Below are 72089 nucleotides of genomic sequence, written 5' to 3'. Positions count from 1 at the left end.
AGACAGAGATAGAGACAGAGAGATAGAGAAACTAACTGGCCCATTGTCAACAGATGGCTTCATGCCTAAGGCAGAAATAGAACTCATGATTTTTTAGTTTTTAGCCTGGTGCCTTTAACCACACCAAACTAGCTCTTGACTATTTTCTTAGGCTTATTTAGTTTAAATTAAATGACACTGTGACTTTGATATGATGCCTCTTCTAGTGCAGTCCAGAACTTCATTAGCCCATTTAGCAACTGTTTCATACCAATCACTCATCCTGATCATTCACTTCTATCTGATGCCAGATTCTATGTCCAAATCCTTCTCTGGTGTAGTGTTGTCAAAACATAGACCTCTCCCTTCTGTATGTGTGCTGCATTTTTTCTCCTTAAATGTAATACCTTACATTTCTCTCTGTTGAAGGGCATCTTTTTGTCACAGTGCCTGCCTTAAAGAACAGTGCCTGAAGTATATATGATCCACTGTTCTAGAAAACCTGAAGTTAATGAAACTCTGGTTTTGTTTGTGATGAGATTTATACATATGTGTGTGTGGTGTGTGTGTATATATACATACACATATACATATACATACATACATACATACTGTACATACATACATACATACTCCCTAATTATACCAAAAATGCAAATCCTGGGTAAATCCATATAATAGAAATAAAATAGTCCGAGTACCAGGATAATATTAAAACAAAAACTGTTTAATACAAAAGCTAAAGCTAAGCTTTCGTCGGCCAACATATCCTTACATAAATACAGATTATGTATGCAGGTGTAAACAGATAATTCAATCATATTATTATCAAGTTTTTTTGTGAACACTACAGACAAGATGTTTTTGTACAATATGGAACATTTTTTAGTGTTTTCTAGTCTCCTACCAGCACAGCATCTCTTTGCTTCTTGATTGCCAGTATTCCTAACATCTGTACACAATGATGCAAACTATCTGTATGGATAATAATACTCTCAGTGATAGAAAATAGAATCTCTTTCAAGAGAAGCAAGGAAGGGGGAGGAGAAGAGAGTGCTGAAGAACAGAATGCCTCTCGGGAATGTTACCTTCATAACAGTCTATGTTTTGATAGTAAATATATATTAAGATAATAAAAAGTACCATAAAAGCAGGTTGTAAAAAAAGACAGAAGGAAATCAGCTTAATACTTTCTTACAAACCAGGCCTTGAAGTATAATTTTATTTTATTCCAAAAATTGGAGGTTATTGCATTGTGGTAAACAGAAAAATAAAGTAGTCATGTATTTTCTGTTTTCCACTATTTTTTTTTTTTTTTGTCTGCAATGCAGTGTGCATCACTATTAGCTCATTCACTGCCATGGCACAAGCAAGCTTCAAACATGTTAAAATTCCCTATGTGTATGCTATAAATTAACTGTTATCACTGGGATTTTAACTATGCAAACCAATAAAATCAGAGCATAAGTGGATGAGAACTAGAATAAGGAAGCTAAATACCAAGAGTCCTCTGAAAAGAGATTAAGAAAACAATCTAAAGTAGGTTTTCTTGGTTTTTCTTTAAAAAAAAATAGAGAATACCTATAAAATAATGAAAAAAAGAGACTGATGTATGGGTGAATCATTTTAAAATCCACTAGTGTTAAATTATTCCTCCCCTACATAACAGTCAAGGGAAGTTTGAAAGGACTGGAGCATGTCTTGGGACCAAGGATGAAAGTGGTAGCCCTTGTAAAGGGAGCAGAATGTTCGCTACCAGTTGAGTAGAATCTCAGGGGTTAAACTTCCAAAGAGGGCAGTGGACAGAATGAAGAAAGGGCTACATGTAGGACATTCAGCTAGATCTAGATGATATCACTAACTACCATTGAACCATGGTTGATCTGAGGTTCTTCAAAGCATAGTCACAGCACAGCTGCAGATATCCAAAGAAGATGCCAATTATCTCAACCTTTAGTCTTGGGAGGAAAGAATAGAGAGCATGACTCTTTAAACCCGGTTTGAGTTCTCAGCCAATTTCAATTCTCTTAATCATAGTATTTAATTTAGTTCCATGAGTGAGAGGCACTGAATTCCACTGGCTGCATTCCTATTTATAAAGACACTTTCAGTACTTCAGTATTGCTGGCAACAATGCTATGAATTATCAGAAAACACTATTATACCTGTCATAGAAGAGGCTGCACATGTTTTGAAACAATGTCTGGATGTAATGATCGAATGATGAAACCTAATAAATAGAGATGAATCCAGGAAAGATGAACACTTTTGATGAATGGTTCCTGCTTATCTGAATTTGGCTATTTGCTGGTTTAAAATGAGGTGGCAGAACAGTTATTACTGGAGTCATTATTGTCATTGAAGACCCAACTGACTTGCATGAGCGGGCATAGGTATTACCAGCGATATATCCCTTCCTGGAGATGGAAACCCTAGATATGAGATTGGTGAAACTGTTTTACTTGCTGCCAACCCACTCCCATTTTTATTACTCACAGCCCTCTAGAGATAGACATAAATTTTTGACTTCAAAATATTCAAATCTAAAAGCTGTCCTTCCAAGTGTTAAACATATACTGGATTTGGAAACAAAACTTGACTGTTTCAAAAGTGCAGGGCTGAGAGACTGGAGTTCTTCAGCTGGATTGTTGTTTTGCAATATGCTTAGAAAATAATGAAAAGAGGGGTCTGTGCATCTGTGTGCATTGGTTATTTCATACAAAAATGTTGCTAATGCAGCTAGGTTATCTAGATACAAAAATTAATATCTGGTGGATTGGTTGAACTTTCATATGTATTTGCATCCCATACATGTACTCTGTCTTACTGTAATTTTATGCAATTAAGAAGTATAAACAGACTGGCTTTGTTTTCTTGTTCTTTTCTCCCAGCCAACAGACATCAAGCACAGAAGCAAAATCATCAGAAAGGAATATCAGAGTTGCTTTCCTTGGGGGTGCATCTGCCAGGTAAACTGGGGGAAAAAGTCATGACCTATATAAAATTTAAGACATATCCTTTAAGTATCTGTTCAAGACCCATCTCTTCATCCAGGACTTTCTTCAGTGAATTGTGCATGAACAAGTGTTTTGCTTTCGTTTCCTTCTTTTTTAAAAAAATGGCTAAAGTTTAAATATAGTTTCATAAGTCAATGAACTGAATTCGCAGTTCATTTTTTCAGAGTTCATATTTTATAAGTTGTTCTGATGTATAGAGAAATGTTTAATAATAGCAAAATGTAAAACTTATTAATTAAACAGAGTCAATCTAGTAAGTCTCCCTTAGGGCTTTAGACTTAGTCTCCCAAAGAGATTACAGAACCATAAAGACAGCAATTGCCTTCAATTCTTTAAAGTAGCAGCAGCATCTTTCCTTGAGATGCTGTACCTATGTCTACCTTAAAGAGTTTCAGGCAGGTGCTTTATTTGCACCCTTGTGTGCTCCAACTCAAACCCAGAGTGTTACATGGTCATATTCCCTTCATGTCACATTAAAAATTATGATTCAGTGTCAACTTTTGGAAGGTCTCATGTAAGTTGACATGGGCTACATGTAATTTTCTCTGAAACTGGCAAATTCTCCTTGCTTCTCTGTTCATTTCTATTGACTAAGCAGGTGATATGCCCATGGGCTGGAGAAACGTATTACTGGTCCCTATTTTAAAAAATGGTGCAAACAGAGACCTAATTAATTATACAGATAGTCCTGAGTTAATTTCAGTAATTGGGCCTGGATATTCCACTGCTAAACAATGCAGTCATAAAGCATGAATTCACATGGTCTCATTGCTTAGTGATAGCAATCTTGCAGTCCCTGTTATTGTTGTTAAGTGAATTCATGGGTTGTTAATCGAGGACTTCCTTGCAACTTTTTGCTGGCTTCTAACAACTAAAGTCAGTGGAGAAGCTGGCCAGAAGTTGCAAATCCCAGGCGACTCACAAGCAGGCCAGCAGGCAGGCAGGTAAGTGGCTGGTGGTGATGGGGAGGGAATAGGAGGATGCACGAGGGGCCAGTGCAGTAGAAACATGCTGGAACTTGAGTTGACTGCTGCCAGGTGAGAAAAGACATGCAAAGTTGTGTAGGAGCTGGTGCAATGTAGAGCAAAAATGGTGGGGTGGGATGGGGTTGAGTAACTACTGTGGGATGTAGGGGAGTTGCCAGAACGACTTTCTCTGCTGGCTTTCCGATTGACTTTGCTTGTGGGAAACTGATAGGGAAAGTCACAAATGGCAATCATGTGACTGAGGGATGCTGCAACCATTGCAAGCACAAGCCAGTCACCACTTGCTCAGATCCTGATCACATGATCACTGGGGCAGCCAGAATTTTAAGGATGGTTCATAAGTACCATTCTTTTAGCATTGTGTGTTGATGCTTCAATAGTGTCCAGCCACCATGGACACTTTAAAGGCCTTTTATCACTGACTCTTCCAAACATATTTGCTTTCTCCAATGAATTCCCTGCATGACGTGGCCAAAGTAAGTGAGATGCAATTTCGTGATTTTTGTCTTCTGGTGACATGTCTGGTATTATGCGTTCCAGTACTTGCTTGTTAGCCACCTTTGCTGCCCAAGAAATATACAGGAAGCTTTTTAGCACTACAGTTCAAATGAGTTGATTTCCTTCCTGTCTTGCTTTTTTAAGGTCCAACTTTCACAGACATAAGCAGCTACGGGAATGCAATAGAGCAAACTAACCTACATTTGGTTGCCTTTTGATGTCCTTGCTTTTCCATATTCAGCTCATGTTCATCATTGCTGTGTCACCCAGTGCATTCTGACATTTTATTTCAGTGCTGCATTCACTGCTTTGAGCTATCTGCAATCCTAGGAAACTTAATTTTTCCACACATTCTATTTCTTCACCATCGATTTCTATTTTGATGTTTCCCTTCCCTTCAGTGGTCATGAGCTTGGTCTCTTTGATGTTCAGGAAGCGATCACAATTCTCACTTTCTTCCTTGATTTTTTTGATCAGATGTTCCAACTCTTCTTTGGTTTCAGAGAGGAGAGTTGTATCATCAGCATTTTGAAGATTATCGATGTTACCCTAATTCTATATGCTGATGATTCTTCTGTCATCTCTAATTCTCAGATTCTTGTCAGAAGATTGCTGAATGCTATTTTACATGCTTCTTTGTTCATAAAATAAACATTAACCTTCAGAAGTACAAAATAATGGTTTGTGCCCATAAGGCAAAGTCACATACATGGATGCTATGTGGAACCCCACAGAACAAGTGCACTCCTTCAAATACAATGGGAAAATATTCCGTACCTCATGGTCCTACAAAGCCATCATGAATAGATCCTCATTGCCCATTAGGTGATTCTTCTGTGAGAGAGAGAGAGTTGGTTCTTCAAGCCTTTAAATTCTTTGAGCCCAAAACCTTGGCCCAGAACTTTATATGAAGCATAGGTTTACCTATTTGTTAAGAAGAAACCACAGAATCATACAAACTGAATTTCTGAGATCAATATTTGCTTGACCAAAAAGGATCTCTAATGCAACCCTGACAATCTTGAAGTACAAATGGTCAAATTTGAACATACAGCTTGGAAAGCACTTTTGACTTATTGGTCTAAACTTCTGTTCTTTTCCAATAGACCTAGCAACATTGATTTTAACACATGATTGTCCTACTCTATCAGCTTTGACAGTAAAAAACAAATTAGCCAATATTGGCCTATCTAAAGAATAGCTTATCTCTGTTGGCTTTGATCAAGCCAAAATTATATCAAAGGCTGGAGAATGCAGAATTACAAATCAAAATTAACTCTCTAATATGGTGCTCCAGAATGCTCATCACCATGAACACCTGGAAATCTGCAAATTATTTGATTATGTTAATCTTCTTAGTCTAAGGAAAGAATTATTTTGAACTAAACATAATGTATTGCCTTCTGCTCTTCTGTTTGGCAGATATAATAAAACATTTATACGTGAAAGACTACGTCCATACAATTCTGGAGGAATAGAAACAGTCAAACATGTCTTCCTTTACTGCAATTTTATACAGACTTTGAAAGTCCTATATAGTACCAATTCTCCAACAATTTTCCGGCAAACAGATGAATCTTATATTTAACTATTGTTATTAGACACTAATCAAGATATAACAAAGAGAGTGGCCACTTATTTGCCAGGCAGGAATGACAGCATAATGTCAACTGATTCCTCCCCCCCACCAACTAATTTTAATTTTGTCTTGTAATTTACTTTTTAAATTTTATTATCTGATCTTTGTCATTTGTGATTGTAATAAAAGAATTGGATTTGACCCCTACAGTCAAAAGTACTTAAGAATTGCCTTAGCCATCAAAAGTTTGTCATCTTAAACTTTAGGAGAAGAGATGGTCAAGTAGAAAGAACTAGGAGGAAAGATCCTAGAGTTAGATCAATAATTATTTTTGGAAACAGTAGCGGTTTATGTAATGTGACATCAGAGTGTGTAGCCTAACATGAAACATTTTCACAAGTTCAACATATATTTGCAACATCAATTGTGAGAAGTCCCAATCATCAATACTATAAATTACACACATGACTGGATTCATCTCATAAGAATCTATGTGATGATTAATGTCTCTGGAGATTCTCACTCATCCAGGTCATGGTTGTCCCAAAGGTGCTTTTTCAAGATGCAACTGGACTTTCTTGTTTTTCTTTGAAGATGTTTCGCTTCTCATCCAAGAAGCTTCTTCAGCTCTGACTGGTTGGTGAGGAATGGAAGGATTTATATTCCTTGCAGACAGCTGGTCATTTGCATTCTTTTAGAGAGTTGTTGAAGCCACTTGGAAGTTTATCTGTGTCCTCAAGTGGTGCAAATGGGTGTGGAGCCTTTGTGGAACTGCTGAAAGGACTGTGTTGTAGACTAGAGATAGATGATGTTGTATCCCTCCTCCTCTATTGAGAGAGGGCTGTTCACTTTTGACAAAGATGGCCTCTTTGACCCCTCTTTCAAATCATCAGTCATCAAATCATCAAATCATCTCTGTCCAAAATGTGGACTTTGCTGTCTTCAAAAGAGTGGCCTTTGTCTTTTAAATGCAGATGGATTACTGAATCTTGTCCTGATGGGTTTGTTCTCCTATGTTGTGCCATGTGTCAAAGAGGCCATCTTTGTCAAAAGTGAACATGACCTTGAGAACACAGATCAACCTCCAAGTGGCCTCAATGACTCTCTGAAAGAATGCAAATGATCAGCTGTCTGTAAAGAATACAAATCCTCCCATTCCCCACCATCCAGTCAGAGCTGAAGGAGCATCTTGGATGGGAAGCAAAATGTCTTCAAAGAAAAACAAGGAACTCCAGTTGCCTCTTGAAAAAGCACCTTTGGGACATACATGATGATTAGGACTCTTTGTGGCTAACAATAAGAGCTGGATCATTTTTCATGGCACTTCAGATCTGTGATGGATTAGCCTTTTGCCCGGAATTACAACTCCCACATTTTTCATCCAGATTGAGGAAGCCAAATATATAAAATCTGATCTCTTTTATTACTCAGCTAATATGAAGCATGATTTAATGATGGTTCATAGGATGTGGACTAACCCTCGGTACATTTATTCTTTAGCAGATTACAAGGTAGACAATTTTGACTTTCTATGCCAGTTGCTGCTGTCACTATTATCTCATTTTTCAGACAATTTCATTCAAGTAGTTGCTCCAAATTAATATGGTGGAACGCTCACATTTGTTTTTCCCGGGATTGATTCCAGAACCTGGGCACCTTGGAGATATTTTTAATGCCATTCATTTGATCTGCACTGAACCTTGGCAACTCAGCTCCGTCTACCTCTGTGTCATTTGGATTTTAATTGAATGAGAGCCATTATTAATCACCCACATTTTTAAATGTGTGGGTTTGGCAAGGAAGCTCCTTTGTTCTTGGAAATGCTTATTTTAAAATCAGGTTGCTGTATCCTATCCTAGCTAGTCAATGAATAATCCTTTATTCTTGGCTGATCTGACTGATCTAATTCTGTTTTTAATCATTCCGTTCTTGCCCTATGGGACTCTCCGAAGGATACATAGAATAGCCTGAGTGTGTATGAAGCCAATCTGCTTCTAAAACTAAAGGTATTCTGATTAAATGTAGGTGAATCAGCTAAGTTTTGATTTAGATTCAGGATTGGAAGTCAAAGGTGTCAACATTCAATCTGAATTTAACTTTCAACATTCAAAAGCTTTAAAGAGTTGATTCAAACCAATTCCAGATATGATTTGATAAAAGAGTTTATCATAAATGAGAACAGAGAAAGATAGAAAAATATATAGATGCTCTTTCCCCCCTCTCCTGAAAATGGGAAGAAAATAGCAGGATAGTTGACTCTTTATGGGTCATTAACTTTGCAAAATTTTAATCATATAGCTTCACCACAATTATTTTTATGAATATCCTTGCTATACCTCTTTTAAACCAGAGAGAGCAGGAATGACGGAAAGGTAGCAAGTAGCCTCTACATTATTCAGCAAAGAGCCTTATAGCAACATTATCTTGAAGCAATATAGGAAAAGTCCTATTTTGATCAAATTAGAGATCAAAACACTGACTAGTTGACCCCCTTTTCCCCCCTTAAATTGGAAAACATATTTGCAGGGCTCACTGACAAGATTAGCTTCTTCTGGGAGTAACATATTATGTACTACTTCTGCATTTTTTAAAAACCTAATATTTGAGAGATGTATGTTCTTAGTGTTGCCTACACAGTAGACTGGGATATAAAGAAATATTTGGAATTGTAAACTACAATATAATATAAAAGCACACTATCTCAGAAACATTAAAAAAAATGAGGAAGTTTCACACAAGCATTGTGAAATAGAGACAGATAACTCAGGGAAAGAAAACAACTTTATTTATTTTTAAGATGGTAGGGGAAAATGAAAGGAGATGAAAGAAACTATAAACAAGGACCGAAGGGCCTGAAGAAGTATAAACAACTAGTGTTGTTTTAAATAGCAGCAGAATATCTCATTCTCATTCCTAGCAAAACTACTAAAAAATTAGCAAATAGACACAAACAGTAGAGCATCCCTTCTGTAAACTTTCTGATGGGCAGGATTTGCAAAGAAGATAAAACTAATGTCTGTATCAGATGACCTATACAGAGGTGTATGCAAGATCTGAAGCTTTCTTTAAAATGATAAAACCAACTAATGCAAGTTCCACCTCTTTGGCACATAAGTGACATCATGAGGCATGCACCAAAGGAACAGAGTTACATTGTGACATCATTTGAAATAGAATAGAATAGAGCTGGAAGGGACCTTGGAGGTCTTCTAGTCCAGCCCCCTGCTCAAGCAGAAGAACCTATACTCTTTCAGACAAGTGACTGTCTAGTCTCTTCTTAAAAACCTCCAGTGATGGAGCGCCCATGATTTTTGAGGGCAAGCTGTTCAACTGGTTAATTGTCCTCACTGTTAGGAAGTTTCTCCTTAATTCCAGGTTGCTTCTCTCTTTGATCAGTTTCCAATCATTGTTTTTTGTCCTGCCCTCTGGTGCTTTGGAGAATAATTTGACCCTCTCTTCTTTGTGGCAACCTCTCAAATACATGTCACCCCTATTTCTTCTTTTCTTTAGATTAGCCTCTCTTTCACAGAACCTTTGAACTTGTTCTTTGTGCAATTAAGAATTTAAGGTTCTTCAAAGCTAGGGGCTGGGCTGCAGATCTGAGAAATACTTTAGAAGCTCTCCAAAGTCATTCAGAGCCACCTGCTTCATTTTTTATGCTTTTAATGGCTGCAGAGATTTGATCCAAAGCAGGGAATTGATCCAATCCCCTTTGAATCAGTTCCTTTCTTTAAATCTTCACAGTAGCATGGAAATATGCCCCACATTACTTTGAAAATGTGTAACCCACATTTCTGTCAAATAATTCTCAACATCCTTAAGATCATTTCTTTTTCTTTTATAGAGACACAGTACTTAATTCCCTGCCAGACACTTGGGGCTGGAACTTGCCTCCTTCTTACCTTTAAGATGACAGAGAAAATCTTTAAGTCTGGTTCTTTATAGACTTTCTAGGAGGAGTTAGCCATCATTATAATTAGCATCTTTCCAAGAAGTGAGAAAATTAGAACTTAAAGACCAACTACTGAGACTACTTTTGGCAGTCTTAGCAAGAGAAGTCTTAGCTTTTTTTCTCCCCATAGGAGAATAGCAACTGCACAAAACAGGATAAAGCAGCAGTAAAAGTGCTGAGAGATAGACCCAGAAAGTATCCTTTTAAAATAGCTTATTTGCATTTTGATTGGAAGGAAGGAAGATTAAATTAATAGGTTGTTTACCTAAATTAGAAACTTGAGTTGGTTGAAAATTAGAAAGGTAACTAGAAAAGTAAAAATGAGAAATTAATAATGTGCAATAAATGAATTATATTGTTGTAAATATATGTTAGAGATTGGCCTACCCAATATTAGGAAATATAAGCATTATCTAACATATTGAGATCATTAAATAAATTGCCATTAAACTTTGTTGTCTGTAAAAAGCCTCTATAGTTATGTGATAAATAGTTTTATTTCATTTATCAAAATGTTCATTTAACTCCCCCTTTTATCCTTGGATGAATCAACAACAGATAAGGATAAAGTGTTTTTCTTACATTGTAATAAATATTATAAATATAGCAATGAGAGTTAAAGTTGTAATTTAGAATGTGTTCTATCCCAAATGTGAAATGTTCTGATTTAGATAGAAACAAATGGATGAGGACCCTTGCATACATTCCCCAAAGTAATCTGTGCAACTAACTTTTAAACTTCTGTGAGTTATTATAGACCAGAAAGCATAACTACTGTACACAATTTAGGGCTGGTGAAAAAGAAACGTTACTGTTGTAAATTAGGAACCAGAAATTATCATCAAATTTTACACAAAAGTATCCAGAAATCGATAACTAGATTCAGATTTTCTATTATAGAAGATTATTGGAGCCCTATCCATTATTAGAATCTATCCATATAGTTCTTTTTTTTTTTTAAGCAAAGAGTGAAGGGAAATTCTCTTTTGGAATTTGAATTTGCCTGCCTCCATTCATCACAAGCAAGTCAGTGACTAAATTATACAACAGGAACTAAACAGACAATACAAGACTATAGAGAAAGTATAGTTTAGTATACAGAAAGACAACAGATCCTATGGAAAGAGGCCATAGGTATAATGGAAAGTCTCTGTCAAATGAAGCATTTCATTGGCTGTTGCTTATTTATACCAAATGTAAAATATAATTTGACTTTAATGTAAAGTTATTGAATATCAATATCCACCAAATGAGAAGAAAAAAATTCTCCACATCAGATTTTATTTTCAAAAACTCAGTTCTAGAGAATTATTTATGGATTTCATAGTAATCATATTTAAATGGATCTTTCAAACCTTCCTTCACTCAGCAGTTTATTTTGAAAGAGCTGAATTTAAGATTGGAAAAAGGAGACATTGAAAGAGAAGGTCACACCACCAACATTCTCTATTTTCAGCTAATGTGCTTAATACTTCCAAACTTAATATGTGTTTACTCTGACATGTGTTGGTCTGCTACCTCTCACCAATCATACCCAAAAGCCTTTAGGTCCAGAGATTCATGTCAGACAGAAGGGTTCATATCATGACATGCATAACTGATGTGGCAGATTTATCAGATGGCTGAAACATTGCTCTTATTGACAGCAACAAACTGTTGAGAATTATTCCTAGAAACAAGTTTACAAATTGTTGTGATATCCAGTGAGCAGTGGGAGAGACTGAGATTTTCCATTGCTTGAGGCTTTGGTAAAGAAGAAACTTCTTACTCTACTTGGACAAAGTGTATCTTGGGAACTTCACAAAGTGAATCTCAGGAAAGGAATTAAGTCATTTTCTGATGCAGGTTAGGCTTCTTTACCTGGTGCATTTTTTTCAAGTCAGAAAGCACAAATTATCCATATCTCCAAAATAATAATTTACAGTTTTAATTTATTTAATTTTAGCATAGATAAAATATTACAATTTTCTGTATAATTATTGTCAGTTTTTCAATGGAAAGTTGACTTCATTGTTGATCAATTTGGATTACAACATGCATTTGAAAAATTAATAGATTCCAGTTCTCATAAAACAATTTTTATATTCCCTCTTCGAAAAAAATATATTTTCTTGAATTTAATAGGAATTATGAAACATGAAACAAATAAATGAACTAAGCAATTAGAAATTTTACTAATCTAAAAGGTGTCAGTAAAGAATCAGAGGATTCTGTTTTTCTTTGCTGCCATCTAGTGATTGTTTAGGGATTAAAAGATAGGTGAACCCCAGTTTCCAAATCATATCCCACTATATGTCAGGAATCAAAAGAAGAACAGTCCCCAAAAGGGACAAAATGTCTTCCAGCCAGAGGAAGTAGAAGGATGACCAACTAAAATGTCCAGATTGACCAAACATTTGGGGAGTCTAGGCAGAGATCACAGAATCAAACATGGACATAAAAGGTACACAGAGACAAAACAACTTAGCTAGTTAGCTAGTTAACTAGTTAGCTAGCTAGCTAGTTAGTTAGCTAAGCTAGCCTAGAACTCTCCACAGTGCTGCAAGCATCTCCTTCAACTTGACCTTCTGAGTCAATGGATTTGATACCTGCTTGGGTGGTGGGATAATAATGAAAAGGAAGAATAAGATGCCCCATAGGATCCATTTGATACTGTGGCTCTTGACCCTCTTTGTTTACAAAATAAATTCCAAAGCACTAAAATAATCCTGAAAATAAATAGCAGGACTTCAGGTCCATGGCCAGTGCATGAAAATGGCATATATTACATGACACGCTAAACACTGGTGCTAGGCACATATTGACACACCAATTTTAAAATCTGTCTTTTCCCACTAGCAATTTAGCGATCTTGGAATTAGTATTCACCTTATTTTAACAATAAGGAACATTAATGGAACATTAGATGTCATGTTATCCTGTTATTCTGTTATGTCCCCTATACTTGTTCTTACGGCTTCATTTTAAAAACTGAACAGAAAGTCTCGAAGATAGAAACTAAAATAAAAACACTAAAAAAAAAAATCTTGCTCAAAAGGTATATAACACTGAATCGAAAAAGAGAGACTGGCCTTCCTCCCTATTCTGCACAGTTTTTCTGTTGTTTAGGGTATTTTACTCCATGGGTCAGAGAAATAAATAACAATAGCCAAGCATATTTTCAAAATAATTGTACACCTGGAAAATGATGTATCTGTGCGGTGCCTATTAATTTCAGCATGGAAAAATTAGTTCTGTTTTCCTGTTATCTCGCTAAACATAAAGCCTTTCTGAAAAAGTGTAAAGGGAGAGCAGTTACTGATTTTTCTCTCTGCCTGTTCATTACAGTTCAAATAAGGTTTGTCTCCTGTACCACCAGGCAAAAAAATTGCAAAACTTTCTCTTTCCCCATGGTTCATGGACATGGTTCTTTACCTCAGGGATTATGTCTTGTCTTTAGTGTTATCTCTTGTCATCCTGCTGACATTCTTAATTTATTTTTTTCCCCGACATCTGAAAACAGTTGTAAAAGCCTTTCTCACCCTTTTGCTCTCTAATCAGTAGAAGACTTCCCAAGGTCAAATGAATCAGAGCTTATTTCCATCAAGAAGTTAGAAACCAGTTTAGACCCTAGTATAAATGGGCCAGAGCTCAGGTTGGTATGGAGCAATGCTGTATCCTTCTGGACAGAAATAAGGAAACTACAGACACCTCCTGCTGAAAACTAGGTAGATTTTACAAGACACTTGAGCAATACAAGGCACTAAATCACATTTTAGTGAATTTGTGTTTGGTGTAGTGCATTCTATTAATACAGAAAGCCTGACAAAAGTCACTGCTTAGATCTCAGCGATGCACAACTAGCCTATATTTGAGGTCTATGAAGATTATCAGTCATCCATGTCCTGATTGTCCCAAAGGAGCTTTTTCATCTATCATCTATCTCCAGTCTATAACATAGTCCTTTCAGTAGTTCCAAGAAAGCTCCACACCTGTTTGCACTTCTCAGGGGACCTTGAGGATACAGATAAACCTCCAAGTGGCTTCAATGACTCTCCAAAAGAATGCAAATGACCAACTGTCTGCAAGGAGTATAAATCCTTCCATTCAGAGCTGAAGAAGCTTCTTGGATGAGAAGCAAAACATTTTCAAAGAAAGTCCAGTTGCCTCTTGAAAAAGCACCTTTGGAATAGACTATATTAAAGCAATGTCTCTGAATGTCTGTCTTACAATGTCTAATTAGTTTTTTAAAAAAACCAGCAAATCTACATGGTTTGAAAAGAAAATAGGTTAATGTATCCAAAGCGATTAAAGTAGTTGTTAAATAGAGACTGTAGAACAGATTGTGATCGGCTTGGGATCAGCCCAGTACAATTTTATATTGTATAGCACATGCAAATAGACCAGCAAGCTTCCTTGCTTTCCTGGATACTTGGCCTAGTTTCCCATAAATTATGTACATTAGATAAATTTGTTTACAAAAATTCCTATTTTGTGTATGCTTTTTTAAAAAAAGTATTTATATTGACAATAATTGAGTGCCTGGAGCCAATGCAGAAAGGAACACCTGCAGTTACATTATTTTTCATCTGTCTTAACTATATAATGTAGGCCTCTTCAAGATTTCAGATGCAAAAAGTACAATATGTAAAGGGATAAATAAAACTGGAATATTGGACTTATTAACACTCTGACCTGTCTTGTGCCATTTTCATTAAGAAAATAAATATTATTTGGAATTGACTTCTAATGGGAGGGGAAATGGGAAATTAATTTCCTTCTGTTACATGATTATTTTATGCAGCATAATTACAATCTGTTGCTAGCCTCCTACAGGCATCTTATTTACAACTTTCATTTTAATGAGCAGGCATCTCTGCTAAAGGACAATGCCTGTGACCTCCCATATAACAGTAAGAAAGTCACATAAGGACATTGGTGACTTATTCATCTCCCTATACCCAAATAACTCACAGAAAATGTGTATATGTGTGTCATACACATGCACACTAACACAGACACATATACATATGTACATACAGGTGGCCCTCAAGGTATGACCTGCATATTATGGTTGTAAATGATAACAATTTCCAGGTCATAAGTTCCCCTTTTTCAGGTAAGTTATAACTTTGAACAGTTATTAAAAGTGACTGGTTGTATACACTATATATTGAAAAAATGGAAAGACTGAGAAAGAAATGGATGGGCTATTGATGTGGTTTAAAGGTTTAAAGAAAAGATTGGCATATATAGTGTTCTAATATATGGAAACAAGAATGGTTTGCAAGGATAGAAAAGTATGGAGAAGTAGAGTTAAGGATGATGGCCAAGAGTGATTTGTAGTTTCATCTACATTTTGCTTCCATCGCAGCTTGACAGAAAAAGGGAAGAGGGTGGATTGGAATGCAAGGGGAGGGGGGAATAGCATCCAAGAATCTATCAGTTCTCATGAGACATTGCTTCCATCTCAAGGACAAATCGAGCAGTTGTCACAGTGTGGCTGGCCGGTTCCCATAACAAAATGAACAGAAGTGATTGGTGGATGTAATGGGTTGTGGGTGGACTGTAGAGAAAAGGGGAATTAACTATGCTTACTTTTGCGCAGGAAATCCAGAGCTGATTTTGTTTCTTCTGTGCCATTGTGGTTTATTCAGTAAAGTTTTATACTTTTGGTATAAAATAATGTCCCAGGAGTTTCCTTTTCTGGATTTGCCAACTGGACAGTTGGCAGATGGTATTAACTAGTTTTACCTTTGTTTCATTTTTAACTCATGGTTTTAATTTATTTTGTTTACAAACTCTTGTGTCAACTCTACAATGAACTTGGCTGCAGTCATTTTTCTCCTCATTCTAGGTTGCACATAGAACAGAGGGAGGATGGGCTTGCCCAGGTGCTTCGCTAGTCAAAATAATCTTCTGTCCCGCAGAAACCAAAGTCATCTACTGCTCCCGTGATCAGTGTTGAATAAAAAAGCCTGCCAAATGAATATATCAGGGAACTTAATGGATTGCATAATTTTGTGGGTGGGACGCTATACTTTGTAACTGGGTAATGTTTAGTTGGAAATTTAGACTTGGTTTCACTTTTGATCATGCTGATACTTAGTAACTAGTAAACATGTTCTTTGAGGAATTTCCAAGCCTCGGAGTTCTGCTTTATTTTTCTTTATTTGTCTGTCGGAACCATGACATCTTATTCCTTTTCTGCTCTCTGCATAATATTTCTTTCTTTTTTTCAAAACAATTTTTATTAGTTTTCCATTTTACACCAACACAGCTTAAGAACCCATGTGGAAACATGGTGATCAATTTTTTAAAAAACAAAAAATAACATAGTAAATATATACACATTATTTCTTAAAAATTTCCCTCTCTATCTATATAGAATATTATAATCAAATTAATACACTTTCAGATGAATTCATTCATTACTATGTCTAACCATCATTAGTCAATAAAAAATTTAATCTATAAAAACCTATATTTCTTCACACATTTAAACTTAAGCTTAATGAACTCTCCATTTATTTAGAAACATTATAATCAAGTCAATATCTGTCTAAAACCAATTCATTCACTAATATAACATTTCATCCAAGTTATATAATTAAAAATAAGCTAACATTCTCTATCTATTTATATTGTTATAAGCTCATTAAAAACATTTTAAAACAAATTTTCATTGAATATATCACTCTATATAAATTTTATTAATCAATAAAAGTTTACAAACTCATTATCCATCCCAAAGATCCTGTATCATGCTTTCTTAATTTTACAAATATTTAAACTTAAACTAACATATTCATTTACTATTAAGGTGCCCCAAGTGTTTTTTATTTAAATATTATTAACTCCAAAAATACATTCTTCTCTTTCTCACCAATATTCTATTGTTTTTCACTGTTTCTCCAGATCTCCAATAATTAATTCCATCATTTTCCATATTTCAGTTCTTTTCTCATTATACCATCTCTAATATTAAAAACATATAAAGCCCTTTTAACAAAGTCCAAATCTAAATCAATCCAGATCGCTATAAAACCTTTAACACATTATTATAATCAGATTTAATATTTATATCTTATTCTGGATTTCTCTCTAGTCCAAACAGATTTCCATAATCGGGCCTCCGCCTGCCACACTATAGACTCCAAAAAGGAAGCTCCCATTGTGCATTTTGTTAAATTAGTATAAAAGTTATAGTTAATCTGAATGACTCATAGCAGAACATCATTTCCCCTTTCTTTTAATGTTGAATCCATTTCAATTAAAGTCCTTTCTTTTATATCGTCCTCTTTGATCGTGTTTTTCTCTCCTTCCCATGCTTTTTTCTCTATCTCAAAGTCAAATGGCGTCTGCAGGCCAACTTGTCCTTCTGAAGCGAGATCGTCCAGTTCCTTATCATAAGTCCTTTGTCCACTGATATCAAGTCTTTTTTCCAAAATCAATTGATTGTCCAACTGGGAGTTTACTTCTTCCATCTCAGTAAGCAGAGCACAAGCCTCTTGTGTATAGACTGATGTTTCACTTAGTCCTTGTCTTTTGCCTTGTCAATACAAAGAAATCTCCTTTGAGCAAGCAATTATCTTCTCCGTATTTTCCAAAATTTTGTCCAAAATATACTTATAAGTAAAATCTACACCGGTTTCCTCCATCCATCTTTATTATATTTCAAATCCTTATCCTTTTGAAGGAGACTATATTTAAAAAACGATCACAATATCCATCTCCTCCCAGTTTCCTCGTCTTTTTCCTTTGTACAAAATGAAAACTTTTCCAGCGAAGATAGCAAATACAATGAATAAATTTGTCAAAGAGTGTCCCCCAGAAAGTAATCAGATGTTCAATCCTTCTAGACACCATAAAGGTAAAAGCAAACAATATTCTCCAAATATTATAAAAAACTTTCTTGAGGCTCCTAATATCCAAAAATAAAATCAACCATTAAAACAAAAATAAATTTAATACTTTGTGCTTCTCTTCCCCCATTTAAAAAGCCGCTTCACCAGAGGACACCACCGCTCCTCTGCAACTATCCAAGAAGCCTCCTCAATGGTAGACGCTCCTCCAGAGAGTCTTTTTGACCCTCTAAGAACACTCAGTTAGAAAAAAAGTGGTTCCTAGTAAAATAAATAAGTCAAGAAATCTGATTGTCATCATTTTATAGATAGCAGATTTATTTGTTGTTGTTTTCTTAGTGTTATCAGAAATATTTTCCTTCTCTAAAGCCCAACACATTTCTTTTGAAAATACAGTTAATGCATCTCAAAATATCCCTCCTTAAAACACCATTGTTCTTTCAAAGGCAGTGAAATAGTAAGGAAACATAAACCATTCCAAATGCTAGAAAAGAAACGTGCGTTTTCTTGAAAATGAATGTTAATACCTCTAAATTCCATGTAAACAAGGGTGTGATGATATCCTTCTAGTCCATTTTTTTCCAGATTGGCATAGAAATTTATTTATTTTTTTGAAATGCACACTCTGACTAATCTGGAAAAGGAATAGCTAGATATTGAAGACACTTGCAGCCTTCACCAAGCTTCAGAAATGCAAGTTCTGAATAACAGGATGTATCTTTAAATTATTATAGCCTCATTTTCAGGATCAATATTAACATCTATAATGTAGTTATACAGTTCTTTTTTTAAAAAAAAATAAAGGTAAGGGGTTTATACCATGTTAAATGGTGGAAGAGGAAGAAAAAAATTAATTCTTGCTATGGTTATGGTTTGTGTATCAAATAGGGATGCATTAAAAAGAGAGAGAGATGCTCCCAGATGTGCTTTTTTATCATGCACAGCAAAGCAGCTAAACATGCACACATGTGTAGAAACAGCTGGAAGCTGTTGAATCAATTTTATTGTGCTATGTGTTCTTGTTCATCACAGTGCCCCATTCAGGAAGAATTTGCACAGCCCTAATTGTTTATGTCATATATATTTAATCTCCTCTATGGCTATCAATCAGAGGGTTTTTTTATATCCATCTGCTTGCTTTCATTATTGTTTTTATATGTGATGATGTGTAAATCAAATCAAATAACTTTATTATGGTCTTTGACCAGCCCTTGGATGGGAATAGTGGTAGATAGATATGCAGATATAAATGGTAAAGAAACCACTGCAGTCTCACTTTATCACTTTATCTTTGTATACATTTGGATAGTGCTAATATTCAAAGTAACACCTTCAGTGGATTCTGCAAGTCCATCAAAACAATCCCCCTGCAGCTGTCTCCCTTATTCACACTTTGGGATTGTTGGTTGGTTGTGGCAGTTTGGGCAGGGAGTTCCTCCTTATATGTTTTAGGGGAGGCACAACTCGTAGTTTTCAGTCTTGTGGCCTTTTCCCATGACATTGTGCTTGCTTTTGCTAATAGAAAATTGGCACTCAGCCTTTTGCAATGAGGGCTGTTGTTTAACTTTCCTCCCACAGACTTTGCTGGAGGACTTGTGCATCTGGGCAGCAAACAAAGATAAAAAGCATAACACAATTTGCACATCAGTTTAAAGAAAGAGAAAAAAAGAGGAAATCAAGTTCCCAATAACGATATCATACCCAAACATCATACAGAACTGCAACAGAGATAAGATGCCTGTGTCAAAGCACCACATTTAAAAGTTTTTCATGGCTGTAATGCCTTCTTGTTTCAAACAGAACCTCCCAGGTATTTATCATTTTACAAAGAGGTGGATCAATTCGGTGGTAGCACTTAACCAACCTGGGATGATCTCAAAAGCCTAGGCAAGATTGGAGTGGTTAATGGTTGGATTGCAGACTACCAGAAAATGTCAAGGGAGCTGTTAGACTTCTTGGGGGAGAGGAAAAGACTAAAATGCTTTCACATCATTCACTGCCAAATTGTTTAAATACATTTTTACTTTTACTTTGAATGTAGAATTACTATTTAATGACATGGATGTTTTCAATCAGAATAGAACTGGAAGGGACATTGAAGTCTTCCAGTCCAACCCCTGATCAAGCAGGAGACTCTATATCATTTCAGACAGGTAGCTGTCCAGTCTTTTCTTAAAAACCTCCAGTGATGAGGCATCCACAACTTTTGAACACAAGCTGTTCCATTGGTTAATTGTTCTCACTGTTAGGAAGTTTCTCCTTAATTCCAGATTGCTTCTCTTGTTGATTAGTTTCTATCCATTGTTTTTTGTCTTGCCTTCTGGTGCTTTGGAAAATAATTTGACCCCCTCTTCTTTGTAGTACTTTATATTATTATTATTATTATTATTGAGGATCATCGCACAATCAGCCAGATGTTCAGGCTGGATTTGGCATTTTGTCTACCTATCAAGTCCTTAACCAGGACCTGGGATAGGCAGATGTGGATGTTTGATGGTATTACAGGTATCGTCGCAGGATGGAAGCAGTTCCTAGTAAGGCTGCCTTTTGCAATTGACTAATAGCAAATTTGTCAGTGCCAATGGTGTTCAAGTGGTGCTCCAGTTGTTTTGGGAGTGCACCCAAGGAGCCTATCACTATTGGTACTACCCTTGCTTGCTTTTGCCACAGTCTTTCTATTTCTATTTGTAGGTCTTTGTATTTTGTTATCTTCTCCAGTTCTTTCTTTTCTATTCTGCTGTCTCCAGGCACTGCCATGTCCACTATCCAGACTTTTTTGTCTTTCTTATCGACAATTGTTAAGTCTGGGGTGTTATGTTGCAGGTGCTTGTCTGTGTGAATTCTGAAGTCCCAGAGCAGTTTAATTTTATCATTTTCTATGACTGTCTCTATTTTATGATCCCACCAGTTTTTGCTTACAGGCAAATGATATTTTTTGCAGATCTTCCAATGCACCATTGTTGCTACTTTGTCATGCCGCTGCTTGTAGTCAGTCTGTGCAATCTTCTTGCAACAGCTTACCAGATGGTCCACTGTTTCTTCAGCTTCTTTGCATAGGCAGCACTTACTGTCTGTTGCTGTCTTCTCAATTTTGACTTTATATTATTATTATTATTATTATTATTATTATTATTATTATTATTATTATTATTATCATCATCATCATCAGTCTGCCATAAAGAACAGGGAATCAAGCTATTTTCCAAAGCACCTGAAGGCAGGTCAAGAAGCAATGGGTGGAAACTAATCAAGGAGAGAAGCAACCTAGAATTACGGAGAAACTTCCTGACAGTGAGAACAATTAATCAGTGGAACAACCTGCCTCCAGAAGCAGTAAATGCTCCAACACTGGAAGTTTTTAAGAAGAGACTGGACAGCCATTTGTCCGAAATGGTGTAGGGTTTCCTGCCTGAGCAGGGGATTGGACTAGATGACCTCCAAGATCCCTTCCAACTTTACTATTATTGTTGTTGTTGTCGTTGTTGTTGTTGTTAATAATAATAATAATAAGTTTATATTATATCATTATAATTTATTTTTTCAAATCATTTTCATGCTGTTGTCAAGAGAACTACATGGAAATGTCTATGAAGCCACTAAGACTTAAGCTTTGGTTAGAGACCTTCACTTTTAAGAAAGATTTTAACTGGAATAAGTACACAATATCCTGTGTTGTTTTCTTAGGTGATGACATGAGCAGGAGAAATGCAGCAGAGTTTGGAGTCTATTCAGAGTCTTTCCATGTATGTATCCATATGAATATCATATGACAAAGAGGTAAGAGAGATTGCCCATTCCTAGATTCACTGCACTGAGATGTCCATTTCTGCATATTTTAGGAGCTGGAAGGAAATGTTTTCACAATGTAAGTAATGTGCTCTTTCTGCTGAATTTCCTTATCATCAGTTTTTTGTTTCTAAACTTGGGGTAGTTTAAACAGAGACATCAAAGCTTCTAATAGGAAAGCAATTGAAAATAACATTACGTTTCTGATCCAGGCATAAATTCAGAGCAGATTACACAGGTAGATCTCTCGTTATAAGCCTCACTGAAATGAGTGTGTGAGAAAATACCCTTTTAGATTGTACCTTTTATCTCCTGGCATTAGCACGTAACAAATCCTGCCTAGCGGGCTATTAAAGCTGGGTGGATAATCCAGGAGCTTTCTCAGGTCAAAGGCTTACAGTTAACTGGAACCTGGCTACAGAAAATCATTGACCATCTGCTTTGCTAAATGGCTTGGAAAATGGAGGCTAAACATATCACTTTCATGCTTGAGAGCAGACCATTTGATCCTATTCATCTCTAGTTCTCCTTTATATTCTTTCACTGCTTTAAAAAAAAAAAGATTTGGCTCACCCTCCTTTTTCTCTTAAAGTATTGGATTCACAGCAAAACAAGTGAATCAGAATTCATGCCACTGGGACTGGGGGCCCACCGAACTTAAATAATTGGTGAGATCTTCCTCACTAGACAAAATATTTAGAAAAAAGATGCACTGTGGTGGCATCTCCAAGTGGGGGCAGGAAGGAGAGGTAAACAAAACAAGCAGTATGCAAAGCAGTACAAGGTTCAAATCTTTGTATTCATAATGACATTCACATAAGAAGGGGTCAGAGCTTGTAGTCTCACAAAAGTGATAGTTCCTTCTGGTGAAGTGGCAAGATTCAGAGTGGAAAAACATCTCATGTTCAAACATTGGCTGATTTGCATGTATTCCCAAAGTTGCCTTCACTATGATGCTATCACTGTGGAAACAGGCAACATTTCTAGATGAGTATTTATAGGCAACAAAGGATATGTAAACAGCTTGGCCTTCTTACACACACACACACACACACACACACACAGAGAGAGAGAGAGAGAGAGAGAGAGAGAGAGAGAGAGAGAGAGAGAGAGAGAGAGAGAGAGAGAGAGAGACCACTCTTAGCATTCCTTTATGTATATATGCCTGAAATATATTTTCAGAAATTTAATAGAACTTAATAAGACATTCTCCCATTTGTGGATTAGACAACTTTATAAGAGACTGATAGCTGTTTGTGGATTTTCTACATGTTAAATACAATGACAGATGGTTAACAGAGGAATCTGAAGATTAATGTAACGTTTGGGCTAACCTGTTGACTGTTTTTTTTTTTTTTTTTACTTTTACATATATATTATGATTAGATGTTGGGTCAATTTTATTATTAGACAGAAAGAGTTCCACATTTGGGATATTTGTATATTTAATATACCGGTAGCATTTTTTTGCTAACTATAGATGGGAAAGTTTATAACTATTTGTAGACCCATTATGTAAGGGAAAGAGAATATATTAGTTTTTTTAATCTATTTTTCAGCATCCAGCCAGGGTGGATTTTATATGTTTAACGTTAGATCTATTTGATCGCCTACTAAAGACTTGTTTTCATTTTTGGAATCAGCATATTTAGCATATCTTATAAATTGGAAGATGTTGGGCCCTACTATCTTAGAAATATGAAATTCCACCTCCAACTTTATTGCCTAGGGAGATGGAGTGTACAATAGCACACCAACTCCAATTTGATTCTTATGATCATGCTAAATCAGTGTTCGGAAGAAATCCAAATGTTATTCTATTAATGGAGTGCCTGGGCAAAAAATTAAATTAGTTAAAAGGATCAAAATAGAGATCTTATGTGAGGAGCTGCCATATAATTATTGCTTGCCATGACGTTTAGAGTGACAATATTATCAGTTAAGCATGCTTGGATGTTGAGATATGGGCTGATAATTCTAAGTGCTTCAAAATGCACTCTATCTGGCAACAGGAAATTTAACATATTTTTTTCAACATAAAAATCCTATAAAAGCTATTTATGACTGGTTGTTGGAATATGATAAATGTTCAAAAATATTGAGAGTCATAGGATAAAAGACTGAAATGTTCAGTAAACACATTTTTGGTATTTCAATGTCATATCTCTACATATTTAAAGTTACAACTTATTCAATATAAATTGTTTCAGATATTTTGGACATCTATAAAGCTTTTTGCAAAGAAAAAAGAGAAAGAACTAATCCTGTAATACAGTCATAATGATGAAAATGAATCACAATATGTGGTCATGTGCTCTTGATTTCATATTCTAAGTTGTTCAAAAAAATTGGCTTTCATTTATCCATTTATTTATCATATTTGTATAGCCACCCATCTGACAACAGACTGACTCTGGGAGGTGTACACCACTCAATTAAAAAAGAAAACCAACACATTGTATTCAAATACCAACAGCTCTAAAACTAACCAGAGGACAACAGAAATGGAAACCAGTTGAAGGTAGGTTTCTAAAAAGATAGCTGAAAGAATTGAGCTGAAAGGACAGGTATCAGTCTGAAGGGCTTATATCTCTATATTTGAACAAGTTTTTAACCACCTGGCATTGGGGAATGATTCAAATTGGACTAGATACACCAATTTATATGATTGCCCAGTTTTTCTACTCTGTCACTATATAAAATGATGGATATGTTAATAACTTAATTATTTAATGTGTCTTGAATATATCTAGGACATTTTTTCTGTCTTTGTGAGGGTGTGCTCATACCTACATATGGCACATTCCATTTGCTTTTAATTTTAATTTTCTTCATTTATTTTTCTATGCTCAATAAATACTTTAAAAAGGCAAAACAATCAAAAAGGAGGAATGTTGTGACCAAGCTGTCAACCAGTGGCGAATTCTTCTTCATTAATGATCTTCAGAAGCTGATAGTTTCTAGTAGATCCTGCACTGAGGAAGAAGTTGGGTGAGACAACCACCAAGATTGCACTCAATACTATGATTCTAAAATCTATACATATATAAGAAGTGCCATTTGGTAAGTTCTTATAAAAAAGGAATGAAACAAAATTCAAAGCACATTGAGCAGCAAGTGTTTTTATTTTTTACTTTATGGGGTAACCCAATTTTAAAAATTGAGGGGGGAAATGGTAATATGGAAAAATCGGATAGAAACAGGGATATTAACTTCAGACCAATTGATACATGAGTATTAATTTTTAACATATACTGTGTTAAGAGACAAATATCATCTATTGGACATATTCTAGAGCCATGGAAAAGAACCTGTGCATAAGTATATACCAAAAGGAAATATAATAAATCACTATCAGGCATAACATTATAGAAGGCAGATATAAGGATTTAGGAAATGTCTGCTAGGTCTGTAAAAAGTGTCCATCACCACTAGTGCATCAGTTTATTGTAGTTGCTGATGAACAGGGCAGGATGCAGATAATTATGCTCTGTTTGATCTCATCTACTGATCCATAATGAACTCCTCTGAACATGCAATTGCCTTTAGCTGCCATGGCAACCATCCTCTGATAAAAATCTAAATTCATATACTATTCTAAAAGGCCATCTAAGATACTGCTTATTATATGGAATTGAGATCATTTGATCTTCTCAGGGGAGATGTTTGTTTTTTGCAGGCATGATTATTTGTGCGAGTAATGCAGCAACGTGTGTGAGTATGCAGCAATCTGTTTTGGCTTGAATCAAATGGTCTCTAAGTTTATTGTAGAGCAGGTAACAATAGGGCCCATTCAACTCAGGCCCATGACATACGATGGTCTTGCATACATGTTCCAACAAAACTTCACCTGAAAAACTGCATTTGGAGTTTGGAATTTATTCAGAGAGGCACATACAGTAATCAACACAAATCATTGAAGCTAGAAAGTCTAAAATGCATCCTGCTTATCTATGTGTTCTTTGCACCCTAGCTTTACATCCTACTATGCTAGGCATGTTAGTACAAGTTTTGAGGAGCCCTTACTGCTGCAAATCAGAATTTGGCTGATCATCACAGGCCTAAAACGGATTAATTTAATTTTCAGACACCACTTTATATTAAAAAAAACTAGCAATACTGCATTCCATTTTTTTCACTCAGGTGCTTCGGGTTCTAATTAAGTTTTGCTCAGATTGTCTAATTTGAGAAGCCATTTTCTAGCAATATTTAACCTGCAAGTAACATTCAAAGAAAGAAACACTGTGCTGTCAACGTTAACTGAATATCCATACAGAATTTCTTGGCTAATAAAACATCCAATTGAATTGAACGCCTTAAAAATAATTACAAGTGAGGATGGGGAAAAAACCCAGGGGGGATGTATGTATGTCTCTGTGTTTGTGTGTGTGTGTGTATGTGTGGCAATATATGTATATTGTTGATCACTTACGTTAGCAGCTACGTCACATGTCTGAGATGTGCTTTCTTTCTTTCCCTCTTTTTATTCTTACAAAAGTCTAATCTATTTCCATTGGTCTCCCATTCATTTCTGTCCTTGAGTGTTTTGAAATTTCTGTATAATATCAAGTATACACATCCTCTCTCACCAGGATTCTGAAAAGACTTTGCTTTAATACTTGTCCTTTAAATCCTGTTACTTGTTATGAGAGATAAGCACATTTTATTTATTATTGACAGCAGATAATGGAGCAAAGTAAGCTGCTCATATTCTAAGTTTAAATCATAATCACTAACCTGTTTCTTTGCACTCTTCTCCAGTTCTAAAAAGTTTGCAAGGCAGAATGTGGAAATCACAGTTGTTTTTCTTCAAACACATATTGACAAAAGAAGCTCAGCAGAGATGTTCTAATAGAAAAAATATATTCCTTCATAGACAGATCGTATCTGTTGGGTCAGTTCTGGTTAGATCTGAAATGTTCTCTCTCTGTTTTTTCCCCCAATACTTTTACCAAGGACTATATTAAACAAATAAAACAGGTCAAAAACCTACTACAAAAATATACGTTAAAGAAAAAAGAAAAATATTAAGGAAGTCTGAACCACCAGCTCCCCCAAAAAAGGGAAAATAGAAAATATAATAAAAAGAAACTTTCCCTTTGACCCCAGAAAGTATAGTCAACATTAATAACTTATGACTGTCTCTTAAAACATAACCAAATAATCTTCACTCTGTACCTCACCCATTTTCCATAAACTCATCTCTAAATTCTCAACTTGCTTTATTAATTAGCAAATGTTCAATAAAAGTTAACAAAATTACCAAACAACAATATACACATATTGCCACTTCTATTTGAAACCAGTCCCCTAATGCCTCATGACAATAAACAAAGTCTAATCCAAATTAACAATTCATCACTGAAAAAATGTTAAAAAGTACTAAATGTTACCAGAGATAATCCCTCTTGGATGTAGCAAAAGTACCAACATCATATTTACAAAACAATCCATTTCACACAATAAACAATTCCAAAACAAAAATGACCTAATAAAAATAGCTGTAAACATCACCAGAGATAGCAACCCTTTATAAACCAAAACTTTTACTTATTGGTGTCAGTCAGTTAAAATAAGGTTTATTACATGGCATAACATTTAAAATATAAAATACAAGATTAAAATATGTACAGGTTAAACAGATCTTGCCCAGAAACTAGCAGCATTAATTGTGTTCTGCCGTGCTGCCATGAGGTTCTCAAGTATACACTGATCAGGACACCAAGGGCAGGTATACATATGAGTTAGTGTCTGCATGGCACCATAATCACAAATGGCAGAAGCCACCTGATAGCCCCATTCCTTAAATTTCATTCATCAGGTTGTAACATCTGTTTTCTTCTGTTACCTTTATCTTAGCACTTAGACTTATATACCACTTCACAGTGCTTTATAGCCCTCTCTAAGCAGTTTACAGAATCAACAATCTGGGTCCTCATTTTAATGACCTCAAAAGGATGGAAGGCAGAGTCAACCTTGAGCCAGTCAGGATCGAACTCTTGGTAATGGGCAGAGTTAGACTGCAATCCTGCATTCTAACCATTGCACCACTATGGCTCTCAAACTCCTTGTCTTCTTTATCAAAATCCATGTGTAATTTCTCCAGCAAATCTCTTATAGTTCAATTTAAATAAGCAATCATCATCATTCTTTGGTATCTTATTTGTCTATCTCTGTTGTTTTTTAAATAGTCGTCCAGCTGAATTTGTAAGTCCAATATTTCTATCTCTTTCTTGTAGCTGATATTTTTAGGATCCTCTATAATACCCTTTTAAATTTTATTGAAATAAGATATACACTCTTCAACATTTTTGGTTGTAATATGGGATTAAGTAGCACACAGAATTTGAGTCTGCAGATCCTTTAAAGCAGACATGTCAAACTTGCAACGTCACGTGATGTCGCGAGATGTATCAGGACAGTTTTGCCATTGCCGGCAATGGGATGGGCGTGGCTTCCAGATGACACATCCGGCCCGTGGGCTGTCAGTTTAACACCCCTGCTTTAAAGTAGTCAAACGGTGCTTTCTAATGGTTAGCCACATTAATCCTTCAGTTATATATTACAAAAATAAAATCTTACAAAGCTGGACATTCAAACTTTTTTTTCTTTTTAAATGAATTACAGAACAATTTCCCCCAGCGAATACAGATTGCAACTTCTGAAGGGTTTTCAATCTGAAAGAGATAATAAAAAGAAAATTGAACTCCAAGGTGATTACAAAGATGAAACTAGGTTGAATTTGAATCCTTAAAAAAGGCTACATTAACAATTGATTCCCAGCTGGTTACAAATGACTTCAAAAACATCAGTTTTATAACTGGAAGGTATATGAAAAATAATGTTAGACAAATTATTAACTTATTAGAGTATTTAGAAAAGAATAACCAAGTCTCTGCAGGCTTGATATTTTTGGATGCTGAAAAAGCCTTTGACCAAGTGAACTGGCAGTTTATGTTATGTTTAATTAAGGAGATGAATTTTGGACAAAATATATTACAAGTACTATCTAATATATATCAAAAACAGACTGCTCAACTTATTGTAAATGGGGGTTTGTCAGAGGCTTTTGTAATAGAAAAAGGTACAAGACAGGGATGCCCGTTATCCCCGTTATTGTTTGTTTTAACATTGGAAATATTGTTGATTAAAATTCGGGAGTCTCAAGAAATAAAAGGAATAGAAATTAATAAAAAAGAATATAAATTAAGAGCCTTTGCAGATGACTTGGTTGTTACTTTGTCTCAACCTATTTGTTCGGTGGTAAAATTATTACAATTGATCCAACAATATGGACGTGTTTCTGGTTTTAAAATTAATAATAATAAGACCAAAATATTAGCTAAAAATATGACTAATGGTGATAAACAGGTTTTAGTTAAGTTAACAGACTTTGAAATTGTTGATAAGGTAAAATATTTGGGGGTTACATTATCTGCTTCCAATGCAAAACTGTATAAAAATAATTATGAAAAGTTGTGGACGGAGATACAGAAGGATTTAAAAAATTGGAACAATTTACAGTTATCCCTTATGGGTAGAATTGCAGTTATTAAAATGAATGTCCTGCCAAAGTTTATTTTTCTGTTTCAAATGTTACCTATTTTAAAGAGTGATCGTAATTTAGATGAATGGCAAAAAGGTATTAATAAATTTGTTTGGGCAGGGAAAAAACCAAGGGTGAAACTTAAAATAATGCAAGATTTTCGTGAGAGAGGTGGACTCAAGGTACCAAATATGAAATTGTATTATGATGCTGTAGTACTAACATTGATCAGCGATTGGGTGAATTTAACAAATATAGAAATACTTCATTTGGAAGGTTGGGATTTACTTTTTGGATGGCATGCCTATTTAATATTTAATAAAAAAGTGGATTGGGTTTTTAAGTCTCATATTATAAGAATCTCTTTGCTTAGAGTGTGGAGGAAGTATTATAAATTTGATTTTAAAATACCATTATGGGCTATACCTCGGCATGCCATAGAAGGTATAAGGAAAGGGGTTAATATGGATATGGTTTCTTATGCACAGTTACTTAGATGGGATGGCCAAGACTGGCAGTTAAAATCTTTGGAAGAACTAATACATGAAAATCTAACTTATTCATGGTTCCAATATAGACAAATAGTGGACAGATGGAAGATGGATTGTAAAATGGGCTGGCTTAGAGAAGATGAAACTCTCCTAAAACAAGTAAGAGATCAAAGGCCAACCCATATTAAGAGAGTTTATGGGGTTTTAGTGGAATTGGATTCAGAATCTGAATTAGTTAAAGATTGTATGATTAAATGGGCACAGAATATTGGTGAATCGATTTCAATGGATACTTGGGAACTTATTTGGACAAGAAATGTTAAATTCACACAAGCGCAAAATTTAAGAGAGAATTTTTATAAGATGTTTTATAGATGGCACCTTGATCCAAAGAAAATGTCCATTATGTACTCTAATTTACAGCCGAAATGCTGGAGATGTGGACACTTGGATGCTACTTATTATCATATCTGGTGGACGTGTAAGCATATAAAAGCTTTTTGGATTAAGATATGGTGGAATATTCAGAGAATTTTTAGAAGGAGGGTAAAATTTACTCCGCAATTATTTTTATTAGGTATTGTTACTGATTGTGATGCTAGGGAGGTTATATTGATGCTAAATTTGATTACAGCCGCTAGGCTGTTAATAGGACAATATTGGAAGAAGGAATCCTTGCCTATTTTACAAGAGTGGTTTTATAAAGTTTCGTATTTGGCAGAAATGGCAAAGATTTCGGCTTTTTTAAAGGAGCAATCTCAAGAGAAATTTTTTGCGGTATGGGAAAAATGGATAAATTTTATACAACATAATTTAGATATGGAAAAATATTATTTAGCCTTTTTATAACTTGTAATGATTGTTTTTTTTTCTTTCTTTCTTTCTTCTTCTGTATTATTATTTATATACTTTTCTATATATGTTTTATTTTTCGCCTACCTCTTTCTTTTTTCTTTCTCTCTCTCTTTTCTTTTTCCCTTTTTTCTTCTTCCTTTTTTTTAACGTATATTATTATTATATATATTATTATTATGATTTTTATTATTATTATTAATTATCTTATAAATTGTATACGTTATTTTTCAAAATTTGTTAAATAATCCTATATTCAGTTCTGGGAAGTCGGGGGGGGGAGGGTGGGGTGGTTTGGGAGGGGGGGGTGGATGTTTATTTGTAAAATTTTTGAAAAAAATTCAATAAAAAAAAAAAAACCATCAGTTTCTATTGTTGACTCATTAAAAAACCCCAGCTGTTTGGGACATAGGAGAGTGATCTCAAAATCTCTCCTTATTCCAGAGAAAATTATTAGAGTCTAGATCTCCTATCCAGATGCTTTTGGGCCACAATGTCCTCTGCAAGACGCAACATGTCTATTTGCCCACTTCACAGGAAACCTTCGCCTGAAATGTTCTCTCTGCTTATGCTAATTTCTCCAGAGTAAGGCCTTTCCTTCCAAAAAGCAGTACTGATAACTTTTTTATGCATGGAAAAATTACTGGATCGTAGATAGCACATTGCATCTGACTTAGCCATTTCCTCTTTGCACAAACACACCTATAAATCTGAAGTATACAGGTAGTTTTATTAGTTAGTTTGTATTCTGATTTCACTGACACCCATTTAGCTTTTATGAACAGTATACTGGGTTATATGAGATAAAGGTATGAGACTCAGGATGAGATTTTCTTATTCTTCATCAAATGTTTATAACAAACAGAAGCCAGTAATACCAGAGAGAGGAATCTTCAGTGCAGGCTAAAGAACATGACCATGAGTAGAGCAATCATGTGGGATGCAAAAAGATAGATCTAAAGTTGAAAAATAAATTCTTCTATATGCTACTTTTTGCAAGTCTTGCAAAAAATGGTGACAGTGGCATTGGAACTCATAATGAAAAGAGAAATTCTATTTCATTTATTTGTTATTGTCCTACACTTAGATACTTTATACTGAAGGAAAGTATTTTCTTTATTCATTCATTCATTTATAAATACAATCAACTGATCAATCAATCAACCAACCAATCAAAGTTTACTTGAGCCAACAGCAGGCTATGTCCAATACAAACAGCACTGGCATTAGAGTAGGTAAATTTTCAGCCCTAAGTATCCCCAGAGATTCTTTACAGCAAAAAAAATCTGTATTGGAACACAAAAGGGAGAAAGCCTAGAGGAGCTCTGAAAAACAGGACCATCACATTTGCAAAATGAGGCAGTTGCTTTAACAAAATTTAATGGTCATGACTTCAGATTTGATCATGTAGTGTAGGGGTCTTCAAACCTGGTCCTTTTTATGACTTGTGGACTTGAACTCCCAGAATTCCTCAGCCAGGCATGCTGGCTGAGGAATTCTGGGAGTTGAAGTCCACAAGTCATAAAAGAACCAAGTTTGAAGACCCCTGATATAGTGCCTTGACCTATGACTGCAATGACTTATGAGCATAATTGCAGGCTCTTTTACAGTTGTAAATTGAAGACTGCCAATAAAAAACATCAGGAAGTTGGGCTTCGGGTTCCGGTTTGCGGTTGTGCGGTCGATCAAAGGGAGTTGTCCCTTTGTCGATCAAGTTTCCCCTGCCAGTGGACCCCTTAGAGGGTCGAAAAGATGCTCTGGAGGAGCATCTACCATTGAGGATGCTTCTTGGACAGTTGCAGAGGAGCGGCAGCTTCTTCTTCCTTTGGGCCGACAGGGTAAAGATTGGCCAGTAAATTGGCCAATCATTTAGCTGCGCCAACCGTAAGCCATAAGATCATCTAAGCAAGCAGACCCACCATGGAAGATTTGGTGAGACTTTTTTTTAAACTCTATTTTCTTTTGTTCCTGTGAAAAGTTTTTTTTTTTCTTTTTGGAACTACTTCCCTTTTTGTTGAAGCGGTGTTTTAAATGGGGGAAGAGAAGCTTTAGAAAAAGATGAAATCCATTTTTGTTTTAATGGCTGATTTTTTTCTTTGGATACTTGGGAGCCCCAAGAAAACTCTTTAGAGAGATTTAAGATCCTATGTATTTGAGTATTGTTTTCTTTTATTTTTTATGGCATCCGAAAAGACTGATTACTTGATTAACTTTGATTATTCATCGGGGGATACTTTCTGTTGAAATTAGGTATTGTTCTTGCTATTTTTTTTCCTCTTGGAATTTGTACAAAGGAAAAAGACTAAAAAACTTGGGAGGAGATGGATATTGATTGATTGCCTTTAAATATAATCTCCCCCCCCCCAAAAAAGTAAATGCCTTCAAATATGATAAAAATGGAGGAAACCTATCCAGATTTGATTTATAAATATATTTTGGACAAAATTTTAAAAAACACAGAGATGATAATTGCCTGCAAAAAGAAGATTTCTTTACATCGACAAAGCCAAGCACAAGGTTTAAGTGAAACTGTAGTTTATATTCAAGAGAAGCATGTACACTTAAAGATCTACAGGATGCCTTGGGAAATATGGCATGACAGATTAAAGAAGAGATGGAGGAATTTTTTGAAAATAAAATCAGAGAAATGAGAGAGGACATATTGTTTGCATTTCAAAAGTTCGTTGGTCACATAGAGTATCTGGAGGATCGTATTGATGATGCTGTGGAAAATTTTGAAAAACTGGAAGATCAAATTGACAAAGTAGAAAATAAGGTGGAAATAATACAAGATGAAATTACTATGTTAAAATATAGTTTTAAGAATAAGGGGAATGAAGGAAAACATGCAAGACGATTTGAGACAAATGGTGGTAAAAGATATAACTTTCATTTTGGGGGCTGAGCCTGAAGAAATACTGAGAGAGACGGAAAAAGTTTTTAGGGTTAATTCAAGGGTTGCGAGGCAGAGGAATTTGCCATGAGACGTGGTTATTTATTTTTCTAGGAGATCACTTCGTAATGAAATTTTCCAGGCTTTTTATAAGCAGAGATTTCAAATTGCAGCTCAAGATGTTATAATTTTAAAAGAAATACCTTCAAAAATTCTTAGAAAAAGAAAGGATTTTGCTTTTTTGGCTGACGAGCTCAAAAAACGACCGGTCCGGTTCAGATGGGAGAGTGTGAATTATGCAGGGATATATTATAGACTTAATACAATTTCAAAGGCGAAAGATTTTTACACTTCTGTTTTGAAGGCAGGCTCTCTATTATCTTTCCGACCTGAGATAATAGAAGAAAAGTTGGAAGAGCAGCCGGTTGATGTAGGAGACATACAGGCTGAACCTCTGCAGCAGTCTCTTGTGACAGAAGATTTTTTAAAGAAACCGAGAACAACTCGTGCAGCCTATAGACGTAAAGAAAAATAACAGCAGAAGGCAGATGTTGGAATAAAGAAAAGGAAATGATGAACTTTTGTAGTAGTTTTTTGAGATAGAAGATGTTTTAAAGTAATAGTAAATGATTTGTGTAATATGTAGATGTAAAGAAAAAGAACAATAAATGTTAGTTTAGCTGGTAGTTTGATTTAGTATGTTTTAAAGGAATAGTGAATGACTTGTGTAGTATGTAGATGTAAAGAAAAAGAATAATAGGAATATATATTATATTTTTTTAATTTAAAGTGTATAAAAATAATTATGAGATATTATAGATAAAGGTGTAAAAGAATTTAAGTTCTAATGATCTCTGTTGGTGAGAATTTTAGTGATTAAGATGAATGGTTTGCTAAAATTTTTTAAGTAGGAGGGTATTAATAAATTTACTTAAGGGTGGGGAAAAAAAAACAAAAAAAGCAAAGAGCCAAGTTTATTGAATGTAAGTTTGTTGGTGGGGTTATATTGGAGGGAAAATATTGTGTTTATTATGGATGAATGGTTGTTTAAAAGAAATATAAACCTCGGCATGGACAAGATGGATAAATTACATGTAGAGTAAATATGGGATTTAATGGATAAATTATGATTAGAGTTGATATGGGATTAAAAGTATTATTTAGATTATGAATAATTTTTTAGTTTTTAATTTGGAATTGCTTATATTGTTATTTTTGTTTTTTTATTTGCTTAAATTTGTTTTGTACTCAAGTTAAAGCACATTATTGATTTTGTTATTTGTACAGTTGGATAAGTTTATTTAGAATTTGCTTGTTTATTTGTAACCCTGTAACCAGCTGGGAAGTGGGGGGGAGGGAGGGGGGTTATTCTAGGGGGGATATTGTTAAAAACTTGTATAAAACTTTTCAATAAAAAAAAGAGACTTACTCTCAGTCCACTGAGATGGAAGATGCAAATGTACAGTCGAATTATCCATTGATACTGGGAAAAAGCCTTGATATAAATGGACAGATGATTTATAATAAGGAAATGGAGGAGTTCACCTTAAAAGGACAAGCTGATTTGCAGACACCATTTGATTCCCTGATAGAGGAAAAACTATTGGAAGAAATAGCAAAATAGCAAAATTTGATTAAAGAGGACTATATTAAAAAAATGATTTCAACTAAAGTTTATGCAACTTTAAAAAAGATGGGAAATGATGTTGTGGTACGAGCTTTTCAGAATGACTATAACTTTTATATTACCCCAATAAAATGGATAATGGGAGAACTCCTGTTGCTGTGTACAGTGTGGCAAGAGACAATGGGAGAGCTATTTGCGGATCTAGAGACTCGACTATGGAAGCCTATTTGGAATAGAAAGAAACCCAGAATGAGATATAAAGATTAAATTTGAGATGATAATTATGGATGGTAAAGGTTTTATAATGAATCAGACTGTCTTGGATTTGGTTTTTGCTAAATGGGAAGCTATTATGAAATGATTTAGAATTTAATATTGAAGTATAGTAAGAATATGTGTTTTTTTATTTGTGTATGTTTCTTTCTTCTTTTTTGTATTTTCCTTTTGGAACGAGATGGAATTAATAATTGGAGAATTATTGAAAAAGAATAGAAACATAGCTGAGAAATGTAAGAACTGAATTTCGGAGCTAATGTGTTTAAGTAAGAGGAATTTGGGGTTCCTGAATAGTAAAATAAATAGGTTAGTTTAAACTTAAATATCTGAAAAATTAATGAAGTTTAAAACAGGATTTTTGGGATAGATAAGGAGCTTTTGTAAATGTTTATTGATTAATGAAATTCATATTTAGTGATATATTTAATGAAAATCTGTGTTAGAAATGTATTAATGAGACTATAATAATTTAAATAGAGAGTGTTAGTTTGGATTTAAGCATTTAATTTACATATAGCAATATATGAATGAATGAATTGGTTATAGGATTGTATTAATTTGATTATTATATTGATATTGAGCGGTTGATAGTCTCTATTGATTAAGGAAACCTATATTTAGATATATTAATGAATGAATTTATTTAAATATATTTGATTATAATATTCTACATAGATAGAGAGGGAAATTTTAAGAAATATTGTCTGAATTGTATATTTATAATCTTATTGTTTCTTTTGTAACTGACCACCATATCTCCACACTGGCTCTTAAGCTTCTGTTGATGTAAAATGGAAAACTATTAAAAATTGTTTATAATAAAAAAAAATCAGGAAGTGAAAGTTTCCCACTTACTACCATAATATTGCTCCCCGTTTGTCCAGGAGGTTGATGATTACATAGTGCCAACATCAAAGGATGTTTATCTTGGAGAATCAGTTGACTGTGTCAATTGTATTTGGAAATAAAGGCAATGGGCATAATATCTCTTGAAAACCAGTGTCTACAGCAGTGAGTGGCATGTGGGGAAAGATTATAAAAAAAGTCAAGATGGCAGCTTCACATGAGAAACACAAAAGGAGGGTGGGGATTCATTCAGTACCATCTTGACTTTTTTTAATATTTCCCAATGATTTCCTGATAATAGTGATTCTTAACTAAAATCCTGCAAAATGAAAGACAGTTGGTAGAAGATCAGGTATTATGCAAGAGTAATTCCTCTTTCTACTTTTCACAAGTTCTATATAATTTCTATGGAAATTGCTTGGAACATGGTGTGTATGTGTCTGAATGGAGCAATTATTTGGGATAGTTAATGAATCTGCTTCTGTATAGAGAGGGAGAAGTTTGACCCATTTAAAAATCTCAGTCAAGCTGAGTGACCTGTGATTATTTTTAAAATGTCATAAAGTTAACATGACATAATAGATATCAACCTAAGCATTAATTTTGCTAATTAAGGGGCAACTATCCCATTTCTTACCAGTGAAGCTGATAGCTTACAAATTAATGAAGGCAGTTTTGTTTTTATATCAGTTGCCATGATTTCAAAGAAAAACATATTTTTTTTTATTTTAGAATGTCTAGTTTTTAACAGAATTCCTGTTTCCAAGAAATTGAAACAAGGACAAGCACATTGCCAAATATAACTGAAGCAGAGAAAAAGGGATGGTAAGACTAGGTATGTGGGGCTAAATGAAAATGTAGTTTGTAATAAACTTATTTGTATTTTTGCATGTTTGTATTTGATTCATTTCATCCAGTTTCTAAGTGAACATTTAAAAAATATACTGTTTAGAAAATGACATGCAATTTTCTGCAATGCATGTTCTGTGTAATCATCTGTATGTGTGTGTACACACAGACATTGTAATAATATTTTTTCTGCCTGCTGTGCCCTCCATATCTTGTTACCCAAATTTCATTATATATTTATATAATTTTAACCCTAATATGTGTGCTTTATGTGCATGTTGTGTATGTATATGTCTGTGTCTCTGTATATATCACTCATTTACTGAATTTGCACACTAGTTTATATAAATTTGATACATTCAACAGGTACTTTTTGTTTTTTGTTTTAATTTATATATTCATTTTTATGATGTCACTATCCCCTATAAGATGACTTTGGGTGGCATAAAAAAATTAGATGTTTTTATGTTTTTTGTTTTAGTTGTTTGGGTTTTTTTGCTGCTATGTGTACTAACTTAAAAACTAGGACTAATTCAAAAAACTTTTACATGGCTAAATAGGATCCAATATCATTATATATATTACATCAAGATTTGTATTAAAGCTGAAAAAAAATAAGACATCCCACTGGGCAAGACTGGAATGCAGGAGATATTTAATAGAATTAATACAGCTAGCCCAAACATTCTACCATGGAACATTCACAAAATGTTCTGATTTGTTACTGGAAGGCTCTTCTGGTGATGATGCTATTAGTATAATTAGTAGGCCATGCAAATTGAAAAAGAATTTCAGTTTGAGGAGATCTGGTCATAACACACCTTCAAAATAAAATGGCAAAGCTAACTGTTGGCCTGGTTCAGAGCACTGGATCAGTCACAAAGAATAAAAGAGTCTTTTGCCCATCTGATCAATTGAAGTAATTGGATCCCCTTTGATGTTTCCAATCAGATCATCAAAGCAGAGTGAGCTTTTTCAAACTGAAGCATTGCTTCAAAACAGATCACTTTGAAGACTTGATTCGAAACAATGCTTCAAACAGCACTGCAACCAGACATGATTAGAAGGTAAAGATTATTTTTCTACAAATAATTTTCTTTCAGATTGGTGGATCATTTTAGATTTGCTGAGAACACAGAGACAGATTACTTTTTGTCTGTCTTCCTCTGCATGAAGGGAATATTCAATAATATTCTGCATCATAGGTTATATTTTTCCAGATCATCTCAGGCTCACGGCTACTACTTATGGAGCCCCTCATGGCTCTATATTATTCCATACGTTTTCAAAGAAGAAATGCTTGAAGAGGTTATTAAGAATTTTTCTGATGTATCTTATCTCTTTTTTAATAGATACAAAATGTTATCTAAATGAAGAAAGAGAAATAAGAAACAAACAAATTAATGGTTATACATCAGGAATGGAGAATAACCTATTATGGAAGTATTATATACTTCCTTTGAAAGATCCAACATGATTCATGTAGGAGGTATTTAGATACAGCTAGTAAAAGATCCAATGACATTGTCATAACATTGTTGTGACACAAATGGCATACTTGTGTCATATTGTTCCACAACACAAATGATACAAGTACATTATGTACAAATTCACTTGCTGCTATCTCTGCAGATGACCCTGAATGTATCTTAATCAGATTCTTCTGGTGCATTTTTGTAGAGAAAGTAGATAAAGCTGTAATAGTGGATGTCTTAATTATCTCCTCCTTTGATAACTCCCAAGTTTTTCTTTCCAAGGGACTGCCTTAAAATATGTTTTGAAAGTACTGCAGCCTTAAACAAACTACCTTAGCTGCCATTTGTGTGAGAGTTAGTCATTCCACACTTAGAACAAACAACCTGATGCTACTTTTAACCACAATTGAAATAGGAGACAGAAGGGAGCCACTTTCCCACTCAAAGGGGAGTGCATCAAGCCTGTTGTGCAGGCAGGAAGAAAAGGTGCAATAATTGTACACTGACTTTTCTCATTTTTGAACATAGAAATTACTAGAACGGAGGAGGAGGAAGAGAAGGAGGAGGAAGAGGAGGAGGAGGAAAAGGAAGAGGAGGAATAAGTTTTTGTTGTTCCTGGATTCTTTATGCTAGTTTTTAAAGGTTCCAATCTAGCTTGCAAAGTAGGATTCTGAAAATGTGCTTTTGAGCCTAATTCCAAACGGTGGGCTTCATTTATAAAACCCAAAATGCCATCTCCAAATGATTCTGCTCATAAATATAGACCAGGTATTTTGCCTTTCAAACACCCCCCCCCCAATATATAAGCACCAAGCAGTTTAGGTTCAGTAGCATACAGCCAATTGCATAGATAATACATAGATAACCCACATCCAATGTGGCTATTTATATGTAACTGTAAATATGTGGGGATATCAGGATTGGAACATGGAGCTTTCTATACATAAAATAAGTGTGGGGAGAAACATCTCCCTCACAACTGCTGGCCTGAGGCTGTCTAATGTGTTGCTGGCTAAGGTGAGACTGAATTAAATATTTTTCAGCTCACTGCTAATACAATTTGCCATAATATACTTTGAATGCTAAACTACCATTAAATGAAATTACTTATTTGTTTTAAGACATGTCACTGATAAAGAAAAGCCTCTTCAAATTGGTTATTATACCAGGATATACGTAAGTATAGAAGTAAAAAAGGATTACAACTGGGAATATTTAATTGCCATTAATTAGTCAATGTTCACCCAACAATCTAAAAAATATTTATAAGAAAACTACCACCTAAAATATGACCAACCACAGATGTGTGATGAAAAGAAAGTTATAAGAGTTAAATAAGATAGAAAGGAAAGCTGACAGGAAGAATCTTCTTAATACTTTACAGCAAATAGATTTCTATTAAAAAATAGCAGAGCTGTGCAAGTTTGATTGTATGACTTGATTCAGAAGAGATTCAATTGAATTACCCTTTTGAATAAATTTCTGACATCAAATTGAATTAAATTTCACTTCAGAAGGATTTTGAAGTTTCAGGGGACTTTCTACTTTCAGAGACTGTCAAACATTATTGCATTGTTTACCATATATTTGTGAAGATAAAGAGGAGGGCTGAGTGGTGTTCTGGGTTTTCTGATGCTGGTATAAGCAGTCAGTCAAAATTATCATCTCTATAAATTTTACCTATAGTATTAGAGTGCTTGGAGAAAGCAAGCTACACTGTTTCTGCCTCTTACTCTTCAACTAAAATTTGTTTTAGGTAAATTTGATTAGAAAGAGAGGAAGAAAGAAAATTTCAGATATTTGCATTGTGAGAGCAGGTCTGAAATAGTGTTTTTCCTACTGTGATATACTACATCATATTGTTGCATATAAAGTAGATACCGTAATGCAATGAACCCAAAATGATATCATCTACTCATATATATAAAACCTCCTGGGGTTGGTTAACATTTTCACCAAACCAAGAATATTTATTTAATAGAAAGTTTAGTTTTAAAACAGAAGTTTGAAAATTTGCAAAGTTAGAATTTGTATTCCTTACCAAGTCTGTTTCTGAGCTGGATGAAAGAAACCGCAGGCAGTTGCATAAAATTAACTTCTTTATTCTTCACCCAAGAAGAGCAATATCAGCAAGTTGTTGGGTTGGCAGCCAGAGGCCCCCCCCCCTTCAGCATAATATATACATTCCTTTCAGACTAGCCATTTGTCTGAAATGGTATAGATGCTCCTGCTCAAGCAGAGGGTTGGATTGGATGACCTCCTAGGTCCCTTCCAACTCTATTATTCTATATGCTATTCTATAGTATTCTACGTTCCTTTCAACATTGCTCAGCACAGCTTATGTGCTGACCAGTTTCAAGGTTGTTTTGCTTTTTTCCCTGCTACCTCTGCTTTAAAAACACAGCAGGGAACAATATTTCATAACATTGTTATGGTGAAGCCTTTGACTTTAACTTTGTAAGATTTAATATCCTCTAGAGTATTACAACTATTTTAATCATACTCTTCTAAAAAAATAAAGACAATTTCAGGCATTTGATACTTCACTATTGTAGCCCATAGCTAATAGCTCTATTGTCACATATTGAATCACAGATCGTAAATTGATTTGAATTACATACCTTAGTTTTTGAGTCTCAAATTTCAGGTTCATTTGTGCACCTTCATATCTCATATTTGAATTGGATATTGCTTATTAGCATTCTATTAAAAAATAGATGCTGCAGCATCTATTCGCCTATCTTAAGGTAACTAACACTTTGGGTCAATATATAAGTCAATGTATAAAATATTAACCCTCAGATCTGATTTCAACCTTGAATTGTCACATTGATTCAAGATTTAGCACCATACCTGATTCTGTAATCTCCATAGCATTTACTGTATGCAGGAAGGAATATGTTGAATTTATTTGCAGAGCAAGATGTCCTAAAGTGCCTACTTTTATCCTTTACTATAGGCACACTTGTAGATATTAGTCACCACGATTTTAAGTACAAAAGGAAGAATACATTTAGGTAAAGAATAACTATTCTTATTTAAATAAAAAAGAAACACATTAAATAAATAAATAAATATAAATAAATTTAAGTAAAGAATAAATATTCTTACTTAAAAGAATAACTTCGTATTTTGTTTTTAAGCACCAGTTCCTACTTCATTTACCATCATAATAATTTCCGAAGGAACATTCATAATAGGAGTCCTAATATTTAATCCTTAAGGGACACGTTAGTAATCTTTTTTTATTGTTAAATTACTCTCAATGATGGCTACAGGCAGTCCTTGTCTTATGTCCACAACTGAGCCCAAAATTTCTGTTGCTAAACAATACAGCTCTTAAGTGAGTTTTGCCCATTTTACAACAATTCTTGCCACATTTGATAAGTGAATCACTGCAGTTATTAAGTTAGTAACACAGTTGTTAAGTGAATCTGTCTTTCGCATTGACTTTGCTTGTCAGAAGGTCTCAAAAGATGATCACTTGGATCACCAGGATACCTGCAACCCTCATAAATATGAACCAATTGCCAAGCATCTGAATGTGGATTATGTGACCATTGGGATGCTGCAACGGTTGTGTGAAAAATGGTCATAAGTCACTTTTTTCACTGCTGTTGTAACTTTGAATGGTCACTAAATGAATGGTTGTGAGTCGAGGACTACCTGAATTCAAAAATCGATTGCACCAGGATGGTTTTCTTAAAGTAGGGGTTAGAACATTGAAGAAGAAAGTTAGAGCTCTTTGTATCCCTGTTAGGCTTTTAACAGTTATTACTGATATTAACAAGAACTATTCTAAACCCATAATATAGAACATGGTCAATTTTTCAAGTGTGGATCACAGTAATGAAGAGGAAAGAAATAACCTTCCCTCCAAAGCAATATTCCAATGTTTTATAGCATTTAGACATAAAAACATCCATTGTGCCCACTTTTAAGTTATGTAGGATACCAGAAAATCTTTTTCCATAGCAGAAGGGCTGAATGGACATGAACTTTTCCAGGACTGGTGAGACCGAGTTCTTGTGAAGAACCTTTGATAAAGATGAAGAAGGTCTAAACATCCACTTGCAAGGCCATGAAGTTTCATTCTTGAGCCAAATAATTATGATTAGATTATAAACATGAGACATTAATTATATATTAGGAAAAATAACGAAGAGATTTTTGGAGTCCTATTGTACTTGGGAAAGATGCCTAGCACTATCTGCCATCTGTTTTTGCCTTAGAACAAGACAGTAGAGGTCAGCTCCATAAATGTCACAAATAAAGAACCAGTTTTCCCCAAATCACTGGGCTAGATCAAGTCATTGTTTTGAGCTGGGATGATGTAGTCCAGGCATGTCAAACTCGCGACATCACGTGACGTCACAAAACGTATCGGAGCTTTTTCACCATTGCCAGCAATGGGGTGGGCGCAGCTCCGGTATGATGAAACCGGCCAACGGGCCAGCAGTTTGACACCCCTGATGTAGTCCCTCTCTAGCCATTGGAGGGAAAGTCATAACAAGAAACAGGCTTACTGTTCTTGTCTATATATAAGCACATCTACAATTGATTTAGTTTACTGTGTATGGATAAAAATACTTATGGATGCTGAATCAAAATCATATATCAAAATCAAAATCATATATGAAGCAAGCAACCACTATTTGAAGTGGTTCAATTAGAGCTAAACAGGGGAGGGAGGAATAAAGGTGAATATAGATGACTTCTCTAATCTTCTTAATCAGTGTCTTCTATAAATTCTTTAATATGCATCTCTGTATATTATTTTCTTTTTCTTCCTCCCACAAAGATGAAAACAAATTGTACTCAGAGGCAGATGTCACTCCCACTTGTATAACAAGTTCTCCTCCCACTAGTAGCAAATTATCTACCAAGCAATAAAATACTCAGAGTGAAATGTTACAAAACCTTAAATCTAGCTCCACTTTTAAGTACATAGACTTCTGGTATCAGTTTGTGGCATCTGATTATCTTTTTTGCATGATTTAGGTTTGTAGCATGTTCAGTTAATAAAGCAATTATTTTTAAAAATAGAATAAATAAAAGCTCTTCAGATAAAAGCATACTGTACTCAACATTCTTTTAATATATAGATTGTCATCTACAATTAACTTGGCTCTGAAATATAATATGTTGATTCAAGGAATTAAAGCCTATGAAAATATCTCAATTATTTGTGTTGCAGATGGAAGAGGAAAAATATTTTGGGTCCATAGTACACACAAACACACCTGCCCACACACCTCTATATGTAAAGTGTATACATACATAATAACAAGTATCTGTTGGCGAGGCAACTGAAAAAATAAAAAGAAGGGAGGCAATCTTATTTCTGGGGGAATAATGTTCCAAAGGGAAGGAGCCACTACAAAGAAAGCCCTTTTTCTGGGTCCCATCAGGTTCCTTAATAGATGGGAACTACAAGATACTCAGCCTTTCCACTCTTGTGGAGTAGGTAGGTGTAACTTAAGGGGAGGTAGATATAACTAGAGGTAGCTGTAACTAGAGGCAGTCTTTCAAATATCATTTGCTATTTTACATTGTTTCTTTATCACATCTTTTTCAAATACTTGCTGTAATTTATTCTGATGCTGTTGTTAACAGGAACAAATATTAATGTTTCACTAATGGGTCTCTATGTTAATATTCACTACTCTTATCCATATCATGATGGAATCCATTTCAGTTCACTCTCAAGATCCAGGATAGATTTTGTTTTGTTTTGTTTTAGATTTCACTTGCATATGCCATTTCCTATGCTTTGTTTACATAATACATTTTAAAAAATGATAGAGTTCTCTTTGGAACTGAAGGGCCTATTTCCTCAGTTAGCATTCAAATATTTAATGGGAAAAATGTAATCTTGTATTCTGATATCCATACTTAAAGATATACAAAATTAACAATGACCTAAAATGCAAATTCATTGATCCCTTTCCCCATTCATTTTGATAATATGTATCTTGTCATTAAAAAAGCACTTTTAAAGGAAGCTCTGGTTTTTTGCTTGGATGTCAAATTGAAAATTTGGGCTAAAAGAAAATTAATGCACTGAAAAAGCATGTATCATTGCCATGACAGCCAAAGAGACAGTTCTTAGCAGCCTCCCCACCCTCAAGGCTGAATTTCTTCAAAGATCTTCTCTTGAAAGCCATATGTTGAAGATAAAGCTAGAGTCTGGAGCTCTACATCATGAAAATTAGATTGCACACATTTCTCTGTGAAGATCATCATCAGCCAATCATGTTTTTATTTTGCAAGCATCTATTTTCCTTTCATCTCAAGAGCAAAGCTTCAGTAAAGAGAAGCAGGGGCAAATAGGAGATTGGTATATATTGACATTATGCCATAATTGGACTTTTGGAGATGGCTACATATCAGTTTATTTTCAGAATACTTTGTTAAATGACAAACATTTGAAAATTAACAGGATCACAAGGAAAATAGATAACTCCTTTTTTACATAGCTGCACAAAGATGATACAGGATGGAAGAATATGCATTCACCATCAATTGTACAATATTCTGATGAACAACTCTGTTTTTGTTTTTAAACAAGCACTTTACCACTGGATCCTTCCTTTCTTCCATCCATCCATCCATCCATCCATCCATCCATCCATCCATCCATCCTTCCATCCATCTTGCTAACGTACAATAAAATTTAAAATGCCAGAAAGTAACTTTCTGAAGAGTCATAGGGTACAACAAATCAATCTTTTAAAAATGATGCTTTCCAGAAGTGAGAGGTAATCTAACATATAGTTATCCTTGACTTATAACAGTTCATTTAGTAACCGTTCAAAGTTACAACAGCACTGAAAAAAGTGACCACTTTTCACACTTGCACCATCCACATGGTCATGTGATCAAAATTCAAATGCTTGGCAACAGACTCATATTTATGACAGTTGCAGTGTCCTGGGATCATGTGGTCACCTTTTGCAAACTTCTGACAAGCAAAGTCAATGGGGAAGCCAGATTCACTTTAAAAACATGTTGCTAACTTAACAACTGTAGTGATTTGCTTAGCAACTGTGGCAAGAAAGGTCATAAAATGGGGTAAAATTCATTTAACAAATGCCTTGCTTAGCAACAGAAATTTTGGGCTCAATTGTGGTTGTAAGTTGAGGACAACCTGTATATCCAGAGTTTATACAAGCTGTAGATGAAAATGATCGGAGGGCATCACACCAGTGGAGACTTCATTTGAAAACCTAATTCATCTGTTCATTCTGTGCCACAAGAACATTCTAGTCTTGATATTAGAGGCTGCGGGGCAGGGAAAAGAGAAATGAAAGAAGGACACACATTGAAATCTTATAGCATGTAATATCTATAGCCGGCACTCTGAACGAAGTTAGCAGAGATAGATGCATATATGTTTTATATAGGTATATGTGTACATACAAACTCAAATATACATACATAGATAACGACACATACAATCAAAAGAAGAGTGAAAATGCTATTGATAAACATTTATCAATAATAAAGGGTCCACAAAGTGCTGTAGTTTTAATTGGTTTTTCTTTGGTTATTCCACAGCCCTATGGTAGAATTTTAATCATTTTTTTCATATGTACACTAAACACATGAACAAAAATAAACGATATAATTCTGTTCACAACCTTATGTCAAAAAAGGAGCAGCAAAGTTTGTGTGAATGTTCATCTATAGGTTGGAATTTATGTTGCCACCAAATGTCTAATTCCATGGAACATCTGTACACATCATAATCTTCTGGATGTGATATTCATTGAGAAACAAGGGTATTTGTCCCACATACAATACAAAACAGGCAGAGCTTCAATCACACTATTGTGGCTGCTATCTTGACCATGGCCTGGAGATACTTCCACTGAGAGAGGTTATGCTGAATGCAGAAACATCCAGATGAGCATTTTTATTTATTATTTATAGGTAGTCCTCGACTTATGACCATAACTGAACCAAAATTTCTGTTCTTAAGTGAGACAGTTGTTAAGCAAATTTTGCCCCCTTTTATGACCTTTCTTTCCATAATTGTTAAGTGAATCACTGCAGTTGTTAAGTTAATAACACAGCTATAAAGTGAATCTGGCTTCCCCATTGACTTTGTTTGAGGTGGGATTTGACATTAATCTATCAGCCCCCAATCACCCTGTACACACTATGAGGGTAGGATTAGCAGCATAATACATTCTGCCTTTTCGCCATATTTTTTTCTTTTTGATTCAAAATTTAGATGCCTTAGGATTTGTGTTTATTGGTATTAAATAAATATGCAGCTATTTACTTCTAGTACTTGACAGGAGGTTTCCTTGCAACCCTTCTATTAGCATATGTCGAAATAAATGATACATGAAATTATTTCCAATCTTTCTTCTGGAAATGTGTCCAGTAAAAATGGTTTTCCATAGTAACACAATATCTTCCTTTTGTAACACTTCTTGAATGATTGTCTTCAAATATAATGTGCCCAATGTTTTTATTAACAAATTTTAATTAAATATTCAGTAAAACGGTCATTCACTTAACAAAATAAAACTAAGAAGAATGATTGAATTCTTGGGCTAAATGAATACAATTTTATTTCACAGGACTTCTTAACTATCCCTTCCTTTTATTATTACAGAATAGTGTATAATGTTATTTCTCATGAATACCTAAAAGCATAGTAGATAGCATTACATCTAGCATTACCCATCACAAATAGGTAGTCCTTGACTTACGATCACAACTGAGCCCAAAATTTCTGTTCCTAAATGAAACATTGTTAAGTGAATTTTGCCCCATTTTACGACTTCTCATGCCACAGTTGTTAAGTGAATCACTACAGCTATTATTAAATTATTAAGTGAATCTGGCTTCCTCATTGACTTTGCTTGTCAGAAGATCGCAAAAGGGGATCAGATGACCCCAGCACACTGCAACCGTCATAAATACGAGTCAGTTGCCAAGGGTTTTAATTTTGATCCTGTGACCATGGAGTTGCTACAACAGTTGTAAATGTGAAAAATGGTCGTAAGTCACTTTTTTCATTGCTGTTGTAATTTTCAGTGGTCACTAAATGAACTGTTGTAAGTTGAGGACTACGTGTAGTAACATGAATATCCAACTGGGCATTCACTAGAATGCATGGCTGGTTTGTACATATAGCTCACTATGTGATTTCGAACCAAATGAAATCAAGATTGGATTGACAGATATATTTGCTTTAAGCAGACCCTTCCTTAAAATCTTCCTATTTTGAATGGTCTATGTCCGTGCTGGCGAACCTATGGCATGCATTCCACAGGTGGCACGCAGAGCCCTCTCTTTAGGCACATGTGCTGTCACCCCAGTCATAGGCCTTCAGCTGGTTTTTATAAAACCTTTTTGCTTTAGGCCTCTGCCACCATATGCAAAAACAAAAGGTTCAATCAATCAATCAATTTCAACTTCTCGTGAGAAAAAAAAGATCTCACAAAATTGGAATTGATTGATTGAACTTTTTAGTCCTACCCAGTCTGCCATTACCACCATAGCCATGCCAATGGTCCACACCCACCCAGTGGGCCACGTCCACCCGGCACCCGGCGATACATAAGTGGGTTTTGGTTTGCAGTTTGGGCACTCGGTCTCTAAAAGGTTCGCCATCACTGGTCTATGTATTCAGATGGATGCCTGAACAGAAATGTAATCCTCCTAGAAACGTAGACAAAATCTTAGACAAAATCTGGTTCTTAGAGTAAGAAAGACCACTGAGCAGCTACCAAGCCATATTTTTTTTTTAAAAAAAAATTTACTTGGTTTGCTAGCTAAATATTAGTAAAAGGACAATATCCCCTAAAATGTTGGCGGGTCCCTTGAAGATAACAATATTTCCTCCTTTTCTTACTCCTTGAGGAAGAATGTCTTAGATTTAAATTAAGATTGATGAATGTAAACAATTCATGCAAAATAGAGGTGGGGCTATTTCCTTTTGAGAAAGATCAGTGATATGTGAAATGACTTTCTGTGCACTTAATCTTAATGCCAAATGAAGCTGTCAGTTTCTGTTTCTATATCCTGCCTCAGCATTTTTGCACTTGGAAGGAAGTGGCCCACAAGTGAGTAAAATAAAAAACTGATCAATTTATTATTTCCATTTTTTCTTTTAAAAAGAAAAAAAGAAAGAAAGAACAGCTTTTGAGGCAAAAATATATTTAATGCTGCTTCCTACAGCATGCTATTTGTTGACCCTTAATTTGCTCTAGGATGGCAATATGATCAACACAGATTTCAGGTAGATAGACAATAAAATGAAAAGTTTCCATTTTTATCATTGACAAAAAAAAAAAAAAATCCTCCTCCCCATCAAAGAATAAGCACTAAAGGGATTATTTTGAATGAAGCCAAACTTCAAAGAGCTAAAGGAATTCTCAGGGGAGTAGGTTTAGGGCAGTGGTTCTCAACCTGTGGGTTGGGACCCCATTTGGGGTCAAACGACCATTTCACGGGGGTCGCCAAACCACGCTGTCCGCCATTTTTTTTCCTTTTCCCTAGCTGTCCTACTCACTCTTATTGGTGGCCACACCCATTTGGGGGTCACCACAACATGGGGAACTGTATTATGGGGTCACGGCATTAGAAAGGTTGAGAACCACTGGTTTAGGGGGAAAAAAACAGAATAAAAGGAAAAGTATCCTCTTTTCTATTACAGGTGCTTATGGGGTTCCATCTGGTTCAGATGTCACATAGAAAGATGGGGCAAATTGTAGACAGCCCATGGTGACACCAATACTGCTCCTTTTCTATACTAAATTCTGCCATATTTAAGAAATATTTGCCCCTACAGAAAAGCAGTCAGAAGCACTCTCTTACTGACCCCATTTTCTGTCTATTGTTCAGAAAAAAAGCTCCCTAGTGAGGCCTGGTGAGAAAGGTGGGATCCATTCTAGCTGTAGATTTGCTGCAAAGATGGGACTGATTGTCAAAAATTTGTCTTAAAATTTATGGGAACGTTTACATGAAGTTTATTGCCTTCTAAATAAGGACCCTTAAACTGAAATTACCTAGTCTAATGCTTCAGTGATAATACATTTACAAAGAAGCAAAAAATAATAATTTAATTAAATTAGAGGGTTATGGGGGGGATGCTGATAGAGGAACTCTGAAGGGGAAGAGGGGAAGAAACAAAATAAAAAAATGAATGGCAGAGAGAGGGGCAGAGAAAAACAGGGAGAAGGAGGAAGGTCAAGGAGAGGATAGATGAAGAGATGGCTTCTAAATCTTGCCTGAAGTTTATCTGTTGAAACCTCTGCTATCTATTTGTTTGCAAGGCTGAATTTACACACCTTTAAGCTTCTCTGGAAAAAAAAAATCACATTGCTATCCCTGCTCCCAAGAAAAAATATTTGAAGAAAGAGCACTACAGATCTAGTATGTTGCTCAGTTATTTCTTGAAGATTAAAATCAGTGAAACAAACAAATTTTGTACCAAGAGGAATGTCTGGGAGGAAATTCTGGAGCAGTCAGTCAAAGTTTTACGGAGGTGTTAAGAAAAGTAGGCTTTGCTGAAAGTTTCAGAAAGTTTCCATTTTACAATGTATACAACCTTCTATAAACTATTAGATAGTGATGAGATGGTAGTATAAAGTTAAAACAACATTTATCCAATAAATCCACACTCTTACATTTATAATATGGTTATTGCTCAGACACCCCATTCCCTGATAATACTTTTATTGTATTTCCAGTATATTGTTTTCCCCATTTTGATGGCTTTACTTTTGTGACAGTGAATTGTTCATTTCTTCATCACTGTTGTTATTGTCATTACTATTGCTATTATTTTAAGACTATTTCATATTCTCTTGTTATAGTTATTTATATTTTATAAGATATCTACTAGTTTCCAGGTAGAGAGTATTTGCAAATAAAGAATTCACTGTCCTCTATAGAGCACAACACTTTTCCTTGCTGAATTTCTAGGTTTACACCCCTAATTTTCCTGATCAAGCTGAATGGAGGTTTCTTTTTGTGTCCAAGTTCTTAATTTGCTCAAGAACAAAAGAATGAGAGGTGATTTCTGAAGAATATGATAGCATGAACTTGCTGATCAATTACATATATGCAAATGCATGCACATGTTAATATTTTAGCTTTTTTAAATAGCAGGTATATAATTTAATGTTCTAAAACCAGAAGGAATTATTGATAGAGAATAAGTACTGCAATCCCAAAAAAGTCTGTTGGTTATCAATATATTAAATTCTGTTGATGTGTTTTTAGGCTAAATTTCATATTTCTAGTTTTTCAAGAGTTGGAAAACTATTACATCGTCTCCTCCACCTCCTCCTCCTGATCCTTCTTGGCAGCTTATATAGCATGAATGAGAAGTAGGATGAAAAACAAACAGAATAAAGAAATGGAAGGGATTTAGGAGGTCATCTGTCTAATTCCCTAATTCTCCAGCAGGAGACCTAAACCATTCCAGACTAGTGGTTTTCCAATCTCTTCTTAAAAGCTTCCAGTGACAGATCACCCACAACTTCTGAAAGCAAGAAGGTTGAAAGAAAGGGACACACCCCCAAAAAGCTATAGTTAAAAGGCAATTGAGATTTGTTTTTAAAACTGAATTCCAATCAGTAATTTTCTCCCTTTCAGAACTTTCCAGCAGTATTGCTGAAGGAAGTCGTGGGAAGGGGTACCTTCAGCTAAATAAAACCCTTGACATCAGCAGGAAAGAAGAAACATTTTGTTTCCATCAGTTAGTGTATAACAAGGCATTTCTCTATTGCCAGATGTTTTTAATCCTGCTTGAAGTCTTAACAAAAGGTGCACAGATCATAATGTGAAGAAGTTGGTTTCCCCAAGGAAAGGAGAGCAAAATAAAGGCAGCAAGAACAGACAAAGAGCCCACCTGGGATGAAAAGGGATAGAACTGTCAAAATCACTGACTCATTCATTGTTTGACTGAAGTTCATGTTACTGAATAGAATATTTATATGACTTTGGAGATGGCTGTACAGAGCTACAAGGAGGAAATACATCTTGTAAATTTCTATTTCTTTGGGTCTTCTTATTTTAAAAGAAAATCCCCCAATTTGTTATTTTTCTATTCAATATATTATTGAAGGGATGAGATCAGGAGATACCCTGGCAAGATTGCATGGCTTTGGGTACATGGGACTTGGTCATCTTTGACTCTGCATGGTTTGGCACTGCCCCAGAAAGACCTAGTCTGCAACTTGGGGTTCTTCTGGATGTGTGACTCCTGTTCGAGAAACAAGTGGCAGTTATGGCTAAGAAAAGCCTTTGCACAACTTCGTGTTGTGCGCCAGTTGCAGCCTTTCCTGGACCAGGATTCCCTGTGCTCAGTCATTCAGTCCCATCTCATGACTGGACTACTGTAATGTGCTCTACATGGGGCTATTCTTGAAAAGCATTTGGAAGCTGCATCTGGTACAGAGTGTGACAGTGTGGGTAGTTTTTGGGGCCCCGAGAATGGGCTCTGTAACACCAATGCTCCACAAGCTGCATTGGTTACCAGTCTGCTTCTGGGTGCAATTCAAGGTTTTGGTGATCATCTTTAAAGTCCTTCATGGCCTGGTTCCAGGTTACTTGAGGGATGGTCTTACTCCACTGGGATTGGCCCATACCACTTGTGCCAGCAAAGGGGCATGCTGCAGGTCCCATCAACCCAATTATTTTGGCTGGTGGGGTCCAGGAAGCGGGCTTTCTCTGCTATTGTTCCTGCCCTTGGAACATCTTGCCCCCCCCATGTGTGGTTGGCCCCAACCCTTCTATCTTTTTAAAGGACCTAAACAGCACAACCAAGTTGGTTGATTGGGTAATAACAGATCCACCTTTGCCTCTGCCCTTCCCCCGCCATGTGTTTTTGGTTTTAATGTTTGCTTTTAACTTTTTATGTTTTAGCTTAGATGTAACTGTAAGGCTATCCAGAGTTACCCTATGGTAAGATGGGTGATCAATACATTTTAAAAATAAATTAATAAATAAATCCAATTTTATGTCTTTGGTTGTATGCACATACATTTTCTAATGTTCCATGTAATTTCTTAGCAAATGTTTTAGCAATCCTTGCTGTAGTTAGATCAATCTTATATACTCTCCTGCATAATTCAGGCGAATCTAATAACATTGTTTTGTATGCAGTAATAACAATATATGATTTATTTAACAATTAATCCTAATGTATTTTAAGATACAGTATACTGTTCTGTTAGTACAACTTGTTCAGAAATGCACTAAATTTAATTAGCTTTTCTAGCTTGACAAACATTAATGGGAACCTCTTTCTCATTGTGTAGCAGAGCACATTTTGGTGGACTCTGGCAAATTTAAACTGAAAGAATTCTGTGATAGATTTCATTTTTGTTGCTAAGCAAAGTGATTTAAACTGAGTCACATCTGATTTTGCCTTTTTCGCCAATGGTTGCTAAGTGAATCCCATGGTCATTAAGTGAATCCAGCAGCTGGGTTTGACTTTGCTTGTTGAAAGCCAGCTGGGAAGGTTGCCAATGCCAATCACATGACTTCAAGATGCTGCAAATTTTGATTGTGTAACCATGGGACAACAGCTGGTGATAGATGGATTGGTGATAGATATATTTTTTTCTCTGTTGTTGCCACTTTAAACAGGTGCCCAGTGTTTGGAAGTCAAGAACTACCTGCATAATTCTGGTATCTTGACAGAGAGAATGCAGTTGGAGTACTGCTCAGTGAGTTAATCCAACATGGTGCAGTGGTTTGAACTGTGGGCTCATATCTTGCCAATTGTCTGCTTAATTGTAGGGCTTGCTTGTTTTGCATCATGCTCACCTACTGTAGTTCTTATCACTGCCTGAGGCAACAAGAAGTTTTTGGTTTTGGTTTTGTTTCCAGCCAGTTTGTGACTGGTCCAAGGTCATCCAGTTGGCTTCTATGCCAACAGTGAGTCTTCCTGGTCCTACTGCAGCACCTGACTGCTTTATCTCATATCAGAAGTAAAGATTTAAAATCCTGATCGGAGACAAACACAATATCTGCCATGCAGTAAAGTGCTATAGACTATTTCTTAGGCTATTTCACAGTGTGACTAGGATCATTAATTCCTAGAACTCTTTGTATCTTATTCTGTACTTTGTAACAATAGCAGAAATATAACAATAATATTCAGAGTAGTAAATTAATTGTGCAGGGGATGTTTCCCTATTAAAAATTGGAAGCTGTGATTTATTAGTATGACTATGCAAGGTCTCCTGGAATAAAGTAATAAATCAATAGCTTTTTGAGGCAGTTGAGAGTAGGAAGGAGAAAAAGTAGACATTTCTAAACTTTATGGTAAATGGTTTCTCATTTCAGAACAGTTTTAGCCAGACAGATTTTACTGTTTTCTCTTAAGCTAACTTCTGACTAAAAGTGTATAGAATTATAGATCTCTAACAGAAGCAGCTTGTTTATTTTCTTGTGGTGTGATTTGTCTGTGTGTGTGAAAGAAAAAAAGAAGGAGTGAGTGTGTGAGTTTGTAATAGAAAGAATGGATATAGATGTAACATGTAAAATAGGTTGCCATTAAAAAAAATTATCGAACACAACTGTTATCATGAGTTTAGGATAATTGTTTGTTCATTATTGGAATGTTAAATAAGCTCTTGTCAAAAACAAAACTAAGACCATTTTAAAAACAATCTCTTTAGAATCACTTTGAACATTGTGTTAAGATGGGGGGGTGAGGATATATCACAATTTGTTTTAATTAGCTCTAATTGTTGACCTGGGTTATGTGTTATTGTTTTTTTATTATGGTAAGTAGCCTAGAATCCAGAGACAGCATACAATTGACTATAAATACATAAAAATAGATCTTGTAAATAAATAATAAATATCCCATGTTAAATTGTACAATTTGCACATGATGGAGCTTTAATAACACCCATTGCTGCTTTGCTACCCACTGTAACACAAGAACTGAACCACCAGAAGTAGTTGCAACTATTATAGTTAATGACAAGAGATTGTGGTTCAGCAACATCCCAGGTTTCTCACCTCTGCATTTTAATCACAGAGTAAATCCACATGGTCAATAGTTTTCTTCTATTTTATCATGTCCAATTCTCTGAGATTGCCAGGATAAATCTAGTGGTTTTCCTGGCCAAGTTTTTCAGAGGTAGTTTGCCATTGCCTCCTTACCAGAACTGAGAAAGTGACTGTTCCAAGATCACCTGGGCCTTTGTGTTTAAGGCAGGACTAGAATTCATTTCTAGCCAGATGCCTCAGCCACTACACCAAACTAGCAGGATTACATCCTAACAAATCATTCCTCCACCCACCCCTTTTAAAAAAAAATGTTGGTTTTATTTGTCTTGATTGGTTTTTTTTTAACTTCATTTGGGTTAGTTGTTGTGGGCCACTAATGGGTAAAATGGGTACCATTCACTTATTGATAGGGAGGAGATAAGAGCAATCTGTTAAAGCCCTACCCTCTGCCATTGAGGAAGCAGCTTTCAATTTAGTCATTTTTCAGCCTCTGTAACTTTTTGAGCCTCTTGTGACTTCCTTACAGTATAGGCAACTGCATAAAAGGGGAAATGAAAATTAAGTTAAACTGAAAACAAACTAAAGGGTTTGGCTTGGTTTCTAAAAGTTTGGAAAAGCAGCAAGAAATATAGTACTATCTCTAAGCCAGGAAAGGGTAGACTACTATCATTAGGAAGGATCCTGCTTTGGAACCATTGCCCAACCTGGCTGATATCAATGGAGCTGCTCTGCTATATTATGTGCTCTTGTATCTACTCAAAAGTAACAGTCAGTCCTCAAATTATGACGTGAGCCTTGCAATTATAGTCAAAAGATGTCACAACCATAAAGCAGGCTATCATGTGACCAAAAGCAACTATGGGGCATTTTTTTTCCTGGAAATTGGAAAATGCCAGTTTTTAGAAATAACATCATAAATTGTGGTTGCATGATTGTGGGGTGCTGCAAATGACTGCAAGTGCAAGCTGGTTGCTGACCGCCACAAATGTAGTCATATGACCACAAGGGACAGATGTTGGAACTTTGGAATTCAGTCATAAGTAGGTTTTGTGGGGTCTGTTGTAACTTTGAATGGTTGCTAAGCAACCCAGTCCTAAATCAAGGACTACCTGTAGCTTGTATGTCTTGTTTCTTCTATTCTTAGGAAATGGCTATTTCTCTTTTTTTTTCTCTGTGTTTACTTTTTAATATATACATAGCCATCACCCATTCCTCAATGACTTTTTCCCACTTGACCAACTGGAAACAGGTAATTTGACAAAGTGCTCAAGAGCATACACATACCTCAGCAAGGAGTAACACCTACTTAACCTTGGCTGATTTTAGATTCATGTGATTGGATCATCATTCGTACTCTCTTTGTTCTCCTCTTGTTTCATCATGCCTACTTCTGAAATAATATATTTTTACTGCATGTTATGTTTATTTTTATTTTTCTCCTAATATACTGAACTCTGACTTCCATGTAATAATGTGTTCAGAAGGATGACTGTGCATTATCAAAGCATTGCAAGTTCTTAGTACAATGTAATATTAAAAAACTATTATATAATATTGATAACTTCTGACAACATCAAGTTAGTCTTAGTTCATGATTCTGACATTCCAACAGTGTGGTGTGGGGGTAGAGTGGGGGTGCATGTCCATCCATCCATCCCCTCCATCCCTCCCTCCATCCATCCATCCATCCATCCATCCATCCATCCATCCATCTCCCTCCATCCATTCATCTATCTACCAATCTACCAATCTACCAATCTATCTGTCTGTCTGTCTGTCTATCTATCTATCTATCTATCTATCTATCTATCTATCTATCTTTCATCTATCTTGCAGTACAATGTTTCCTTTTGTCTCTAACCACAACAGCAGCTGAATATCAGTTTGATTTTAATGCAGCCAAATCATAAACACCATCATTACTTGAATTTGTCCTCTGCTCTTCCCCAATAGTTCACAGAAAACCTGATCCTGGAGCATCATTTTCCACAATCATGTTGATACTGACTTGGTTATAAATGCCCATTTGATTTATTGGCAGATCCATTTCTTTACCCAAGATATTGTATTTAATTTGACTATATGCCTATTGTGGGTGACCCTTCTGATAGTGTACAGTTGTGATGGTATACCATGTACCATCATTGGGATGCTCTACAAGGTCCCACTGTCCATCATAAAGTCATACTCCTCTGCAATTTTGCTCATTGTCATCCTTTTTGCATTGGCTGGGAACCCAGCAGTTGGATCTGGTTACAGTGGAGATCAGTAGAAAGAAAGAAAAATTTAGGGATAGATCATCATGGATAAAATCTATATCACTAGGAGTTGAAAATGATTTAATAGCACATATTCAACCAATCATCTTTTATACTCTTTCAAACAGAATTCTGCAAAATGTCTTCCCAGGAATGTTTATGAACAATCCCCTTTGTAATTTGAGCATTAATTCTTGCTACTGTATATAGAAACTACCCAGCTGTTGTTATTTTAGACAAGGCTTTAAACTGTTTTTCTTTTACTTTTACCTGGAAGTGTTATTATACAGCTTTTTTATTAAGTATGCTAAGCTTATTGTTTACATTTTAGATTAGTTAGCAGATTGATATCTGTACCCTCAACCTGAAGTATAGAGCAGGCTGCATGATTATTAACTCTTTCCTTAGCACAGAAGTATTCAAACATATGGTTCATACTCACAGAGAATAGTAAATTACTTCCTCAAAACACTGTGAAATGTGATGGCCACACAGTACATCACATAAGAAATTTTAGCCTCAAGCTAGTCAAAATAACTAAATCAACTTCAGCTTGCAATGAAAGAGTCAAGTTGAGAGAAAATCAGAAACAAGAGAGTTGCTTTATAAAATGAAGCAGAGAGTTAGCTAACTATTATTGTGAAGAATATTTCACCCCAAAAACACTTACCAGGACACCATTGAAATTTCACAGCATGACAAGTCACCATTTGCCAATTGCCCAAGACAAAGAAGATTTGACAGAAGAAATGAAATTCTAAGGGTTGTGGGTAATGTCTAAACCTTGTGCAAATCAGCTCTGATTTGATGTGAACTGGATAATTCAGGCTGAAGTTTGTCTTTCCAGATCTGAAATCAAATTATTTTAAACTCAGATGGATCAGAAAAAAATGGAGGATTGTAACCTTAGAGTTCTGTGTAAAAGAGTACTGTGGCAGACAGATTGAATTGATCTAGTGATCTAGTGCTGGAATGTTTGAAAATATAGAGAAAGGTCAATGATTTGATTCTGTATTGAAGCCTAATGATGTACTATTTCCACTGAAATAGAGATGTCCATACAGACACCACAAAAGATGGTCAGGCCTAATGAAGACCCTATGGGGCCCATGTACAGGAAGATGTATGCAAGCATAATTCAGAACCCCTCTCACCACTAATACCAACTTTAGTTGTGTCAGAAGAATGTTCTTTCAAAATGCTGAACCCTGTCATGATGATAGGCTTGAGCTTCAGAATGGCTATTCACAGCGTGTGGTAGGAGGTTAAATTGTACATCACAGTCAAATGGGCCATTGCAGCAGAATGAAACTTTCCTAAGAGCTGACATGAGCAGTTCTTTTTTTCTTTCTTTCTTTTCTTCTTTCTCAATGAACTTGAAAGGGTATGATGGGGACAATTAAAATGCCCACATTTTCATTATATTCTAGGAGGCAAAGAAAAAAGCTTAATTAGGAATAAGGGATATAACTTATTTTATAATACAAGAGAAGAGAGCATTCAGGTCAGAAAGCTAGGAAATACTTCCTGACAAAAAGATGTATTAGGTAAGCAGCTACTTTGGAAATTACTAGGCAGGAAGCTTCTTTATAAAGTAATAACCTCATTTATTAACTACATAACTACAGATTAAAGAAACACCTTATTAAGAATATCTCTGACATACTCTTAATTTTCAGAGCAAGAACCAGAGGACAGGCATATATGCAGGGGTGGGGATGCCAACAATCAGAGAGAATCAGAACAATTTTATTTCCCAAAGGTAACAGATTCAGTCATTGCCAAGTTATATAGGTCTTATATAGCATCCTGATAAAAGCAAAGTTGACTATGCTAATAAGATCCCCAAATAGGTATTCCTTAAGGAAGAGAAATCAGCTTTACAGCTGATAAGTGAACAAAATAAGTCTAAGGGAGACACATTCATGTTATGAAAGCATTACAAAGCCATTCTTTGGAGTACAGTACAGCAGCTCTGAAAGACAAGAACTGTCAAAACTCTAACTATTTAAATGATAGTTGACCCCATGCTTGACTGGAGAAGGAGAGAGAGCTAAGAAAGTAAAGCCCAGCAACATCCTTGAATCTCCTGTCTTTGTTCTAGACCAGTGGTGGTGAACCTATGGCACACATGCCAGAGGTGGCACTCGGAGCCCTCTCTATGGGCACACATGCTGTTGTCCCAGCCTTGCGTCCCCCCGTGACCCCCCTCCTCATCAGCAGCCCCCTTGGAGGAGAGTCGCCCCCAAGCGTGGCCCATGCAGAGCAGCACAGCCAAGGACATGGCAAACAAGCATAGACAAAACTCTGCCCTCATGCTCCATCGTGCACAGTTGATGCTGCAGGGCACAGACAGAAAGCGTGGCTGCCATGGCGCTGCTGAGCTGCCTGGGCAATCTGCGGTGGGCCCTGGAGGCGGTAAGTGGCCCTGCAGGCAGGTGGGGTGGGGCTGGAGTGGGGGCGGGGCAGGGGGTAGACCAGGGGCGCAGCCAGGTTTTGGGCACTTGGTCTCCAAAAGGTTCGCCATCACTGTTCTAGACATAATTCTAATGATATTCCAAATCATGACAATAGTTAAGCTAACTTTTAAGATACGATAACCTTTATTGACATTTTTTACTGTGGACACACTGGCCCACATTAGAAATGAAATTCTGTTGCCTTCTCTCAAAAGAGTACACATAGATAACACACATATAAACATGCTATATACCACATATGTATAGACCTAGACCCTTACATATAACTACATATAAATATTAATCACTGCCCATTTTGAATACATAGCGGAAAGAGGAAGCTTAAGAGTTCACAAGGTTAATACTGTATGGAACAAAACTGTGACTGAATCTGGATGTTCTGCTTTGGATACTACGAAGCCAATATTGTAAGGATCAGGATAAATCTGTTCTACTCCTTTGATCTTTTAAAGAGTTGCATGTTTCCAATAAGTCTGGGGTGGTTTTTTTTTTTTTTTTTTTTGCTATTAGTACTAAGGACTTTTTTAAAAGATACATAAAAAGAGATCCATATATGTTCATCATTTGCACAATTATTTTTCATGCAAACAAAAATGCAAACAATTTGGCCCCTTGAGTAAAGCACCATCATCTGGCAAGGCCACATCCTCTGGAACTTTAATGGGTTGTGAGAATAACCTTGGGAGGAAAAGCCTCAGCCAGGGCAATGGTCAGATAAGCCCACAGAAGGAATAGGGGTAGAGAATACATCAGCAGAAGAGACCCTCCTAGGTTCTTTGGAATGTGAGGCCAAGGGAGGAGAGGAATGCTTACAGACTTGCAAGATTCAGTTACTGTAATCTTACAATAAAGAGTCATGCTTTTGGTTTCCTGTCTGGACTAGCTCAAAGGGCTGGCAGAAGCAGCATTCCCCTCCATAAAGTCCGTAGAGCCCAACCCGCCTGTATTTTCATAAACCTCGATAACCTTCCTTTTCCAGCTGGCTCAAGGGATGATAAAAAGTGATCCTATTCCTAAGTTCTCTATAATTGTTGCAGATTTTTTTTTTTTTTTAGTTTCCATAGCACAGGCTTTTATAAATTATATTGTTTTGCTATAATTGTTCTTTTTTTCATTCCATTGTTCTTGCTTCATTGTTGTAAGCTGCCTAGAATTACAAATTGCAAACTTTGATTGTGATGGCCTATAAGTTTGATTAATAAATAAAAACATTCTTATCAAGAAGATGTTACCCTACATTTCCCTTAGCACATTTTTTTATTTATATAGCTGCCCATCTCAGAAAACATGTGACTCTTGTTTCTACATCCATTTCTTTTAAATAAGATTTGTCCAAAGCATTATTCCTTGTCTTTCCCAATTGATTCCCTGAAACAATATTTTATAGAAATTTATATAATATATTTTTCCGTCCTATCTCAAATATATGATTGTTTGGAAGTTCTATGAAGCATACTAATGTAAGCTTCATAAAGACGTGTTCTTTTTCTTTTTTCAAAAGTATCTTACAAATTTGAAGTATTTTAGCAGAGAAAGTATTTCTGTTCATATAGTAATAGAGTCAGATTAAGTGGATTTTGCAAAACCATTCTACAAAAAATCTCTTACAAATTTCTTTTATATTCCCCCCTGCATTTATCAGGAATTAAGATTGTATAATGTCAGGAAGTTAGCTCCTTTTTAAAAATCCAATTATGAAGCAATGGAGATACATAGAATTTGGAATCAGCCAAAGATGAAAAGTATCTAGTATAACACATTTAAAAAAAACTCTAAATTTATTTTTTTGTACATGAAACTTTTATGTGAAGAAAGAAAAACCCTGCATATATAGAATTAAAAAACCAGAAGATGGCAAATTACTTAATATTCTTTATATCCAGATTTCTATATACTTAGTTTTTTTCTTGAATGAAAAAAGACATATTCAGTTATAGATTTCTCTCCCTACTCCAAACATGTAGTCTTAAACAGTCCAGTCTAAACCAATATTTGACAAGATAGATAGATAGATAGATAGATAGATAGATAGATAGATAGATAGATAGATAGATAGATAGATAGATAGATAGATAGATAGATAACCTTTACTGTCATTTTTACTGTGGGCACAATGGCATATATTAAAAATGAAATTTAGTTGCTTGCTTTCAAAGTGTACACATACACATACATAGCACACATTTAAACATACTACAAACAACATATGTATAGACCTACACCTTTACATATAAGTAACATATAAATATTAATCACTGTCCATCTTGAATACATAACAGAAGGAGGAAGCTTTAGGGTTCACAAGATTAATACTGTATGGGAAAAAGCTATGACTGAATCTGGATGTTCTGCTTCGGATACCACGAAGTCTCCTCCCAGAAGGTAACAAGGAAAACAGGTCATGAAGAGGATGTGTAGCACCCCAGATAGAAGGGAGGGAACTGCCAGTAATCTTTTAAGCCATCCTCAGCACTCTCTGCACCACCTTCCTGTCTGAAGCAGTAATGCTTCCAAACCAGACTATGATGCTGTATGACAGGATGCTCTCGATCATCCCTCTGTAGAAAGTGGTAAGTGACAAGACTGAGATATAGAATTGCTACTTGTGTAAACTACATAAGGTAACAAGAGAACATCAGGATTTCTTTCACATATCTCTGCCCTTCTGAAGTTCCACTTATCCTCAGTCATCTGGTCACTCAGGTGCATTCAACTTACAGGTCTTCAGAATGATGTGTTATGGTGAACCTGTCTTTGGAGGTAGGCTTCACAGCAATCTCCTATAATTTAAGATACCTGTTCAGAATGATGCTAATACACTGTCTGTCCAGGATGGGAAGTGGATTTTAAAAGTTGCATGGCTGATCTGAAGAATCAGTTACAAAAGTATTGATTTGGTAGGGGGCTTGATCCAAATTCACTGCACTGCCTAAAGCAATACTTCATTGTGCCTCACCATAAAGTAGACCGTATAAGCAACACGATAACTTGTTTTGGAATGGACAACAGTGATGTCAAAGTTAGATACTATATAGAATTTGATCAGGAATATCAGAGCTAAGGACAGCCTTCATGATCCAAAGAAAGGAAGTGTAGCATTTGAGTGCTACATTAGTGTCCCTAATTTTAATAGCAGCTTGATTAACAGTTGATTAATCATCAATCCAAAATATTCCAGATTGTTATAATGATTTAAGTTTCAGTATATCTTCCTGAAATGAACCAGTTTCTAGAAAAACCCAAGACTAGGGAGAGGTGGAAAAAATAATTCCATTTTTTTTATAAGAACATATCAAATTAATGCAGCAGATTGAACAGAATGTGACATATCCATCCAGGCAAAGGGCTTTTGCTGCTAACATCTTATCCTGAATCCATGTGTGTTCAGTCTAGATTGCCGTGCTTGGTTCTGAATCTTCAAATGTTAACCAGTTATGTTCCTCTGAATATTTCATGTAAGAAAAATGGTGAAGAGGGTTGGATAGATCCTCTGGATAAAAGAGCTTTGTTTGAAGAAAAAGAGGGACAAAACCAATGGAGCAGAAGGAGAAAGAAAAGAAGTGTATTAGGAATTGAAAGCACAATAGATAGACTGTCAAGGAAAAGGAAAAAATTATATAAACTCAATGCCTCTCTTCAATTTATGAAGCCTCAACACCCAGGAGAAAATGGCTGCAGCAAAATAATAAGCCCTTGTCATTTCTCAGGTAATGAATTAAATGAGTCACATTCTGGGTGAGAACCCTTGAGTTGTATCAAAGTTCATCTGATTTCTACTTTATAGAACAGACACAAATAGGATGGTACCTTCCTGTTCCAAACCCAAATCCCTAAGCAGTTAATATAATGAAAGGGGATTTTTTTGAAAAAAGAAAAAAATGTTTGAGTGGCTCCTTATAACAGCTGAGGTGATGCAGTGCTGTTAATCTTTATTGCCCTGAGTGCCCTATTAAAATGAGTTATGCTGATCTTTTCAAAGGAGGGAAGGATTACAATCCAGATGTTCAGCTGCTCTTGACATGTGCCCTGTGACTGATGGGATTCTATGGCAACAAAATATCTCTACATTCATAGAAGCATCAGAGCTGTTCCAATGCTACATGTATACCACAGTTGATAATTCAGATGAAGGATTCTGAGTATCTCAAAAGTTCACCCATTTCTCTGCTATTCGTTAAAAGATTCCAAATACTAAAGCTGATATGAAAAAAAAATCCTATGATTTTAAGGAATCAATACATTCAAGCAAATACAACTTTTTGGTGCTATGCTTACAAGAGATCCAAAGCACTGCTTCAAATCATTTTTAAAGAAGGCTTAACTGTACACATATATTTTACTCAAAATGGTATAATTTTCATAAACCACAGTCGAAAGCTAAAGTGTGAAAGCAGTTTAAATACATAAGCAGCTAAACTAAAAAAATGGATTATTGAATTAAATATAATACTGTTCTGTCACACAGCCCACTTTTTTCCAGTTTCTTGGAGGCACAAAATGAATAAAATGTATTAGTTAAACTAGAAAAAGAATGCCCAATTATTTATTTTTCCATCACCATCATCTTCAGAATTGCTAAATATGTTCCTTAGAGTTCTTCTCTGGCTGAAAACCAAGACTGACATTGCAGTAGTGAAAGATTGGGAAAAGTAGGATAAATCTTGGAAAGTAAGCAATCTGGTCAATTGCAGTATAAAATGCATTTAAGCATTAGTCAATTCTGCTTGGATGCAAATTCAATGTAGGACCTTCCCTTCTTCCCCTTTTCTCAAATGTCTTTCCTTTAATGCGCCTGTAGTGGCAATGTGGTTAGTCACACCTGTCAGCTACCCCTAGCAACAGTCAGAACTAGAAAAGAACCATCAAAAGAATAATTTTCTTTTGAGCTAAGTTTAAAAAGATGCATTACGAAAAAAGCTGAAATAAGAACCCACAAATTATGGTAACATGCTTTCAAATATGAAACCTATTTATAGGCAATTAAAAAATATTAGATTCAGTGTTTCTTCCTCCCAAACTCTCTGCATAATGGGCAGGGTGCCAATTTCTTATGAGCAGGTAGTCCAGCCTATCCCTTGGTTATTATCATGTGAGCCTCCTTTCTTACAATACTTTTCAGTGTCTCAGACGAGAGATTCTTCCTCAGAACATCTGGAATGAGACAAACAGAGACACCCCCCCCCTTCTCTGTAGTCATGCTTAAACACAGTTGTCACAGCAAAGTGACAGTAATATAGGCATCCCCAAATTCATCTATCTCACTTGAGGATAAATTCCACAAGTATCTGATGAAGGTTTTGGAGAGTTTAGCTGTCTGGTTTCTGTTTGGCAGAAATATTATAACCAGTTGTCTCCATTTAGGGTAAGATACCAAGCTAAGCTACAGACTGGGATATATATGTTCTTGTGCGTGTAATAATAAGCTACGTTACATAAGCATGTGATCCACGTCAGGACCAGCCTAACCTGGAAATGATTTCCTCAGTAGGCAGAGAGATTGGCATAATTACTAATGTATCTTCAAAGTCAAATGTAGCCTACATTTCATTTCAATGAATAAGAATGGGGGGGGCAGGGTGAATCTGCATGTTATTAATAGAAGGAAAGTCTATGCAGTCAGTTGTGGTCCTGGTGATGAAGTAGGAGGGATGTTAAACTCTGGCTAGGAATGACATTGCAGAAAATTTGCAAACACTATACTGATGTATATGTATAAATGTCAGTTTAGAAATTATGACCGTAACTTGAAACATAAATATATCTCTCCATGGTGCTGGGAGATGACTACAGTATATGATCTATATGATTGCTCAGTTTGCTGTTCATACTTCCAGCCAATTGAAGTGAAAGAAAAGATGATAAAGACTATGTCAGCCTCAGGAACCCCAGTACAGCCATCTTTTGATGACTTATAACATCAGAGGCATTATTTTTCATGAGAAGGATAGAGATTTTTAGACACTTACTTAACAGGAAGTTTTCATCTTATCTGAGATGAAAGCCTAATTTAAAATACGTTTCTTCTTCTTTTGCATCACTCTCATTCAAGTTCCTGTGTTGTTTTTGCATTGCTGTAATATTTGTAATACAGATGTCAATGTCATAATCATTGCTGTGAAGGCCAAAAACAGCACTAGGAAGATAATCATACCAGAGGTTAAAACTGCATTGATGAGAAATAGAAAACACTCAGTAATGGAATTCACATAGAGTAATTTCATAATCTCACAGACACAAAAGCAACCACATTATAATTACTGCAGTACACTTTCTTCCTTATATGAATCAGAATCATTGTTGCAGCAAAAGAGAGGAAAGCAGCCATCCAGGGGAAAGCTTCTCCTGAGCTGAATCAGGGCAATACTTCCAAGGTTGCTTTCATACAATCAACTTATGAAATCAATGCAAAAGTCTTTCTAAGTACTTTTTAATTTTAGAAGCTGAAAAGATGAGACCTGTTACAATTCATTTCCACACCAAGGACTTTGTTTTTAGACCCTGCTAGCCTTAACCTATTTTTCATGGAAGTGAGCCAAAGGGCCCTGCATGATCCAGTTCCATGCTACAGCTTCAGCCTAAACATGAAAGACTAGAGCCCCAGAGCTCCAGAATAATTCTGCATTAGAGAGGCAGGATTCAGGCAATCATGCCTGCCTCATTCACCATTGCATCATCTTCCCACCCACCCACATTTCATTTTTTTACTAGTAGAAAATTCTGTCAGTAAATTCTAGTTAGAGAGCCTCTTGTACAACTTCTGGTCCACCATAAAAGAATAGAAAACCAATCACTATAGCATCAGAGATAGGATGATACTAAGAGAAAAGTACAAAGGAATCGTGTTAGGGTCAAAAGAGATAATATGAGAAGCAAGGTGAAGACATCCACATATGCAAACATCTAGAAAAGCAAAGGGAAATCACAGGGACTTGTGAGGAGGAAACAATCTGTAAAAGAAAGAGGCTAGGAGATTGGTCCACACAGAAGCAAGGTAGCAAGTCTTGCCTTCCTTGTATGGCTTGGAAGAGTAAGAAGTGAGGGAATGACCAATCAGTAACTATGGTCCAGACTGAGCACAGCCCAACCTCAGTGCCAACCATCACAATCTACAGTAGATTGGGGTGTCTGATATGGGCTTAATTAAGCATCTGTGAGCAGCATGAGGAACAAGGATAAAAGCCGCAATGCAGAATTGCCCCTGGAGATACTGGAATTGAACCCATCCCTTTGTTTGAAAGCTGTGTTATTTTATTCAGCTACTCTCTCGTTTTTCTTTTTCAAAAAGAAGAGGTTGAAAGCAGAGCTAGAGTGCTGGAGTGGGTATTCAAGTGGAAAGGAAGATCTCATCAGGACAATTCTTATTCTTTCTATACCTAATAGAGGTTTGGAAGAAAAAAATAAGTTGGAAATGGAGTATAAGCAAAGTGCATAGGCAAATGTTTATTTAACCATGACTGAAACATTATCCATTAGGACCTGTATTTAGCACTAGGTCCTTAAGAATCCTTGGTTCTATTGGGGTGTATGCTTTGGGGGATTTTGCTTTATTTTTTTATATTTTTCATTATTCTGAAAATAGGGTCTGTCAATAAATAAATATGTAAAAAGAAATGTTTGAGGTCCAAAATGATAGATGAAATTTATTAAGGAAATGATATGTTATGATTGAAAGCCTGTCTCTTTGAGTTTTCTGTCCTTATGTTGTGCGGAGAGAGGAAGACAAAGAGGGGGGAAAGGAAATACTCTCTTCTTCCTATAGGAAGTACTTTTTAAGAAAAGCTAAGAGTATCTGTCACCTCCCCTTTATGGATTACTGCTTGTCATGGCAAAGGGGCTTGGGTAGCTCAATGAAACTATAAGCTATGCCGTGCAGGGCCACCCAAGACGGACAGGTCATAGCAGAGAGTTTTGACAAAATGTGATCCACTGGAGAAGGAAATGGCAAACCACTTCAGTATCTTTGCCATGAAAACCCCATGGACAGTACTAAAAGGCAAAAAGATATGACGCTGGAAGATGAGCCTCTCAGGTCGGAAGGTGTCCAATATGCTACTGGGGAAGAGCAGAGGGCTAGTACTAGTTGCGCCAGAAAGAATGAAGCGACTGAACCAAAGCCGAAAGGACGCTCAGCTGTGGATATATCTGGTGGTGAAAGGAAAGTCCGATGCTGTAAAGATTTTTTCTCCATAGGAATCTGGAATGTAAGATCCATGAATCAAGGCAAGCTAGACGTAGTCAAAAAAGAGATGACAAGACTGAACATCGACATCGTAGGAATCAGCGAACTAAAATGGATAGGAATGGGTGAATTTAACTCAGATGACCATCAGGTATACTACTGTGGGCAAGAATCCCTCAGAAGAAATGGAGTAGTCTTCATAGTCAATAAAAGAATAGGAAAAGCAATACTGGGATACAATCCCCAAAATGACAGAATGATCTCAATTCGAATCCAAGGCAAACCATTCAATATCACAATAATCCAAATCTATGCCCCAACTACTGGTGCTGAAGAGGATGAAATTGACCGGTTCTATGAAGCCCTACAGCACCTTATAGAATTAACACCCAAAAATGATGTCCTTATCATCATGGGGGATTGGAATGCTAAGGTAGGAAGCCAAAAGATAACCGGAATAACAGGCAAGTTTGGCCTTGGAATACAAAATGAAGCAGGGCACAGGCTAATAGAATTTTGTCAAGAGAATACGATGGTCATAACAAAACACTCTTTTCCAACAACCCAAGAGACGGCTCTACACATGGACATCACCAGACGGTCAACACAGAAATCAGATTGACTATGTGCTCTGCAGCCAAAGATGGAGAAGCTCTATACAGTCAGTAAAAACAAGACCAGGAGCTGACTGTGGCTCAGATCATGAGCTTTTCGTTGCAAAATTTAGGCTTAAATTGAAAAAAGTAGGGAAAAGCACTAGGCCACTCAGGTATGAACTAAATCATATTCCTGATGAATATACAGTAGAGGTGACAAATAGATTTAAGGAATTAGATCTGATAGACAGAGTGCCTGAAGAACTATGGATGGAAGTTCGCAACATTGTACAAGAGGTAGCAACTAAAACCATCCCAAAGAAAAAGAAATGCAAGAAAGCAAATGGCTGTCTGAGGAAGCTTTGCAAATAGCTGAGGAAAGAAGGGAAGCGAAAGGCAAAGGAGAAAGAGAAAGATACACCCAATTGAATACAGAATTCCAGAGACTAGCTAGAAGAGATAAGAATACCTTCTTAAATGAACAGTGCAAAGAAATAGAAGAAAACAACAGAATAGGGAGGACCAGAGATCTCTTCAAGAAAATTGGAGATATGAAGGGAGCGTTTCATGCAAAGATGGGCATGATAAAGGACCAAAATGGCAGGGACCTAACAGAGGCAGAAGAGATTAAGAAGAGATGGCAAAACTACACAGAATAACTATACAAGAATGAGCTTAACGTCCCAGATAACCACAATGAGATGGTCACTGACCTCGAACCAGACATCCTAGAATGTGAAGTGAAATGGGCCTTAGAAAATCTGAGCAACAACAAAGCTAGTGGAGGTGACAGTCTTCCAGCTGAGCTATTCAAAATCTTAAAAGACGATGCAGTAAAAGTGCTACACTCAATTGGCCAGCAAATTTGGAAAACTCAACAGTGGCCACAGGATTGGAAAAGGTCAGTTTACATTCCAATTCCAAAGAAAGGCAATGTCAAAGAATGTTCAAACTATCGCACCATTGCATTCATTTCACATGCTAGTAAAGTTATGCTTAAAATCCTACAAGCAAGACTCTAGCAGTATGTGGATCGAGAACTACCAGAAGTACAGGCAGGATTTCGAAGAGGCAGAGGAACTAGAGATCAAAATTGCCAACATATGCTGGATCATGGAGAAAGCTAGGGAGTTCCAGAAAAATATCTACTTCTGCTTCATTGACTATGCTAAAGCCTTTGATTGTGTGGATCACAACAAATTGTGGCAAGTTCTTAAAGAGATGGGTTTCTCAAGAGACAAATAAGATGGTCTGGTATAGACCATCTTATTTGTCTCTTGAGAAACCTATATGCAGGTCAAAAAGCAACAGTGAGAACTGGACACGGATCCACTGATTGGTTCAAAATTGGAAAAGGAGTCCGGCAAGGCTGTATGCTGTTGCCCTGCCTATTTAACTTATATGCAGAGCACATCATGAGAAAGGCAGGGCTAGATGAAACAAAACTTGGTATTAAGATTGCCGGGAGAAATATCAACAACCTAAGATATGCAGATGATACCACTCTAATGGCAGAAAGTGAAGAGGAACTAAAGAGCCTTTTGATGCGGGTGAAGAAGGAGAGTGCAAAAGTTGGCTTGAAACTCAACATTAAGAAAACCAAAATCATGGCATCCGGTCCTCTCAATTCCTGGCAAATAGATGGGGAAGAAATGGAGGTAGTGACAGATTTTATTTTCCTGGGCTTCAAGATCACCTCAGATGGGGACTGCAGCCAAGAAATTAAAAGACGCTTGCTCCTGGGGAGGAAAGCTATGGCAAATCTAGACAGCATACTAAAAAGCAGAGACCTCACCCTGCCAACACAAGTGCGTATAGTCCAGGCCATGGTTTTCCCAGTTGCAATGTATGGCTGTGAAAGTTGGACCATAAGAAAGGCTGAGCGCAAAAGAATTGAGGCCTTTGAACTATGGTGCTGGAGAAGACTCCTGCGAGTCCCTTGGACTGCAAGGCGTTCAAACCGGTCAGACCTAGAAGAGATCAACCCCGACTGCTCTTTAGAAGGCCAGATCCTGAAGTTGAAACTCAAATACTTTGGCCACCTAATGAGAAGGAAGGACTCACTGGAGAAGGGCCTAATTCTGGGAAAGATTGAGGGCAACAGAAGAATGGGACGACAGAGAATGAGATGGCTGGATGGAGTCACTGAAGCAGTAGGTGTGAACTTAAATGGACTCCAGAAGATGGTAGAGGACAGGAAGACCTAGAGGAACGTTGTCCATGGGGTCACGATGGGTCGGACACAACTTCACAATTAACAACAACAACAATCTGTCACCTGGCCAGGGAAAACAGAGCAGAGACAAACAAAGGAATATCTCTAGTCTTACTCCTGATGCCCCTGGTAATAAATCAAATGAAAAATGTAGAAAGCCATCTTCAAGCTTTCTCCAACATCCTGATACAGATCTTCACCTTGCAGGGGCTTCTTAAAAAAGAAAATTAACTGCCTGTTGAAAGAGTGATTTGAAGTGTTTTTATAGAGGAAATAAATGAAAGCCAAGTTGCATTCCCATTTTGATTTTCAGGGCATGATTCATCATTTTATTTGAGTTGCTTATATATAATCAGTCTCCAAAATTTTGTTCCCATGGAGCCTGAATCCTGACACATATAAAAAAGGAATGGATCCTCCTTTCTAAGAGGGATCTCAGAGTCCTAGTGGACAATCACTTAAATATGAGCCAGTAGTGTTCTACAGTTGTCAAAAAAGCCAACATAGTGCTAAGCTGCATTAACAGATGGATAGAATCAAGATCATGTGAAAAGTTAATACAATTCTATGATGCCTTGGTAAGGCCACACTTGGAATACTGCAACCAGTTTTGGTTGCCAGGATGTAAAAAAGATGTTGAGACTCTAGAAAGAGTACAGAGAAGAGCAACAAAGATGATTAGGAGACTGGAGGCTAAAACATATAAAGAACAGTTGCTGGAATTGGGTATGTTTGTTTAATTAAAAGAAAGACTAGGGGTGACATGATAGCAGTGTTCCAATATCTCAGGGGTTGCTATAAAGAACGAGTCAAGCTATTCTCCAAAGCACTTGAAGGCAGGATGAGAGAAGCATCCTGGAACTAAGGAGAAATTTTCTGACAGGTAGAACAATTAATCAGTGGAACGACTTGCCTCCAGAAGTTATGAATGCTCCAACACTGGAAGTTTTTAAGAAGAGACTGGACAGCCATTTGTCTGAAATGGTATAGGATTTCCTGCCTGAGCAGGAGATTGGACTAGAAGAAATCCAAGGTCCCTTCCAACTCTGTTATTCTGTAATTCTTGATGGCATGGCTGTAGCTGCCATCATGAATTTTTGATGCCAGAGTGCTTGTCTTTGAAAAGAACAGAAGGAAAAGAAAATTCAAGATTGGACAGGGAGACAACTGGAGTTTAAGCCATGAAAATTCAATTTAATCAAAATCTTGATTAAAAAAGATGTTGAGACTCTAGAAAGGGTACAGAGAAGAGCAACAAAGATGATTAGGGGACTGGAGGCTAAAGCATATAAACATCGTGGTTAGTGGAAGTGGGTATGTCTAGTTTAACGAAGAGAAGGATGAGGGGGGACATGATAGCAGTGTTCCAATATCTCAGGGGCTGCCACAAAGAAGAGGGAGTCCAGCTATTCTCCAAGGCGCCTGAAGGCAGGATGAGAAACAACTGATGGAAACTAATCAAGGAGAGAAGCAATCTAGAACTAAGGAGAAATTTCCTGACAGTTAGAACAATTAATCAGTGGAACAACCTGCCTCTAGAAGTGGTGAATGCGCCAACACTGGAAGTTTTTAAGAAGAGACTGGACAGCCATTTGTCCAAAATGGTATAGGGTTTCCTGCCTGAGCAGGGGGATGGATTAGATGACCTCCAAAGTTGGTCCCTTCCAACTTTATCATTATTATTATTATTATTTCTAATTATTTCTAATAGAACAGAGGAGGTTTGATGATGATAATGGACTTCCTGGGAGAATCAGGCAACTGTCCCAGGTGGGAGGCACACCTGAAAATTGGGAAGAATGTATTGGGTATGTTACAAAAGAGCTACATGAAAGGCTTATGCATTCACAAAATGGTGTCATGATC

This window comes from Crotalus tigris, unplaced genomic scaffold, assembly GCF_016545835.1.
Source record: "Crotalus tigris isolate CLP2741 ecotype Arizona unplaced genomic scaffold, ASM1654583v1 scf7180000017668.6805642782:7212621, whole genome shotgun sequence".
Classification (NCBI taxonomy): Eukaryota; Metazoa; Chordata; class Lepidosauria; order Squamata; family Viperidae; genus Crotalus; species Crotalus tigris.
This window is presented reverse-complemented; position numbering follows the sequence as displayed.